The 65,000-nt window shown below is 43.6% G+C and overlaps 2 protein-coding genes across 2 annotated transcripts; one reads left to right on the top strand and one right to left on the bottom strand.

Moving 5' to 3' along the window:
* Positions 1 to 23,261: 23,261 nt before the first annotated feature.
* Positions 23,262 to 27,437, top strand: LOC120043082 (pEARLI1-like lipid transfer protein 3). The gene is made up of 3 exons (XM_038987807.1): positions 23,262 to 23,369; positions 23,946 to 23,999; positions 27,429 to 27,437. The coding sequence occupies exons 1-3, from the start codon at positions 23,262 to 23,264 to the stop codon at positions 27,435 to 27,437; spliced, it is 171 nt and encodes a 56-aa protein (XP_038843735.1).
* A 161-nt stretch (positions 27,438 to 27,598) lies between these two features.
* Positions 27,599 to 30,766, bottom strand: foxi2 (forkhead box I2). Its single transcript, XM_038987800.1, has 2 exons — positions 30,184 to 30,766; positions 27,599 to 28,230 (listed from the first exon to the last, which is right to left on the bottom strand). Exons 1-2 carry the CDS (start codon positions 30,764 to 30,766, stop codon positions 27,599 to 27,601), a joined length of 1,215 nt encoding a protein of 404 aa, XP_038843728.1.
* Positions 30,767 to 65,000: the final 34,234 nt, after the last annotated feature.

Here is a 65,000-nt window from a genome sequence, read left to right on the forward strand (position 1 = left end):
ATCATGTACAGTAGACTACAGACATATGTTCCCATCATGTACAGTAGACTACAGACAATATGTTCCTCCATATGTACAGTAGGATACAGACAATATGTCTCCATCATGTACAGTAGACTTACTATGTTGGCATGATGTAGCATTCTACAATATGTTGGCATGATGTAGCATTCAGAACAATATGTTGGCATGATGTAGCATTCTACAATATGTTGGCATGATGTAGCATTCTACAATATGTTGGCATGATGTAGCATTCTACAATATGTTGGCATGATGTAGCATTCTACAATATGTTGGCATGATGTAGCATTCTACAATATGTTGGCATGATGTAGCATTCAGAACAATATGTTGGCATGATGTAGCATTCAGAACAATATGTTGGCATGATGTAGCATTCTACAATATGTTGGCATGATGTAGCATTCTACAATATGTTGGCATGATGTAGCATTCTACAATATGTTGGCATGATGTAGCATTCTACAATATGTTGGCATGATGTAGCATTCTACAATATGTTGGCATGATGTAGCATTCTACAATATGTTGGCATGATGTAGCATTCTACAATATGTTGGCATGATGTAGCATTCTACAATATGTTGGCATGATGTAGCATTCTACAATATGTTGGCATGATGTAGCATTCAGAACAATATGTTGGCATGATGTAGCATTCTACAATATGTTGGCATGATGTAGCATTCTACAATATGTTGGCATGATGTAGCATTCTACAATATGTTGGCATGATGTAGCATTCTACAATATGTTGGCATGATGTATCATTCAGAACAATATGTTGGCATGATGTAGCATTCTACAATATGTTGGCATGATGTAGCATTCTACAATATGTTGGCATGATGTAGCATTCTACAATATGTTGGCATGATGTAGCATTCTACAATATGTTGGCATGATGTAGCATTCTACAATATGTTGGCATGATGTATCATTCAGAACAATATGTTGGCATGATGTATCATTCAGAACAATATGTTGGCATGATGTAGCATTCTACAATATGTTGGCATGATGTATCATTCTACAATATGTTGGCATGATGTAGCATTCTACAATATGTTGGCATGATGTAGCATTCTACAATATGTTGGCATGATGTATCATTCAGAACAATATGTTGGCATGATGTAGCATTCAGAACAATATGTTGGCATGATGTAGCATTCTACAATATGTTGGCATGATGTAGCATTCTACAATATGTTGGCATGATGTAGCATTCAGAACAATATGTTGGCATGATGTAGCATTCTACAATATGTTGGCATGATGTAGCATTCTACAATATGTTGGCATGATGTAGCATTCAGAACAGAACAGTTTGTTTCAATGCTCTCAATTTATCAGTTTCTTATTGTGGATATTTGCATTGTGCTTTTTAGTTCACCTTCCATAATGTTCACAACAACCTTCCGTTTTGATAGTGATTTGCAGTGGTAGGTCATACAGATGAGCTGTATGGATGCAGTCATGTTTTGATAGTGATTTGCAGTGGTAGGTCATACAGATGAGCTGTATGGATGCAGTCATGTTTTGATAGAGATTTGCAGTGGTAGGTCATACAGATGAGCTGTATGGATGCAGTCATGTTTTGATAGTGATTTGCAGTGGTAGGTCATACAGATGAGCGGTATGGATGCAGTCATGTTTTGATAGAGATTTGCAGTGGTAGGTCATACAGATGAGCGGTATGGATGCAGTCATGTTTTGATAGAGATTTGCAGTGGTAGGTCATACAGATGAGCGGTATGGATGCAGTCATGTTTTGATAGTGATTTGCAGTGGTAGGTCATACAGATGAGCGGTATGGATGCAGTCATGTTTTGATAGAGATTTGCAGTGGTAGGTCATACAGATGAGCTGTATGGATGCAGTCATGTTTTGATAGTGATTTGCAGTGGTAGGTCATACAGATGAGCGGTATGGATGCAGTCATGTTTTGATAGAGATTTGCAGTGGTAGGTCATACAGATGAGCTGTATGGATGCAGTCATGTTTTGATAGCGATTTGCAGTGGTAGGTCATACAGATGAGCTGTATGGATGCAGTCATGTTTTGATAGAGATTTGCAGTGGTAGGTCATACAGATGAGCTGTATGGATGCAGTCATGTTTTGATAGATATTTGCAGTGGTAGGTCATACAGATGAGCTGTATGGATGCAGTCATGTTTTGATAGCGATTTGCAGTGGTAGGTCATACAGATGAGCTGTATGGATGCAGTCATGTTTTGATAGAGATTTGCAGTGGTAGGTCATACAGATGAGCTGTATGGATGCAGTCATGTTTTGATAGATATTTGCAGTGGTAGGTCATACAGATGAGCTGTATGGATGCAGTCATGTTTTGATAGCGATTTGCAGTGGTAGGTCATACAGATGAGCTGTATGGATGCAGTCATGTTTTGATAGAGATTTGCAGTGGTAGGTCATACAGATGAGCTGTATGGATGCAGTCATGTTTTGATAGTGATTTGCAGTGGTAGGTCATACAGATGAGCGGTATGGATGCAGTCATGTTTTGATAGAGATTTGCAGTGGTAGGTCATACAGATGAGCTGTATGGATGCAGTCATGTTTTGATAGAGATTTGCAGTGGTAGGTCATACAGATGAGCGGTATGGATGCAGTCATGTTTTGATAGTGATTTGCAGTGGTAGGTCATACAGATGAGCGGTATGGATGCAGTCATGTTTTGATAGAGATTTGCAGTGGTAGGTCATACAGATGAGCTGTATGGATGCAGTCATGTTTTGATAGAGATTTGCAGTGGTAGGTCATACAGATGAGCGGTATGGATGCAGTCATGTTTTGATAGAGATTTGCAGTGGTAGGTCAGACAGATGAGCTGTATGGATGCAGTCATGTTTTGATAGTGATTTGCAGTGGTAGGTCATACAGATGAGCTGTATGTATGCAGTCATGTTTTGATAGCGATTTGCAGTGGTAGGTCATACAGATGAGCGGTATGGATGCAGTCATGTTTTGATAGCGATTTGCAGTGGTAGGTCATACAGATGAGCGGTATGGATGCAGTCATGTTTTGATAGCGATTTGCAGTGGTAGGTCATACAGATGAGCGGTATGGATGCAGTCATGTTTTGATAGAGATTTGCAGTGGTAGGTCATACAGATGAGCTGTATGGATGCAGTCATGTTTTGATAGTGATTTGCAGTGGTAGGTCATACAGATGAGCTGTATGGATGCAGTCATGTTTTGATAGCGATTTGCAGTGGTAGGTCATACAGATGAGCTGTATGGATGCAGCCATGTTTTGATAGAGATTTGCAGTGGTAGGTCATACAGATGAGCTGTATGGATGCAGTCATGTTTTGATAGAGATTTGCAGTGGTAGGTCATACAGATGAGCTGTATGGATGCAGTCATGTTTTGATAGAGATTTGCAGTGGTAGGTCATACAGATGAGCGGTATGGATGCAGTCATGTTTTGATAGAGATTTGCAGTGGTAGGTCATACAGATGAGCTGTATGGATGCAGTCATGTTTTGATAGTGATTTGCAGTGGTAGGTCATACAGATGAGCTGTATGGATGCAGTCATGTTTTGATAGAGATTTGCAGTGGTAGGTCATACAGATGAGCGGTATGGATGCAGTCATGTTTTGATAGAGATTTGCAGTGGTAGGTCATACAGATGAGCGGTATGGATGCAGTCATGTTTTGATAGTGATTTGCAGTGGTAGGTCATACAGATGAGCTGTATGGATGCAGTCATGTTTTGATAGAGATTTGCAGTGGTAGGTCATACAGATGAGCTGTATGGATGCAGTCATGTTTTGATAGAGATTTGCAGTGGTAGGTCATACAGATGAGCGGTATGGATGCAGTCATGTTTTGATAGAGATTTGCAGTGTTAGGTCATACAGATGAGCGGTATGGATGCAGTCATGTTTTGATAGCGATTTGCAGTGGTAGGTCATACAGATGAGCTGTATGGATGCAGTCATGTTTTGATAGAGATTTGCAGTGGTAGGTCATACAGATGAGCTGTATGGATGCAGTCATGTTTTGATAGAGATTTGCAGTGGTAGGTCATACAGATGAGCGGTATGGATGCAGTCATGTTTTGATAGAGATTTGCAGTGGTAGGTCATACAGATGAGCTGTATGGATGCAGTCATGTTTTGATAGAGATTTGCAGTGGTAGGTCATACAGATGAGCTGTATGGATGCAGTCATGTTTTGATAGAGATTTGCAGTGGTAGGTCATACAGATGAGCTGTATGGATGCAGTCATGTTTTGATAGTGATTTGCAGTGGTAGGTCATACAGATGAGCTGTATGTATGCAGTCATGTTTTGATAGCGATTTGCAGTGGTAGGTCATACAGATGAGCGGTATGGATGCAGTCATGTTTTGATAGCGATTTGCAGTGGTAGGTCATACAGATGAGCGGTATGGATGCAGTCATGTTTTGATAGCGATTTGCAGTGGTAGGTCATACAGATGAGCGGTATGGATGCAGTCATGTTTTGATAGAGATTTGCAGTGGTAGGTCATACAGATGAGCTGTATGGATGCAGTCATGTTTTGATAGTGATTTGCAGTGGTAGGTCATACAGATGAGCTGTATGGATGCAGTCATGTTTTGATAGCGATTTGCAGTGGTAGGTCATACAGATGAGCTGTATGGATGCAGCCATGTTTTGATAGAGATTTGCAGTGGTAGGTCATACAGATGAGCTGTATGGATGCAGTCATGTTTTGATAGAGATTTGCAGTGGTAGGTCATACAGATGAGCGGTATGGATGCAGTCATGTTTTGATAGAGATTTGCAGTGGTAGGTCATACAGATGAGCGGTATGGATGCAGTCATGTTTTGATAGCGATTTGCAGTGGTAGGTCATACAGATGAGCTGTATGGATGCAGTCATGTTTTGATAGAGATTTGCAGTGGTAGGTCATACAGATGAGCTGTATGGATGCAGTCATGTTTTGATAGTGATTTGCAGTGGTAGGTCATACAGATGAGCTGTATGGATGCAGTCATGTTTTGATAGAGATTTGCAGTGGTAGGTCATACAGATGAGCGGTATGGATGCAGTCATGTTTTGATAGCGATTTGCAGTGGTAGGTCATACAGATGAGCGGTATGGATGCAGTCATGTTTTGATAGTGATTTGCAGTGGTAGGTCATACAGATGAGCGGTATGGATGCAGTCATGTTTTGATAGAGATTTGCAGTGGTAGGTCATACAGATGAGCTGTATGGATGCAGCCATGTTTTGATAGAGATTTGCAGTGGTAGGTCATACAGATGAGCTGTATGGATGCAGTCATGTTTTGATAGTGATTTGCAGTGGTAGGTCATACAGATGAGCTGTATGGATGCAGTCATGTTTTGATAGTGATTTGCAGTGGTAGGTCATACAGATGAGCGGTATGGATGCAGTCATGTTTTGATAGAGATTTGCAGTGGTAGGTCATACAGATGAGCGGTATGGATGCAGTCATGTTTTGATAGAGATTTGCAGTGGTAGGTCATACAGATGAGCTGTATGGATGCAGTCATGTTTTGATAGAGATTTGCAGTGGTAGGTCATACAGATGAGCTGTATGGATGCAGTCATGTTTTGATAGAGATTTGCAGTGGTAGGTCATACAGATGAGCTGTATGGATGCAGTCATGTTTTGATAGCGATTTGCAGTGGTAGGTCATACAGATGAGCTGTATGGATGCAGTCATGTTTTGATAGAGATTTGCAGTGGTAGGTCATACAGATGAGCTGTATGGATGCAGTCATGTTTTGATAGATATTTGCAGTGGTAGGTCATACAGATGAGCTGTATGGATGCAGTCATGTTTTGATAGCGATTTGCAGTGGTAGGTCATACAGATGAGCTGTATGGATGCAGTCATGTTTTGATAGAGATTTGCAGTGGTAGGTCATACAGATGAGCTGTATGGATGCAGTCATGTTTTGATAGTGATTTGCAGTGGTAGGTCATCAGATGAGCGGTATGGATGCAGTCATGTTTTGATAGAGATTTGCAGTGGTAGGTCATACAGATGAGCTGTATGGATGCAGTCATGTTTTGATAGAGATTTGCAGTGGTAGGTCATACAGATGAGCTGTATGGATGCAGTCATGTTTTGATAGATGATTTGCAGTGGTAGGTCATACAGATGAGCGGTATGGATGCAGTCATGTTTTGATAGTGATTTGCAGTGGTAGGTCATACAGATGAGCGGTATGGATGCAGTCATGTTTTGATAGAGATTTGCAGTGGTAGGTCATACAGATGAGCTGTATGGATGCAGTCATGTTTTGATAGAGATTTGCAGTGGTAGGTCATACAGATGAGCGGTATGGATGCAGTCATGTTTTGATAGAGATTTGCAGTGGTAGGTCAGACAGATGAGCTGTATGGATGCAGTCATGTTTTGATAGTGATTTGCAGTGGTAGGTCATACAGATGAGCTGTATGTATGCAGTCATGTTTTGATAGCGATTTGCAGTGGTAGGTCATACAGATGAGCGGTATGGATGCAGTCATGTTTTGATAGCGATTTGCAGTGGTAGGTCATACAGATGAGCGGTATGGATGCAGTCATGTTTTGATAGTGATTTGCAGTGGTAGGTCATACAGATGAGCGGTATGGATGCAGTCATGTTTTGATAGAGATTTGCAGTGGTAGGTCATACAGATGAGCTGTATGGATGCAGTCATGTTTTGATAGTGATTTGCAGTGGTAGGTCATACAGATGAGCTGTATGGATGCAGTCATGTTTTGATAGTGATTTGCAGTGGTAGGTCATACAGATGAGCTGTATGGATGCAGTCATGTTTTGATAGAGATTTGCAGTGGTAGGTCATACAGATGAGCTGTATGGATGCAGTCATGTTTTGATAGAGATTTGCAGTGGTAGGTCATACAGATGAGCGGTATGGATGCAGTCATGTTTTGATAGAGATTTGCAGTGTTAGGTCATACAGATGAGCGGTATGGATGCAGTCATGTTTTGATAGCGATTTGCAGTGGTAGGTCATACAGATGAGCTGTATGGATGCAGTCATGTTTTGATAGAGATTTGCAGTGGTAGGTCATACAGATGAGCTGTATGGATGCAGTCATGTTTTGATAGAGATTTGCAGTGGTAGGTCATACAGATGAGCGGTATGGATGCAGTCATGTTTTGATAGAGATTTGCAGTGGTAGGTCATACAGATGAGCTGTATGGATGCAGTCATGTTTTGATAGAGATTTGCAGTGGTAGGTCATACAGATGAGCGGTATGGATGCAGTCATGTTTTGATAGAGATTTGCAGTGGTAGGTCATACAGATGAGCGGTATGGATGCAGTCATGTTTTGATAGCGATTTGCAGTGGTAGGTCATACAGATGAGCTGTATGGATGCAGTCATGTTTTGATAGAGATTTGCAGTGGTAGGTCATACAGATGAGCTGTATGGATGCAGTCATGTTTTGATAGAGATTTGCAGTGGTAGGTCATACAGATGAGCTGTATGGATGCAGCCATGTTTTGATAGTGATTTGCAGTGGTAGGTCATACAGATGAGCGGTATGGATGCAGTCATGTTTTGATAGTGATTTGCAGTGGTAGGTCATACAGATGAGCTGTATGGATGCAGTCATGTTTTGATAGAGATTTGCAGTGGTAGGTCATACAGATGAGCTGTATGGATGCAGTCATGTTTTGATAGAGATTTGCAGTGGTAGGTCATACAGATGAGCTGTATGGATGCAGTCATGTTTTGATAGAGATTTGCAGTGGTAGGTCATACAGATGAGCGGTATGGATGCAGTCATGTTTTGATAGAGATTTGCAGTGGTAGGTCATACAGATGAGCGGTATGGATGCAGTCATGTTTTGATAGCGATTTGCAGTGGTAGGTCATACAGATGAGCTGTATGGATGCAGTCATGTTTTGATAGAGATTTGCAGTGGTAGGTCATACAGATGAGCTGTATGGATGCAGTCATGTTTTGATAGAGATTTGCAGTGGTAGGTCATACAGATGAGCGGTATGGATGCAGTCATGTTTTGATAGAGATTTGCAGTGTTAGGTCATACAGATGAGCGGTATGGATGCAGTCATGTTTTGATAGCGATTTGCAGTGGTAGGTCATACAGATGAGCTGTATGGATGCAGTCATGTTTTGATAGAGATTTGCAGTGGTAGGTCATACAGATGAGCTGTATGGATGCAGTCATGTTTTGATAGAGATTTGCAGTGGTAGGTCATACAGATGAGCGGTATGGATGCAGTCATGTTTTGATAGAGATTTGCAGTGGTAGGTCATACAGATGAGCTGTATGGATGCAGTCATGTTTTGATAGAGATTTGCAGTGGTAGGTCATACAGATGAGCGGTATGGATGCAGTCATGTTTTGATAGAGATTTGCAGTGGTAGGTCATACAGATGAGCGGTATGGATGCAGTCATGTTTTGATAGCGATTTGCAGTGGTAGGTCATACAGATGAGCTGTATGGATGCAGTCATGTTTTGATAGAGATTTGCAGTGGTAGGTCATACAGATGAGCTGTATGGATGCAGTCATGTTTTGATAGAGATTTGCAGTGGTAGGTCATACAGATGAGCTGTATGGATGCAGCCATGTTTTGATAGTGATTTGCAGTGGTAGGTCATACAGATGAGCGGTATGGATGCAGTCATGTTTTGATAGTGATTTGCAGTGGTAGGTCATACAGATGAGCTGTATGGATGCAGTCATGTTTTGATAGAGATTTGCAGTGGTAGGTCATACAGATGAGCTGTATGGATGCAGTCATGTTTTGATAGAGATTTGCAGTGGTAGGTCATACAGATGAGCTGTATGGATGCAGTCATGTTTTGATAGAGATTTGCAGTGGTAGGTCATACAGATGAGCGGTATTGATGCAGTCATGTTTTGATAGAGATTTGCAGTGGTAGGTCATACAGATGAGCGGTATGGATGCAGTCATGTTTTGATAGCGATTTGCAGTGGTAGGTCATACAGATGAGCTGTATGGATGCAGTCATGTTTTGATAGAGATTTGCAGTGGTAGGTCATACAGATGAGCGGTATGGATGCAGTCATGTTTTGATAGAGATTTGCAGTGGTAGGTCATACAGATGAGCGGTATGGATGCAGTCATGTTTTGATAGAGATTTGCAGTGGTAGGTCATACAGATGAGCTGTATGGATGCAGTCATGTTTTGATAGAGATTTGCAGTGGTAGGTCATACAGATGAGTTGTATGGATGCAGTCATGTTTTGATAGTGATTTGCAGTGGTAGGTCATACAGATGAGCTGTATGGATGCAGTCATGTTTTGATAGCGATTTGCAGTGGTAGGTCATACAGATGAGCTGTATGGATGCAGTCATGTTTTGATAGAGATTTGCAGTGGTAGGTCATACAGATGAGCTGTATGGATGCAGCCATGTTTTGATAGTGATTTGCAGTGGTAGGTCATACAGATGAGCTGTATGTATGCAGTCATGTTTTGATAGCGATTTGCAGTGGTAGGTCATACAGATGAGCTGTATGGATGCAGTCATGTTTTGATAGAGATTTGCAGTGGTAGGTCATACAGATGAGCTGTATGGATGCAGTCATGTTTTGATAGTGATTTGCAGTGGTAGGTCATACAGATGAGCGGTATGGATGCAGTCATGTTTTGATAGTGATTTGCAGTGGTAGGTCATACAGATGAGCGGTATGGATGCAGTCATGTTTTGATAGTGATTTGCAGTGGTAGGTCATACAGATGAGCGGTATGGATGCAGTCATGTTTTGATAGTGATTTGCAGTGGTAGGTCATACAGATGAGCGGTATGGATGCAGTCATGTTTTGATAGTGATTTGCAGTGGTAGGTCATACAGATGAGCGGTATGGATGCAGTCATGTTTTGATAGTGATTTGCAGTGGTAGGTCATACAGATGAGCGGTATAGAGGTTTGCATATTCCTCCATGCAGTCATGTTTTGATAGTGATTTGCAGTGGTAGGTCATACAGATGAGCGGTATGGATGCAGTCATGTTTTGATAGAGATTTGCAGTGGTAGGTCATACAGATGAGCGGTATGGATGCAGTCATGTTTTGATAGCGATTTGCAGTGGTAGGTCATACAGATGAGCTGTATGGATGCAGTCATGTTTTGATAGAGATTTGCAGTGGTAGGTCATACAGATGAGCGGTATGGATGCAGTCATGTTTTGATAGAGATTTGCAGTGGTAGGTCATACAGATGAGCGGTATGGATGCAGTCATGTTTTGATAGAGATTTGCAGTGGTAGGTCATACAGATGAGCTGTATGGATGCAGTCATGTTTTGATAGTGATTTGCAGTGGTAGGTCATACAGATGAGCTGTATGGATGCAGTCATGTTTTGATAGAGATTTGCAGTGGTAGGTCATACAGATGAGCTGTATGGATGCAGTCATGTTTTGATAGTGATTTGCAGTGGTAGGTCATACAGATGAGCGGTATGGATGCAGTCATGTTTTGATAGAGATTTGCAGTGGTAGGTCATACAGATGAGCGGTATGGATGCAGTCATGTTTTGATAGAGATTTGCAGTGGTAGGTCATACAGATGAGCTGTATGGATGCAGTCATGTTTTGATAGAGATTTGCAGTGGTAGGTCATACAGATGAGCGGTATGGATGCAGTCATGTTTTGATAGTGATTTGCAGTGGTAGGTCATACAGATGAGCGGTATGGATGCAGTCATGTTTTGATAGAGATTTGCAGTGGTAGGTCATACAGATGAGCTGTATGGATGCAGTCATGTTTTGATAGTGATTTGCAGTGGTAGGTCATACAGATGAGCGGTATGGATGCAGTCATGTTTTGATAGAGATTTGCAGTGGTAGGTCATACAGATGAGCTGTATGGATGCAGTCATGTTTTGATAGTGATTTGCAGTGGTAGGTCATACAGATGAGCGGTATGGATGCAGTCATGTTTTGATAGAGATTTGCAGTGGTAGGTCATACAGATGAGCGGTATGGATGCAGTCATGTTTTGATAGAGATTTGCAGTGGTAGGTCATACAGATGAGCTGTATGGATGCAGTCATGTTTTGATAGTGATTTGCAGTGGTAGGTCATACAGATGAGCGGTATGGATGCAGTCATGTTTTGATAGAGATTTGCAGTGGTAGGTCATACAGATGAGCGGTATAGAGGTTTGCATATTCCTCCATGCAGTCATGTTTTGATAGTGATTTGCAGTGGTAGGTCATACAGATGAGCTGTATGGATGCAGTCATGTTTTGATAGAGATTTGCAGTGGTAGGTCATACAGATGAGCTGTATGGATGCAGTCATGTTTTGATAGTGATTTGCAGTGGTAGGTCATACAGATGAGCTGTATGGATGCAGTCATGTTTTGATAGAGATTTGCAGTGGTAGGTCATACAGATGAGCGGTATGGATGCAGTCATGTTTTGATAGTGATTTGCAGTGGTAGGTCATACACATGAGCGGTATGGAGGTTTGCATATTCCTCCATGCAGTCATGTTTTGATAGTGATTTGCAGTGGTAGGTCATACAGATGAGCTGAATGGATGCAGTCATGTTTTGATAGAGATTTGCAGTGGTAGGTCATACAGATGAGCGGTATGGATGCAGTCATGTTTTGATAGAGATTTGCAGTGGTAGGTCATACAGATGAGCTGAATGGATGCAGTCATGTTTTGATAGTGATTTGCAGTGGTAGGTCATACAGATGAGCTGTATGGATGCAGTCATGTTTTGATAGAGATTTGCAGTGGTAGGTCATACAGATGAGCTGAATGGATGCAGTCATGTTTTGATAGAGATTTGCAGTGGTAGGTCATACAGATGAGCTGAATGGATGCAGTCATGTTTTGATAGAGATTTGCAGTGGTAGGTCATACAGATGAGCTGTATGGATGCAGTCATGTTTTGATAGAGATTTGCAGTGGTAGGTCATACAGATGAGCTGAATGGATGCAGTCATGTTTTGATAGAGATTTGCAGTGGTAGGTCATACAGATGAGCTGTATGGATGCAGTCATGTTTTGATAGAGATTTGCAGTGGTAGGTCATACAGATGAGCGGTATGGAGGTTTGCATATTCCTCCATGCAGTCATGTTTTGATAGAGATTTGCAGTGGTAGGTCATACAGATGAGCTGTATGGATGCAGTCATGTTTTTGTGCAAACAACCCAGAGCGATACAACAAAGATGTAGAGAAGGGAAAGTGTCTCTAACTAAATAGTAGGATTTTATTGGCCATGATGATTACATAGGTAAAAAACCCACTCCAGTCTCCTAATCCACTACCTGGGTGGCACAGTGGCTCTCAGATGGAATTTCTAAATGTTTCTCAAACACAGCATTTTGTCTTCCTCTAGGTTCGGGACAGTATTAAAGACAGCGACAAAGAGCAGAGTCATTCTGAGTAGTGTTAGATATTCACAGGGGCTTTGTGCCCCTAGATTTCCCAGATTTACCCATCTCATTCATAGCAGCAAAAAAATGCCCCCAAAATCTTGACTTATTGAAGCCGTTCATTACCCAAAATTGAGGGTAGCTGGACAATAGCTAGCCAACATTTTACTTACTGTGAATAAATAGCTATATAAAAATGTTATTTTTTCCAAACATGCCCCCTAAATGAAACAACGTGGGCCACATATGCCCCCTAAATGAAACAATGTGGGCCAAACATGCCCCCTAAAGTAAACAACATGGGCCAAATATGCCCCCTAAATGTGCATTTTATTTCCTCCAATGATTCTGTGGGATCTCCTACTCCCTCCATCAGACAGACAGAACCTGAGGATCTATGGGGACGGGACTGAACAATGATTCTGCGGGATCTCCTACTCCCCTCCGTCAGACAGACAGAACCTGAGGATCTATGGGGACGGGACTGAACAGTGATTCTGCGGGATCTCCTACTCCCCTCCATCAGACAGACAGAACCTGAGGATCTATGGGGACGGGACTGAACAGTGATTCTGCGGGATCTCCTACTCCCCTCCATCAGACAGACAGAACCTGAGGATCTATGGGGACGGGACTGAAAAGTGATTCTGCGGGATCTCCTACTCCCCTCCATCAGACAGACAGAACCTGAGGATCTATGGGGACGGGACTGAACAGTGATTCTGCGGGATCTCCTACTCCCCTCCATCAGACAGACAGAACCTGAGGATCTATGGGGACGGGCTTGACTGAATGAGAACAATAAATCCATTGTTCCACAGTGTTCTAGAACCAGACAGCAGCTCTACAACATGTAATCAGAACAGATAGAACTTCTTGGCCAGACACCAATAATATATGCCATTTAGCCAAAAATACTGACAGTCGTGTCTGCATACATTTCTTGTATGGGTGGCCCCAGCAGGTATTGTACCCTCAATCTTTGGCATTGAAAGTGCCATGCTCTACCAACTGAACCACGCAAGATCAGGAATGGACTTTAACTTTGGGCTAGGTGGGATGCTAAACCTGGCCAACATCTGGTGAAATTGCAGAGCGCGAAATTCAAAATACAAAATTCGTAATATTAAACATTCATGAAAATACAAGTGTCTTACATCGTTTAAAAGCTTAACTTCTTATTAATCCAGCCACTTTGTCAGATTTCAAAAAGGCTTTACGGCAAAAGCACACCATGCGATTATCTCTCTATAGAGTCTATCTGACATTCTATTGCACATTTGAACAGACTGCTTCTACTCACTAAACAGAGAACTGTCTAAAACATTAATATTATGTAGCAGGGCTGTGAATCACGAGGTGACCATGAGTCCCGCAGTCTCAGAATATCTCCGACTGTCAGGTATATATACGGCCATTAAGGCCCAGATTAACAAACAGGGAATGATATTGATGGGTTTAATCTGATGAACACCGGCAAATTTTTCGAAATAATAACTTAAAACAGAAATTATTTATTATTATTATTACAATTCTAAAATCTGTGAAACAATAGTGACATTTTATTACATTTTATAGCAAAAATACAAAAAATATATATATACATATGTGTATATCTACATATATACAGTGCATTTGGAAGTATTCAGATCCCTTCCCTGTAGCCACATTTGGTTACGTTACAGCCTTATTCTAAAATATATATTTTTTATTTATTCGTCATCCATCTACACACAATACTCCATAATGACAAAGCAAAAACAGGTATTTAGAAATGTTTGAAAATGTATTTGACAAAATCAAAAACGGGAAATATAACATTTACATAAGTATTCAGACCCTTTCCTCAGTACTTTGTTGAAGCACCTTTGGCAGCGATTACAGCCTCGAGTCTTCTTGGGTATGACGCTAAAAACCTGTATTTGGGGAGTTTCTCCCATTCTTCTCTGCAGATCCTCTCAAGCTCTGTCAGGTTGGATGGGGAGCATCACAGCATAGCTATTTTAAGGTCTCTCCAGAGATGTTCGATCGGGTTCAAGTCCAGGCTGTGGCTGGGCCACTCAAGGACATTCAGAGACTTGTCCCGCCTGTTGGAAGGTGAACCTTCGCCCCAGTCTGAGGTCCTGAGCGCTCTGGAGCAGGTTTCCATCAGGGATCTCCCTGTACTTTGCTCCGTTTATTTTTCCCTCGATGTTGACCAGTCTCCAAATCCCTGCCACTGAGCCCCCCCCCCCTCCACAGCATGATGCTGCCACCACCATGCTTCACCGTAGCGATGATGCTGCCACCACCATGCTTCACCGTAGCGATGATGCTGCCACCACCATGCTTCACCGTAGCGATGCTGCCACCACCATGCTTCACCGTAGCGATGATGCTGCCACCACCATGCTTCACCGTAGCGATGGTGCTAGGTTTCCTCCAGACGTGACACAAGGCATTCAGGCCTAAGAGTCCAATCTTGGTTTCATCAGACCAGAGAATCTTGTTTCTCATGGTCTGAGAGTCTTTAGGTGCCTTTTGGCAAACTCCAAGTGAGCTGTCATGTGCCTTTTACTGAGGAGTGGCTTCCATCTGGCCACTCTACCACAAAGGCCTGACTGGTGGAGTACTGCAGAGATGGTTGTCCTTCTGGAAGGTTCTCCCATCTCCACAGAGGAACTCTGGCGCTCTGTCAGATTGACCATCGCGTTCTTGTTCACCTCCCTGACAAACCTCCCCGATTGCTCAGTTTGGCAGGGCGGCCAGCTCTAGGAAGAGTCTTGGTGGTTCCAAACTTCTTTCATTTAAGAATGATGGAGGCCACTGTGTTCTTGGGGACCATCAATGTTTTGGTACCCTTCCACAGATCTGTGCCTAGACACAATCCTGTCTCTGAGCTCTACGGACAATTCCTCCAACCTCATGGCTTGGTTTTTGCTCTGACATGACCTGTCAACATGCACTGTCAAGTTGTATAAACATCTGAAGGATGATCAATGGAAACAAGATGCATCTAAGCTCAATTTCAAGTCTCATAGCAAAGGGTCTGAATACCAATGTTAATAAGGTATTTAATGCATTTATTTTTTGTTAATACCATTTTGTTTTGCCTCCCGAGTGGATCAGCAGTCTGCATCACAGTGCATTGCAGTCATATAGCAGTCATATAGCAGTCATATAGCAGTCATATAGCATTCATACAGCATTCATATAGCATTCATATAGCAGTCATATAGCAGTCATATAGCATTCATATAGCAGTCATACAGCATTCATATAGCATTCATATAGCAGTCATATAGCATTCATATAGCAGTCATATAGCAGTCATATAGCATTCATATAGCATTCATATAGCAGTCATATAGCATTCATATAGCATTCATATAGCATTCATATAGCATTCATATAGCATTCATATAGCAGTCATACTGCAGTCATAATGCAGTCATATAGCAGTCATATAGCATTCATATAGCAGTCATATAGCATTCATATAGCAGTCATATAGCAGTCATATAGCATTCATATAGCAGTCATAGAGCATTCATATAGCAGTAATACTGCAGTCATATAGCATTCATATAGCAGTCATAATGCAGTCATATAGCAGTCATATAGCAGTCATATAGCAGTCATATAGCAGTCATATAGCAGTCATATAGCAGTCATATAGCAGTCATACTGCAGTCATATAGCAGTCATATAGCAGTCATATAGCAGTCATATAGCAGTCATATAGCAGTCATATAGCAGTCATATAGCATTCATATAGCAGTCATATAGCAGTCATATAGCATTCATATAGCAGTCGTATAGCATTCATATAGCAGTCATATAGCATTCATATAGCAGTCATATAGCAGTCATATAGCATTCATATAGCAGTCGTATAGCATTCATATAGCAGTCATATAGCATTCATATAGCAGTCATATAGCAGTCATATAGCAAGGGGCAAACACATAATTAAAGGTACTAAAATCTGCATTTAAAATGACATTCCCATCTTTCTAAAGAAATGTCAACAGTTGTAAAAGCCCATTCAGTGATTTAAACACATATTGTATTTCAACATTTTCAATGAGCAGGGACTCTCCAGATACAATATGATCACAATAAGTTTATTGATGATCACAGAGGAGTTTGATGATGCATGTGAAAAGTGAAGACAAAACTATAAGAGGATATTATATTTGTATCATACTATGCAGCAGTTACACACAGTGAGGATGTCATGTTGAAACCCGAGAGCTGATGATACAATCGGATATATTTACTGTACCCATGATGTTTCCCTCAAGAAAACCCCCCCAAAGGATTTACTGATGCTATTCTTGATATGTTTGATTTGATTCACCATGACATTCCACTGGGCACAGTTATCAGTTCAACATCTAGTTTATATTTACATTTTTGATTGAGTTGTCAACGAACATTAATTCAACGTGATATCAACATAAAATTTAACCATGTCATTGGATTTAGTTGAAAAGGTAGGTGAAAAAAGTATACAATTCCAGGAATTCCTTTACATTGTGGCATGTTTATAAAGAGAACTTCAAGCTGTGCTGGTATATTGATGCCTCCTTCACCATCTGATCTGACTCCATGTCATTTACAGACAGGTAGAGGTAAGAACAACAGAAACATTATTAGATAAAATAATAACCTATATGGGCCTAGAAGAAGAATCTGTACATCATTTAAATAGTTACAATCTAATATGTATCATTTACAAAAATACACACTTATACACATATACACATATATACAGTACCAGTCTAACGTTTGGACACACCTCCTCATTCAAGGGTTTTTCATTATTTTTACTATTTTCTACATTGTAGAATAATAGTGAAGACATCAACACTTTGATTTTTGGTTCCAAACTCTGTGTCTTTGTGAGACGCATAGTAGGTGAACGGATGATCTCCGCATGTGTAGTTCCCACCGTGAAGCATGGAGGAGGAGGTGTGATGCATAGGGGTGCTTTGCTGGTGCCAATGTCAGTGATTTATTTAGAATTCAAGGCACACTTAACTAGCATGGCTACCACAGCATTCTGCAGTGATACGCCATCCCATCTGGTTTGCGCTTAGTGCGACTATCATTTGTTTTTCAACAGGACACAAATACCCAACACACCTCCAGGATGTTTAAGGGCTATTTGACCGAGGATGAGAGTGATGGAGTGCTGCATCAGAGGAAATGGCCTCCACAATCACCCGACCTTAACCCAATTGAGATGGTTTGGGATGTGTTGGACCGCAGAGTGAATGAAAAGCAGCCAACAAGTGCTCAGCATATGTGGGAACTCCTTCAAGACTGTTGTAAAATAATTACACGTGAAGCTGGTTGAGAGAATGCCAAGAGTGTGCAAAGCTGTCATCAAGGCAAAGGGTGGCTACTTTGAAGCTTCTAAAATATAAAATATATTTTGATTTGTTTAACACTTCTTTGGTTAGTACATGATTCCATATGTGTTATTTTATAGTTTTAATGTCTTCACTATTATTCTACAATGTAGAAAAAAATATTAAAAAATAAGAAAAACCCTTGAATGAGTAGGTGTGTCCAAACTTTTGACTGGTACTGTATATTTATACAAAAGTATGTGGACACCCCTTCAAATTAGTGGATTCGGCTATTTCAGCCACACCCTTTGCTGACAGGTGTATAAAATCGAGCACACAGCCATGCAATCTCCATAGACAAACACTGGCAGTAGAATGACCTTACTGAAGAACTCAGTGACTTTCAACATGGCACCGTCATAGGATGCCACCTTTCCAACAAGACAGTTCGTCAAATTTCTGCCCTGCTAGAGCTGCCCAACTGTAAATGCTGTTTTTGTGAAGTGGAAACATCTTGGAGCAACAACGGCTCAGCGGCAAAGTGGTAGGCCACACAAGCTCACAGAACGGGCCCGCCAAATGCTGAAGTAAAAATCACCTGTTCTCGGTTGCAACACTCACTACCGAGTTCCAAACTGCCTCTGGAAGCAACGTCAGCACAACAACTGTTCATCGGGAGCTTCATGAAATGGGTTTCCATGGCCGAGCAGCCTAAGATCACTGCGCGCATTTCCAAGCGTCAGCTGGAATGGTGTAAAGCTCGCCTCCATTGGACTCTGAAGCAGTTGAAACGCATTCTCTGGAGTGAAGAATCACGCTTCACCATCTGGTAGTCCAAAGGACGAATCGGGGTTTGGCGGATGCCAGTAGAACGCTACTTGCCCGAATGCATAGTGCCAACTGTAAAGTTTAGTGGAGGAGGAATTATGGTCTGGTTATTTTTTCCATGGATTAGGGCTAGGCCCCTTAGTTCCATTGAAGGAAAATGTTAACGCTACAGCATACAATGATATTCTAGACTATTCTGTACTTCCAACTTTGTGGCAACAGTTTGGGTAAGGCCCCTTCCTGTTTCAGTATGATAATGTTCCCGTGGACAAAGTGAGGTCCATACAGAAATGGTTTGTCGAGATCGTTGTGGAAGAACTTGACTGGCCTACACAGAGCCCTGACCTCAAACCAATCGTACACGTTTTGGATGAATTGGAATGCAGACTGCGAGCCAGGCCTAATCGCCCAACATCAATGCCCGGACATCAATGCCGACCTCACTAATGCTCTTGTGGCTGAATGGAAGCAAGTCCCCACAGAAACATTGCAACATCTAGTGGAAAGCCTTCCCAGAAGAGTGGAGGCTGTTACAGCAGCAATGTTCCAACATCTAGTGGAAAGCCTTCCCAGAAGAGTGGAGGCTGTTATAGCAGCTATGTTCCAACATCTAGTAGAAAGCCTTCCCAGAAGAGTGGAGGCTGTTATAGCAGCAATGTTCCAACATCTAGTGGAAAGCCTTCCCAGAAGAGTGGAGGCTGTTATAGCAGCAATGTTCCAACATCTAGTGGAAAGCCTTCCCAGAAGAGTGGAGGCTGTTATAGCAGCAATGTTCCAACATCTAGTGGAAAGCCTTCCCAGAAGAGTGGAGACTGTTATAGCAGCTAAGGGGGGAACAACTTCATATTAATGCCCATGATTTTAGAATGAGATGAGACGAGTAGGTGTCCACAAACTTTTAGTCATGTAGTGTGTATATATATATATATATATATATATATATATATATATCCCATGGTAATATTTATATATATAAATAATGGCTGGAATGGGATGAGTGGAATGGTATCAAATACATCAAACACATGTTTGATGCCGTTCCATCTGCTTTGATCCAGCCATTATTATGAGCCGTCCTCCCCTCAGAAGCCTCCACTGATATTTAATATACAAAAATGCATTTACACTCATAAGAGTATATTGTGGTTTCAATCAAAATGTTCCCCAACCAGCAGTAAGTTCCACAGTACCTAGTCCCATAGTACCTAGTCCCACAGTACCTAGTCCCATAGTATCTAGTCCCACAGTACCTAGTCCCACAGTATCTAGTCCCACAGTACCTAGTCCCACAGTATCTAGTCCCACAGTACCTAGTCCCACAGTACCTAGTCCCACAGTACCTAGTCCCACAGTACCTAGTCCCACAGTACCTAGTCCCACAGTATCTAGTCCCACAGTACCTAGTCCCACAGTACCTAGTCCCACAGTATCTAGTCCCACAGTACCTAGTCCCACAGTACCTAGTCCCACAGTACCTAGTCCCACAGTATCTAGTCCCACAGTACCTAGTCCCACAGTACCTAGTCCCACAGTACCTAGTCCCACAGTACCTAGTCCCACAGTATCTAGTCCCACAGTACCTAGTCCCACAGTACCTAGTCCCACAGTACCTAGTCCCACAGTATCTAGTCCCACAGTATCTAGTCCCACAGTACCTAGTCCCACAGTACCTAGTCCCACAGTATCTAGTCCCACAGTATCTAGTCCCACAGTACCTAGTCCAACAGTACCTAGTCCCACAGTACCTAGTCCCACAGTGCCTAGTCCCACAGTACCTAGTCCCATAGTACCTAGTCCCACAGTGCCTAGTCCCACAGTACCTAGTCCCATAGTACCTAGTCCCACAGTACCTAGTCCCACAGTATCTAGTCCCACAGTATCTAGTCCCACAGTATCTAGTCCCACAGTACCTAGTCCCACAGTATCTAGTCCCATAGTACCTAGTCCCATAGTATCTAGTCCCACAGTATCTAGTCCCACAGTACCTAGTCCCACAGTATCTAGTCCCACAGTATCTAGTCCCACAGTACCTAGTCCCACAGTACCTAGTCCCATGGTAATGAGTCCAACAGTATCTAGTCCCATGGTAACGTCCCACAGTACCTAGTCCCATGGTAATGAGTCCAATGGTACCTAGTTCCATGGTAATGAGTCCAACTGTACCTAGTCCCACAGTATCTAGTCCCACAGTACCTAGTCCCACAGTATCTAGTCCCACAGTATCTAGTCCCACAGTACCTAGTCCCACAGTATCTAGTCCTATGGTAATGAGTCCAATGGTACCTAGTTCCATGGTAATGAGTCCAATGGTACCTAGTCCCACAGTATCTAGTCCCACAGTATCTAGTCCCACAGTACCTAGTCCCACAGTATCTAGTCCCACAGTACCTAGTCCCACAGTACCTAGTCCCACAGTACCTAGTCCCACAGTATCTAGTCCCACAGTATCTAGTCCCACAGTACCTAGTCCCACAGTATCTAGTCCCACAGTACCTAGTCCCACAGTATCTAGTCCCACAGTACCTAGTCCCACAGTATCTAGTCCCACAGTATCTAGTCCCACAGTACCTAGTCCCACAGTATCTAGTCCCATGGTAATGAGTCCAATGGTACCTAGTTCCATGGTAATGAGTCCAATGGTACCTAGTCCCACAGTATCTAGTCCCACAGTATCTAGTCCCACAGTACCTAGTCCCATTGTAATGAGTCCCACAGTATCTAGTCCCACAGTATCTAGTCCCACAGTATCTAGTCCCACAGTATCTAGTCCCACAGTACCTAGTCCCACAGTACCTAGTCCCATAGTATCTAGTCCCACAGTATCTAGTCCCATAGTATCTAGTCCCACAGTACCTAGTCCCACAGTACCTAGTCCCATGGTAATGAGTCCCACAGTATCTAGTCCCACAGTACCTAGTCCCACAGTACCTAGTCCCATGGTAACGTCCCACAGTATCTAGTCCCATGGTAACGTCCCACAGTACCTAGTCCCATGGTAATGAGTCCAATGGTACCTAGTCCCATGGTAATGAGTCCAACAGTACCTAGTCCCATGGTAATGAGTCCAACAGTACCTAGTCCCATGGTAATGAGTCCAACAGTACCTAGTCCCATGATAATGAGTCCCACAGTATCTAGTCCCACAGTACCTAGTCCCACAGTACCTAGTCCCATGGTAACGTCCCACAGTACCTAGTCCCATGGTAATGAGTCCCACAGTATCTAGTCCCATGGTAACGTCCCACAGTACCTAGTCCCACAGTACCTAGTCCCACAGTACCTAGTCCCACAGTACTTAGTCCCACAGTGCCTAGTCCCACAGTGTCTACTCCCACAGTATCTAGTCCCACAGTACCTAGTCCCACAGTACCTAGTCCCATGGTAATGAGTCCAATGGTACCTAGTTCCATGGTAATGAGTCCAACTGTACCTAGTCCCACAGTATCTAGTCCCACAGTATCTAGTCCCACAGTATCTAGTCCCACAGTACCTAGTCCCACAGTACCTAGTCCCATGGTAATGAGTCCAACGGTACCTAGTCCCACAGTACCTAGTCCCACAGTACCTAGTCCCACAGTACCTAGTCCCACAGTGCCTAGTCCCACAGTATCTAGTCCCACAGTACCTAGTCCCACAGTACTTAGTCCCACAGTGCCTAGTCCCACAGTGTCTACTCCCACAGTATCTAGTCCCACAGTACCTAGTCCCATAGTATCTAGTCCCACAGTATCTAGTCCCACAGTATCTAGTCCCACAGTACCTAGTCCCATGGTAACGTCCCACAGTACCTAGTCCCATGGTAATGAATCCCACAGTACCTAGTCCAATGGTAACGTCCCACAGTACCTAGTCCCATGGTAATGAATCCCACAGTACCTAGTCCCATGGTAACGTCCCACAGTACCTAGTCCCACAGTACCTAGTCCCATGGTAATGAGCCCCACAGTACCTAGTCAAATGGTATCGAGTCCCACAGTACCTAGTCCCATGGTAACGTCCCACAGTACCTAGTCCAACAGTACCTAGTCCCATGGTAATGAGCCCCACAGTACCTAGTCAAATGGTATCGAGTCCAACAGTACCTAGTCCCATGGTAATGAGTCCAACAGTACCTAGTCCCATGGTAATGAGTCCAACAGTACCTAGTCCTATGGTAATGAGTCCAACAGTACCTAGTCCCACAGTACCTAGTCCCATGGTAATGAGCCCCACAGTACCTAGTCAAATGGTATCGAGTCCAACAGTACCTAGTCCCATGGTAATGAGTCCAACAGTACCTAGTCCCATGGTAATGAGTCCAACAGTACCTAGTCCCATGGTAATGAGTCCAACAGTACCTAGTCCTATGGTAATGAGTCCAACAGTATCTAGTCCCACAGTACCTAGTCCCATGGTAATGAGTCGAGCAGTACCTAGTCCCATGGTAACGAGTCCAACAGTACCTAGTCCCATGGTAACGAGTGCAACAGTACCTAGTCCCATGGTAATGAGTCCAACAGTACCTAGTCCCGTGGTATCTAGTCCCACAGTATCTAGTCCCACAGTACCTAGTCCCATGGTAATGAGTCCAACAGTACCTGGTCCCACAGTATCTAGTCCCACAGTAAATAGTCCCATGGTACCTAGTCCCACAGTACCTGGTCCCACAGCATCTAGTCCCATGGTACCTAGTCCCACAGTACCTAGTCCCATGGTATCTAGTCCCACAGTACCTACTCCCACAGTAAATAGTCCCATGGTATCTAGTCCCACAGTACCTACTCCCACAGTAAATAGTCCCATGGTACCTAGTCCCAGAGTATCTAGTCCCATGGTACCTAGTCCCACAGTATCTAGTCCCATGGTACCTAGTCCCACAGTACCTAGTCCCATGGTATCTAGTCCCACAGTACCTACTCCCACAGTAAATAGTCCCATGGTATCTAGTCCCATGGTACCTAGTCCCATGGTACCTAGTCCCAGAGTATCTAGTCCCATGGTATCTAGTCCCACAGTATCTAGTCCCTCGGTAAATAGTCCCATGGTACCTAGTCCCACAATATCTAGTCCCACAGTATCTAGTCCCACACTATCTAGTCCCACAGTACCTAGTCCCACAGTACCTAGTCCCACAGTATCTAGTCCCACAGTACCTAGTCCCAAAGTATCTAGTCCCACAGTATCTAGTCCCATATTATCTAGTCCCATGGCATCTAGTCCCACAGTACCTAGTCCCACATTATCTAGTCCCACAGCAACTAGTCCAATGGAATTTAGTCCCACAGTACCTAGTCCCACAGTATCTAGTCACACAGTATCTAGTCCCACAGTGCCTAGTCCCACAGTATCTAGTCCTACAGTACCTAGTCCCACAGTATCTAGTCCCATGTTATCTATTCCCACAGTACCTAGTCCCACAGTACCTAGTCCCACAGTACCTAGTCCCACAGTACCTAGTCCCACAGTACCTAGTCCCACAGTATCTAGTCCCACAGTACCTAGTCCCACAGTACCTAGTCCCACAGTATCTAGTCCCACAGTACCTAGTCCCACAGTATCTAGTCCCACAGTACCTAGTCCCACAGTACCTAGTCCCACAGTATCTAGTCCCACAGTACCTAGTCCCACAGTACCTAGTCCCACAGTACCTAGTCCAACAGTACCTAGTCCCACAGTACCTAGTCCCATGGTAATGAGCCCCACAGTACCTAGTCAAATGGTATCGAGTCCAACAGTACCTAGTCCCATGGTAATGAGTCCAACAGTACCTAGTCCCATGGTAATGAGTCCAACAGTACCTAGTCCCATGGTAATGAGTCCAACAGTACCTAGTCCTATGGTAATGAGTCCAACAGTATCTAGTCCCACAGTACCTAGTCCCATGGTAATGAGTCGAACAGTACCTAGTCCCATGGTAACGAGTCCAACAGTACCTAGTCCCATGGTAACGAGTGCAACAGTACCTAGTCCCATGGTAATGAGTCCAACAGTACCTAGTCCCGTGGTATCTAGTCCCACAGTATCTAGTCCCACAGTACCTAGTCCCATGGTAATGAGTCCAACAGTACCTGGTCCCACAGTATCTAGTCCCACAGTAAATAGTCCCATGGTACCTAGTCCCACAGTACCTGGTCCCACAGCATCTAGTCCCATGGTACCTAGTCCCACAGTACCTAGTCCCATGGTATCTAGTCCCACAGTACCTACTCCCACAGTAAATAGTCCCATGGTATCTAGTCCCACAGTACCTACTCCCACAGTAAATAGTCCCATGGTACCTAGTCCCAGAGTATCTAGTCCCATGGTACCTAGTCCCACAGTATCTAGTCCCATGGTACCTAGTCCCACAGTACCTAGTCCCATGGTATCTAGTCCCACAGTACCTACTCCCACAGTAAATAGTCCCATGGTATCTAGTCCCATGGTACCTAGTCCCATGGTACCTAGTCCCAGAGTATCTAGTCCCATGGTATCTAGTCCCACAGTATCTAGTCCCTCGGTAAATAGTCCCATGGTACCTAGTCCCACAATATCTAGTCCCACAGTATCTAGTCCCACACTATCTAGTCCCACAGTACCTAGTCCCACAGTACCTAGTCCCACAGTATCTAGTCCCACAGTACCTAGTCCCAAAGTATCTAGTCCCACAGTATCTAGTCCCATATTATCTAGTCCCATGGCATCTAGTCCCACAGTACCTAGTCCCACATTATCTAGTCCCACAGCAACTAGTCCAATGGAATTTAGTCCCACAGTACCTAGTCCCACAGTATCTAGTCACACAGTATCTAGTCCCACAGTGCCTAGTCCCACAGTATCTAGTCCTACAGTACCTAGTCCCACAGTATCTAGTCCCATGTTATCTATTCCCACAGTACCTAGTCCCACAGTACCTAGTCCCACAGTACCTAGTCCCACAGTACCTAGTCCCACAGTACCTAGTCCCACAGTATCTAGTCCCACAGTACCTAGTCCCACAGTACCTAGTCCCACAGTATCTAGTCCCACAGTACCTAGTCCCACAGTATCTAGTCCCACAGTACCTAGTCCCACAGTACCTAGTCCCACAGTATCTAGTCCCACAGTACCTAGTCCCACAGTACCTAGTCCCACAGTACCTAGTCCCACAGTACCTAGTCCCACAGTATCTAGTCCCACAGTACCTAGTCCCACAGTACCTAGTCCCACAGTACCTAGTCCCACAGTACCTAGTCCCACAGTATCTAGTCCCACAGTATCTAGTCCCACAGTACCTAGTCCCATGGTAATGAGTCCCACAGTATCTAGTCCCACAGTATCTAGTCCCACAGTATCTAGTCCCACAGTATCTAGTCCCACAGTATCTAGTCCCACAGTATCTAGTCCCATAGTATCTAGTCCCACAGTACCTAGTCCCACAGTATCTAGTCCCACAGTATCTAGTCCCACAGTATCTAGTCCCACAGTATCTAGTCCCACAGTATCTAGTCCCACAGTACCTAGTCCCATGGTAATGAGTCCCACAGTATCTAGTCCCACAGTACCTAGTCCCACAGTACCTAGTCCCACAGTATCTAGTCCCACAGTATCTAGTCCCACAGTACCTAGTCCCATGGTAATGAGTCCCACAGTATCTAGTCCCACAGTATCTAGTCCCACAGTACCTAGTCCCACAGTATCTAGTCCCACAGTATCTAGTCCCACAGTACCTAGTCCCATGGTAATGAGTCCCACAGTATCTAGTCCCACAGTATCTAGTCCCACAGTACCTAGTCCCACAGTATCTAGTCCCACAGTACCTAGTCCCACAGTATCTAGTCCCACAGTATCTAGTCCCACAGTATCTAGTCCCACAGTACCTAGTCCCACAGTATCTAGTCCCACAGTATCTAGTCCCACAGTACCTAGTCCCACAGTATCTAGTCCCACAGTATCTAGTCCCACAGTACCTAGTCCCACAGTATCTAGTCCCACAGTACCTAGTCCCACAGTACCTAGTCCCACAGTACCTAGTCCCACAGTACCTAGTCCCACAGTACCTAGTCCCACAGTACCTAGTCCCACAGTATCTAGTCCCACAGTACCTAGTACCACAGTATCTAGTCCCACAGTATCTAGTCCCACAGTATCTAGTCCCACAGTATCTAGTCCCACAGTATCTAGTCCCACAGTACCTAGTCCCACAGTATCTAGTCCCACAGTATCTAGTACCACAGTACCTTTGTCATGTTGGTTTGTGATCCCTATTGGCATTTCTGCAAAGCAATCCAGAGGAGTATTCTGGATATATAGTCACATGTTCATTTCAGTGGTTTATTTTGAGATAAGCAGCTGGATCGTTATAGAGAGGTTGACAAGTTTGGTCAAATATGAACAGCCTAACAATTTGGCTGCAGTACATTCCTCCGTCCTCTCTGTGGTGGCATGGATTGGGAGTTTTTCAGGCACGTGATCTGTATTGGTGAAGTCCACTGACAGATTGGTAATGTGAATAGGCCAATGGAGCTGCCTGCTGACTGTAGCAGTACAGTTTGTGATTCCTAAAGGTGTCGTCAGAGGTCTGTCTCTGTCCTGTGAAGGCCATATGAATGGACTGGTCTGTCTCTGTCCTTTGAAGGCCATATGAATGGACTGGTCTGTCTCTGTCCTTTGAAGGCCATTGGGGCGGCAGGTAGCCTAGTGGTTAGAGTGTTGGACTTGTAACCGAAAGGTTGCAAGATCAAATCCCCGAGCTGACAAGGTACAAATGTGTTGTTCTGCCCCCTGACCACTGTTCCTAGGCCTTTATTGAAAATAAGATTTTGTTCTTAACTGACTTGCCTAGTTAAATAAAGATACAATATGACTGGTCTGTTTCTGTCCTGTGAAGGCCATATGAATGGACTGGTCTGTCTCTGTCCTGTGAAATCCATATGAATGGTCTGTCTCTGTCCTGTCAAGTCCATATGTATGGTCTGGTTAGCCAAGCCCTCTGATTTGGCTGACCTGTCGTAGCCCCTTGCTATAAGTCCGTGACTATACACTATATGCTATATGTGACTATACGTCTGTGCCCTCTCGGGGGTATAAGATATTGTTGACACTAAAGCTGTTGTAGAAGTGGCTGTTGAACTGTCCTGCCTGCCCCCCTCCACTGAAAGTGTTGTAGTACAGTCCTCTGTTGAAGGGAGACAGGCTGTCTGCTGGGTGACCGTGGCCCCCGAGGCCTGCCTCTGAGACCCCCGGGCTGTGACTGTCCTGGCCTGGGCCTGGGCCTGGGGTGTGGGGTGTGTGGTTGTGGTATGGGCTGCTATGGAGGGCTGTAATGTTCCTATTGGTCAGCTCGTTGACCAGCCCCAGAGAGCTAGTCTGTCTGCTGGGGGGACCAGAGGCACCTAGAGGCCCAGAGCCCAGCCCAGCCATACTGCTGAAAAAGTTATTAAAACACGGAGTGCCACCGGACGCAAGGCCCGAGGGGGAGGAGCTCTTGTGACCCTCACTGACCACCTCCATGTCTGGGGAGGCAGGGCCAATGAGCTGGGGGCTGTCCATGGTCTTGGGCGGGGCTGCTCGGCCGTCCTCTGTCTTGGTGCTGTTAGTGGAGTCGGAGCGACGTTTCCTCTTCCTCCTGAAGTTCCCGTTGTCAAACATCTTCTCACAGTTAGGATCCAACGTCCAGTAGTTGCCTTTACCTGGAACATAAATAATAGAAACTTTAGCATTATTATATAGTATTTATATATTAATAAGGCATTATTATATAATATTTATATATTAATAAGACATTCTTATATAGTATTTATATATTAATAAGGCATTGTTATATAGTATTTATATATTAAAAAGGCAATATTATACAGTATTTATATATTAAATAGACATTATTATATAGCAAAAGCATGCTCAAGCGGCAGAGTCGATTTCCGCGCTTATAAACCCAGGGTCGTTACAATAGTATTTATATATTAATAAGACATTGTTATATAGTATTTATATATTAATAAGACATTGTTATATAGTATTTATATATTAATAAGACATTATTATATAGTATTTATATATTAATAAGACATTGTTATATAGTATTTATATATTAATAAGACATTGTTATATAGTATTTATATATTAATAAGACATTGTTATATAGTATTTATATATTAATAAGACATTGTTATATAGTATTTATATATTAATAAGACATTATTATATAGTATTTATATATTAATAAGACATTATTAATATATACACATTAGTATTATGTACATATCAATGAAGAACTGGAGGGAGATGTGTTCATTCTAAACATGAGGAAAACTAATGCTGGGATAAAAAATATTACAGGATAAAATAAATGAGGCCCGCATACAGAATGAAGACTTATGTGAAATAATAAAGGAATAAAGCCCTATGAACAGCAATATTCCATGTGCGGGCCACTCATTCCATGTGCGGGCCACTTATTCCATGTGCGGGTCACTCATTCCATGTGCGGGCCACTTTATAAGTACAAATCCACATACTGTTGTATTAGTTTAGTATGGTGCACATTATCACAAACAGTGATGTCATGCACCTAATACTCTGGCTTTGGATTTGGAATGATGCACTGATAAGGAAGCCAATGTCTAGGTAGCTATTGATTTGAATGAGTTTGGGGTTAAATTGTGTCCTTCCCCAGAATATGGGTGCTCCGCTCTGCCCTTCCAGGATATCAAACCTTTTATCTATAAACTGCCGTGGTAGGAAACTGAAGACTCAGTATGGACATGAAGCCTCTAACAACAAGCTAAGCTGTTATGTTGTAATCCATAAAGTTTCCTACACTAAACTTTATAGTAATGTTAAACACATTTACGGTAACATAATGTACCTTTATTTACAGTCATTTACAGGTAACTGGCTGCCAGTAAATTATCGTAAAAACAATAGGATTTTTTTTACAGTATATTATAACAAACTTTTGGGGCAATCTAATATTGACCACATAGTCCTAATCTAATCTACATAATAATATATATTCTAATCTGTAGAATGACCTCATAGTTCTAATCTAATCTCTAGAATAATATAGATTCTAATCTCTAAAATGACCTCATAGTTCTTCCTATGTCCCATGCTAAAGAAGCAAAAGCCACTCAATATATTAGATATATTATATTTGACTCATCTCAAGTCTCAAGTCACTGCTGATAACAATTCCTAGATTTAATATGCACTACATATGCACTATGATAAGCATTCTAGTCTTCAAAATAAAGGAAACAAATTAAAGAATAAAATTAACAATTATCAGCATATGGTTTGAATAACCCTTTATTTTATCGAACTGATTTTAACTGACATGATAGCCTGCAACCACCCTTAGCTAGGTTGTTTATAAGGGAATTAGCTCATTCAACCTAGCTTCTTTTCCCATTGAAAACCAGATGTGGGAACTCCTGCTCAGGCGTTTTGTTTTACGTTAGTTTAGCCTGCAACAGGCCTACACCAATTTGTTCAATCGGTTTTAGGCCCAAACTTTTACACGTATTTTTATAGGATTTCTAACCGACAGCTGAATCACATAGCCTACCTGAGTAATTAAAATATATCTACAAATGGCCCTAGATGTTACAAAAATAGAATAGAACAGGATAGGATAATACCTGGGTCGTCCTCATCGCGGGGGACCTTTTTAAAGCAGTCGTTGAGTGACAGGTTGTGTCGGATAGAGTTCTGCCAGCCCGCCTTGCTCTTCTTGTAGAACGGGAAGTTATCCGCGACATACTGGTAGATCTGACTCAGGGTCAACTTCTTCTCGTGTGCGTTCTGGATCGCCATGGCGATGAGCGCAGAGTAAGAGTATGGAGGACGGACCAGTTTTAGCAACTCTTCCTGACTGGCGATGGACAGCCAACCCAGGTCCGGACCCCCGAACCCGGGAGAGTTGGTAAGGAACTGCCGCTGGGTACCGTAGGAAGGTGGCATAAAGGATGCTGTGTTGTTTCCGTGCAGGTAGGGGGTGGAGGAGTTCACGGTGGGCCCGTTCAGCCACAGGGATGACGCGTAATCTCCCAGGCCGTATCCAGACGGTCTCTGTGCACTCTGGAGTCCAGGCTGGTGGTACATGCTGAAGTTATCGCAGTAGACAGCCATCTCCGGCGGCTCCTGGGTGCTCTTGGGTTGGGGTTGGAGAGAGCTTGCTGTTGGAGAGGAGGTGTGGTGGACTGAAGGGTCGATGGAGTTCATGCTCCACACGGGAGGACAACCCCAACGGAATTAGAACACAACAGTAACGGTTCAAACGGACGACCTGATTCCAAGCGCGCAACGTCAGCAACAAGTGCCAGAATCCAAAATCTGAGTTTTAATTTTATAACTTCAGAGCGACAGTTTCTCATCCAGACACTAGATCATCTCTAACAGCCAATAGACACTCACTAACTGGTTGGGGGTGTGGCCATTGAGTTTAGACTTGACAGGCAGAGGTGTGAAGGAGAATAACTTCTCTATGTTTCATACAAACGGCAACATAAAACCCGACAGTGAGTGTTTACTTGAAATGTAATATTAATAGAACAAGTGAGATTGTGAATTATTCAAATTTGCGCTAGTAGATAGGTCTAATATAAAAAATACTTCCCACTTCCCCTACTGTTCTTCAAAGGCTTTTAATATATCATATATATATTTTAATTATTGGTGTTATAATTACTACCGTTAAATACTAGTATTATTATAATACACATTTACATATTAATAGTTTCTAATTATATGTATTCAATGCTGGTAAATTAGCGTTTTTAGGGTTGGGGTGGGAGTAAATGGGAGATTAATGGCCCTATCTAATAAATTTAAGGTAACATATCTCTGTCTAAATCATGAGTATATTATAATTTAAGGTAGCATATCTCTGTCTAAATCATGATTATATTATAATTTAAGGTAGCATATCTCTGTCTAAATCATGATTATATTATAATTTAAGGTAGCATATCTCTGTCTAAATCATGATTATATTATAATTTAAGGTAGCATATCTCTGTCTAAATCATGATTATATTATAATTTAAGGTAGCATATCTCTGTCTAAATCATGATTATATTATAATTTAAGGTAGCATATCTCTGTCTAAATCATGATTATATTATAATTTAAGGTAGCATATCTCTGTCTAAATCATGATTATATTATAATTTAAGGTAGCATATCTCTGTCTAAATCATGATTATATTATAATTTAAGGTAACATATCTCTGTCTAAATCATGATTAGACATTATAATTATTATTAATTATAATTATCATCCTTATTAGTAGCAGTAGTAGTATTGGTAACAGCAGAAGCCTAGATTCAAATTAGGCCTATTATAATGAGTAGCCTACTAGTAGTAACCCTATACATTATTATTATATTCCTTTCACTGGGCTTATGACAATAACTTATAATAATATTATTAATAATAATAATATATATATATATATTTATATTTATCCAAATATTTCTTATATCATTATTCAATTAGATTTGATTTGAGTGTTTGTGTGTGTGTGTGTGTGTGTGTGTGTGTGTGTGTGTGTGTGTGTGTGTGTGTGTGTGTGTGTGCGTGTGTGTGTGTGTGTGTGTGTGTGTGTGTGTGTGTGTGTGTGTGTGTGTGTGTGTGTGTGTGTGTGACTATACAAGAGTGTGGCCTAAACTAAGACCTGTGGGTGTATAATGGTATCAGCCTGTTGCCTCAGACTATCTATAAAAATAGAAAATACTTTAATTCTGATTTTATGGAATAAATGTCAAATGTGCCCAACCGTAATAAAGCAGACTTCTAAACCGGATAAGACAGAAGAAACAATGTGGCCACATTCCTGTGTCAATTGAGTAAAAACCCTCATCGATCATAAACTAATAATCCAAACATTGGAAAACAACAAAAACGGTTGATGTAGTGTAGCTCTTGTCCAGTTTCTAAAATAGCTTTTCTTCTTGTATAACAAGATCACATGACCAACTACGTGGTGATCGATCATCATGTTCATATAGATGAGCGAAAAAAAGAAACCACCTGCCTTGCAATCTTAAAAAGGAGCACGTATGCTATTATAACACACCTCCCAGTACAATCTCCTTCAGACACACTGCTTGCTAATGACGCCCGTCCATCACACAAGGTTCAGGTTTGGACTCAACTCACAGCGAATGCAATAAATAAAAGGCAAACATTAAATGTTGGAAAAATTTCATGTAATCCTATCAAATTCATAGACCTGCCCTACAAGCTCAGACTCTTTTTGTATCTGGCAATTTATAATATTGGCAAAGAATATTGGCCATTTATCATTTATTTAATCAATCATTTGTCGTTCACGTTTTAGAACGCTGCAAGTAATACATGTCCCAAACTCTTCTGATTGAGGCCTACACCATCCGTGGGGCTATAGCGCCCTCTACTGTAGATAGACTGATATTGGAGAAAGGCGACAAGTGACACAGTGCACAGATTAACCAGAGCTTTCTCTCTCCTCCCCAACCAACACATCCTGCAGTGTACGTAATAGCCACACGATGGCGACAAACGTCTGTGTTCCACTGGAGGAATACATGAAACATGAAATGAGATGAAAATGTTGCGAGAACATGAAAATGTTTTAAAACTTCTTCGGGATCGGTGTCCCTTCCACCGGAGGGTTGAGCTAACGTAGGCTAATGCGATTAGCATGAGGTTGTAAGTAACAAGAACATTTCCCAGGACATAGACATATCTGATATTGGCAGAAAGCTTAAATTCTTGTTAATCTAACTGCACTGTCCAATTTACAGTAGCTATTACAGTGAACGAATACCATGCTATTGTTTGAGGAGAGTGCACAATTTTGAACATGACAAGTTATTAATAAACAAATTAGGCACATCTGGGCAGTCTTGATACAACATTTTGAACATAAATGCAATGGTTCATTGGATCAGTCTAAAACGTTGCACATACACTGATGACATCTAGTGGCCAAAATCTAAATTGCACCTGGGCTGGAATAATACATAGGGCCTTTATCTTGCATTTCAAATATGATGGTACAAAAAAATTCAAAAGAACGTTTTTTTTTTTTTTCTATTGTATTTGTCAGATCCATTGTGTTATATTATACTACATTCCTTTCACATTGCCATAAACTTCAAAGTGTTTCCTTTCAAATGGTACCAGGAATATGCATATCCCTGCTTCAGGGCCTGAGCTACAGGCAGTTAGATTTGGGTGTGTTATTTTTGGCAAAAATTGAAAAAAAGGGGATAATCCTTAAAAGGAACATGCACCTGTGGAATGGTCGTTTAGACACTAACAGCTTACAGACGGTAGGCAATTAAGGTCACAGTTATGAAAACTTAGGACACTAAAGAGGCATTTCTACTGACTTTGAAAAACACCAAAGAAAGATGCCCAGGGACCCTGCTCATTTGCGTGAACGTGCCTCAGGCATGCTGCAAGGAGGCATGAGGACTGCAGATGTGGCCAGGGCAATAAATTGCAATGTCCGTACTGTGAGACGCCTAAGACAGCGCTACAGGGAGACAGGACGGACAGCTGATCGTCCTCGCAGTGGCAGACCACGTGTAACAACACCTGCACAGGATCGGTACATCCGAACATCACACCTGCGGGACAGGTACAGGATGGCAACAACAACTGCCCGAGTTACACCAGGAATGCACAATCCCTCCATCAGTGCTCAGACTGTCCGCAATATGCTGAGAGAGGCTGGACTGAGGGCTTGTAAGCCTGTTGTAAGGCCTACAATCCCTCAGACATCACCGGCAACAACGTCGCCTATGGGCACAAACCCACCATCGCTGGACCAGACAGGACTGGCAAAAAGTGCTCTTCACTGACAAGTCGCGGTTTTGTCTCACCAGGGGTGATGGTCGGATTCGCGTTTATCGTCAAAGGAATGAGCGTTAGACCGAGGCCTGTACTCTGGATCGGGACCGATTTGGAGGTGGAGGGTCCGTCATGGTCTGGGGCGGTGTGTCACAGCATCATCGGACTGAGCTTGTTGTCATTGCAGGCAATCTCAACGCTGTGCGTTACAGGGAAGACATCCTCCTCCCTCATGTGGTACCCTTCCTGCAGGCTCATCCTGACATGACCCTCCAGCATGACAATGCCACCAGTCATACTGCTCGTTCTGTGCGTGATTTCCTGCAAGACAGGAATGTCAGAGTTCTGCCATGGCCAGCGAAGAGCCCGGATCTCAATCCCATTGAGCACATGCCATGACATGCCAGCAACAAACGATGATACTACACATCCAAGTATATCGGACCAAATTATGAAAGACAAGAATTGTACTTTTTAATTCCGTAAAGTCAGTGTGGAAGAGGTGAAAACATTATTGTTGTCTATTAACAATGACAAACCACCGGGTTTGTCCGGGTTTGACAATCTGGATGGAAAATTACTGAGGATAATAGAGGACGATATTGCCACTCCTATTTGCCACATCTTCAATTTAAGCCTACTAGCAGGTGTGCCCTCAGGCCTGGAGGGAAGCAAAAGTCATTCTTTACTGGCTCAAATAGCCCACCAATCAGCCTGTTACAAAGTAAACTTCTGGGAAAAATTGTGTTTGACCAGATACAATGCTATTTCACAGTAAACAAATTGACAACAGAATGTCAGCTTGTAGGGAAGGACACTAAACAACCACAGCACTTACACAAATGACTGCATTTCCTGAGAGAAATTGATGATACAATGATTGTGGGGGCTGTCTTGTTAGACTTCAGTGCAGCTTTTGACATTATTGATCATAGTCTGCTGCTGGAAAGACATATCTGTTATGGCTTTACACCCCCTGCTATAATCTGGATAAAGAGTTACCTGTCTAACAGAACACATGTTCTTTATGGGGCGGTAGCCTAGTGGTTAGAGCGTTGGGCTAGTAACCGAAAGGTTGCAAGTTCAAATCCCCGAGCTGACAAGGTACAAATCTGTCGTTCTGCCCCTGAACAAGGCAGTTAACCCACTGTTCCTAGGCCGTCATTGAAAAATAAGAGTTTGTTCTTAACTGACTTGCCTAGTTAAATAAAATAAAAAAAGGTTAAATGTAAGTCGCTCTGGATAAGAGTGTCTGCTAAATGACGTAAATGTAAATGTTAATGGAAGCCTCTCCAACATAATCCAGGTAGAATCAGGAATTCTGTTTACTAACGACATTCCACTGACTTCGAGTAAAGCCAGAGTGTCTATGTAAGTGATAATGTGGAAATTGAGCAAGTTGAGATGACTAAACTGCTTGGAGTAACCCTAGATTGCAAACTGTCATGGTCAAAACATATTGATGCAGTAGTAGCTAAAATGGGGAGAAGTCTGTCTATAATAAAGTGATGCTCTGCCTTCTTAACAACACTGTCAACAAGGTAGGTCCAACAGGTCCGAGATTTGTCGCACCTGGACTACTGTTCAGTCATGTGGTCAGGTGCCACAGAAAACGACTTAGAAAAATTGCAATTAGCTCAGAACAGGGCAGCACATCTGGCCCTTGGATGTACACAGAGAGCTAATATTAATAATATGCATGTCAATCTCTCCTGGCTCAAAGTGGAGGAGAGATTGACTTCATCACTACTTTTATTTATGAGAGGTATTGACATGTTGAATGCACCAAGCTGTCTGTTTAAACTACTAGCACACAGCTCAGACACCCATACATACCCCACAAGACATGCCACCAGAGGTCTCTTCACAGTCCCCAAGTCCAGAACAGACTATGGGAGGTGCACAGTACTACATAGAGCCATGACTACATGGAACTCTATTCCACATCAGGTAACTGATTGAAGCAGTAGAATCAGATTTAAAAAACAGATAAAAAAACACTTTATGGAACAGCGGGGACTGTGAAGCAACACACACACACACACACACACACACACACACACACACACACACACACACACACACACACACACACACACACACACACACACACACACACACACACAATAACATACGCACTATACATACACATGGATTTAGTACTGTAGATATGTGGTAGTGGTGGAGTAGGGGCCTGAGGGCACACAGTGTGTTGTGAAATCTGAATGTATTGTAATGTTTTAAAATTGTATAAATGCCTTAATTTTGCTGGACCCCAGGAAGAGTAGCTGCTGCTTTGGCAGGTACTAATGGAGATCCATAATAAACCCCAGGAAGAGTAGCTGCTGCCTTGGCAGGAACTAATGGGGATCCATAATAAACCCCAGGAAGAGTAGCTGTTCCCTTGGCAGGAACTAATGGGGATCCATAATAAACCCCAGGAAGAGTAGCTGCTGCCTTGGCAGGAACTAATGGGGATCCATAATAAACCCCAGGAAGAGTAGCTGCTGCCTTGGCAGGAACTAATGGGGATCCATAATAAACCCCAGGAATAGTAGCTGCTGCCTTGGCAGGAACTAATGAGGATCCATAATAAACCCCAGGAAGAGTAGCTGCTGCCTTGGCAGGAACTAATGGGGATCCATAATAAACCCCAGGAAGAGTAGCTGCTGCCTTGGCAGGAACTAATGGGGATCCATAATAAACCCCAGGAAGAGTAGCTGCTGCCTTGGCAGGAACTAATGGGGATCCATAATAAACCCCAGGAAGAGTAGCTGTTGCCTTGACAGGAACTAATGGGGATCCATAATAAACCCCAGGAAGAGTAGCTGCTGCCTTGACAGGAACTAATGGGGATCCATAATAAACCCCAGGAAGAGTAGCTGCTGCCTTGGCAGGAACTAATGGGGATCCATAATAAACCCCAGGAAGAGTAGCTGCTGCCTTGACAGGAACTAATGGGGATCCATAATAAACCCCAGGAAGAGTAGCTGCTGCCTTGACAGGAACTAATGGGGATCCATAATAAACCCCAGGAAGAGTAGCTGCTGCCTTGGCAGGAACTAATGGGGATCCGTAATAAACCCCAGGAAGAGTAGCTGCTGCCTTGGCAGGAACTAATGGGGATCCGTAATAAACCCCAGGAAGAGTAGCTGCTGCCTTGGCAGGAACTAATGTGGATCCATTATAAACCCCAGGAAGAGTAGCTGCTGCCTTGGCAGGAACTAATGGGGATCCATAATAAACCCCAGGAAGAGTAGCTGCTGCCTTGACAGGAACTAATGGGGATCCATAATAAACCCCAGGAAGAGTAGCTGCTGCCTTGGCAGGAACTAATGGGGATCCATAATAAACCCCAGGAAGAGTAGCTGCTGCCTTAGCAGGAACTAATGGGGATCCATAATAAACCCCAGGAAGAGTAGCTGCTGCCTTGGCAGGAACTAATGGGGATCCATAATAAACCCCAGGAAGAGTAGCTGCTGCCTTGGCAGGAACTAATGGGGATCCATAATAAACCCCAGGAAGAGTAGCTGCTTCCTTGGCAGGAACTAATGGGGATCCATAATAAACCCCAGGAAGAGTAGCTGCTGCCTTGGCAGGAACTAATGGGGATCCATAATAAACCCCAGGAAGAGTAGCTGCTGCCTTGGCAGGAACTAATGGGGATCCATAATAAACCCCAGGAAGAGTAGCTGCTGCCTTGGCAGGAACTAATGGGGATCCATAATAAACCCCAGGAAGAGTAGCTGCTGCCTTGGCAGGAACTAATGGGGATCCATAATAAACCCCAGGAAGAGTAGCTGCTGCCTTGGCAGGAACTAATGGGGATCCATAATAAACCCCAGGAAGAGTAGTTGCTGCCTTGGCAGGAACTAATGGGGATCCATAATAAACCCCAGGAAGAGTAGCTGCTGTCTTGGCAGGAACTAATGGGGATCCATAATAAACCCCAGGAAGAGTAGCTGCTGCCTTGGCAGGAACTAATGGGGATCCATAATAAACCCCAGGAAGAGTAGCTGCTGCCTTGGCAGGAACTAATGGGGATCCATAATAAACCCCAGGAAGAGTAGCTGCTGCCTTGACAGGAACTAATGGGGATCCATAATAAACCCCAGGAAGAGTAGCTGCTGCCTTGGCAGGAACTAATGGGGATCCATAATAAATACAAAAGACAAATACAATAAAGATACTCATCAGAGACCCCGCGCAGCTCCTTAGTTGTACGTATTTCCAGAAATCTCCCTTATCTGGCAAATTATATTTTCCATTCAGGTCCTGATAGGGCATAAGCACTCCTTTCTCATATAGATCCCCCACTGCATGCAGGCCTTGTCTAAGCCATACCTCCCAGATAAATGAATGTTTTCCTATGTAAACCGATGGGTTGTGCCATATGGAAGATAAGTTCCAAACATCTAATGCATCTTGACTCATAACTCTTGGGAATGTTGTAGGATTGGGTTAGCCTCTTCAGTTGGCTCTCTCTGAATACTTTTTTGTGATAAGGCCTCAATAGGCTTAAACAGGGCTGTGACAGACCTCTCAATCTGAGTCCATCCCAAATGGGAATCATAATTGTCTCAGTGTCTGGCCAATTTGGCTACTTCAAATGATATGTTGTATAGTTCTACTTTGGGTAATGCTAGTCCTCCTTTATCCGTTGGATCATATAACAGGTTCACATTTATTCTGGGTGTTATCCCATTTTAAATAGTAAGGGAGAAATGGCCACAGGGAGCATAATGGACACATAATTAAACTGTGGGGCCACAACCATTTTAACAGTATTTATTTTACCCCGTAAAGTAAGATTAAGCAACCTCCATTTATCAGGAGTATTCTTTATTTTTTGTAGTAGTGGCATCATATAAATTTGCACGATATTCTGTAGTTCGTTGCTCAATTTTATACCCAGTTATTTCATCCCTGATGGTACCCATTTGATCTGTAATGAAGTAATTGCAACAGGAGGACAGAATTTGGATACAGGCATAGCCTCTGCCAATTAATCTTATAACCAGATATCTGTGAGAAAATGCCAATTGTGTTCAAAACCAAAGAGATTGATGTGGTCAGTTCCCTAATAAGTAACAATATATCGTCAGCATATAAAAACAGGTTATGCTCTCTGGCACCTCCCATCACTCCTTTGATTCCTGATTCAGCTCTGATTGCTGCTGCAAAGGGCTCAAAAAATACAGTAAAAAGGAGAGGTGAGAGAGGACTACCCTGCTGGGTTCCACTCGACAGATTTTTTTTTAAAGGAAGAGATCATACCATTTGTGAGGACCGCTGCTCTTGGATTGGAGTATCCTCATGCCTCCTTGCAGCATGCCAAAGGCTCTTTCACGCAGATAAGGGTCCCTGGGCATCTTTCTTTGGTGTTTTTCAGAGTCAGTAGAAATGCCTCTTTAGTGTCCTAAGTTTTCATAACTGTGACCTTAACCCACTTGACAAATCCAGGGCCAAACTTCTCAAGGGTATATGTCAAAAAGCCCCACTCCACCCTATCGAATACCTTCTCTGCATCTAGGGAAAGGGCTGCCACCCGAGTATCCTCTTTTTGACAAAAAAAAGCTAATGTCTAAGATTGTATGTGGAGGTTTTACTTTTTAATATGAGGTAAACATCTAGCCTCATGGCTTGTACTTTGGAGAGCACCTTACAATCAACTCCAATTAAACTGAAAGGGCGAAAACTCCCTGGGTCAGTGGGGTCTCTTATCCTTCTTGAGAATTAATGAGATTAGTGCCTTATTAAGTGTCAGGTATGCAGGAGGTATGCAGTATGCAGGAGGTATGCAGTATGCAGGAGGTATGCAGTATGCAGGAGGTATGCAGTATGTATGCAGTATGCAGGAGGTATGCAGTATGCAGGAGGTATGCAGTATGCAGGAGGTATGCAGGAGGTATGCAGTATGCAGGAGGTATGCAGTATGCAGGAGGTATGCAGTATGCAGGAGGTATGCAGTATGCAGGATGTATGCAGGAGCTCCAGTTCAAGAGCTCCTGCATACATAGGTGTTGATATAGGAGTTAATACGTCAAAATTCCTGTTACAGGACTCAACTGGAAACCTTCTAATACTGGTGACTTTCAACCCTTCATTATGATGTGATGGCTGTTCTTATCTCAGATTCTAATATAGGAGCATCCACATCCTGTATTTGGCCCCCGAAGCTCTATCTTATAAAGAATGGCATTACATTTTGTTGGGTCTCAGTAACATTCAGACTTATAAAGAGCTGAATAAAGTCACAAGACACATTGTTAATATCTTTTGTACCAGTCATTACCTCCCACCTCCATTTTTGATAGCAGGTATTACGAAACTGGCATCTTTTTGTTTCAATTGTCTAGCCAATAATTTATTTAATTCACTTTCGTCAGTTAGAAACATTGCATATTCAGCCTTTTTGTTATAGATCTCTTGTAATTGAAACTTCAGATCACAGACTTGTTTCAACAGTGACTCAGTATTTTTCTTGGATAACTGTCACGACTTCCGCCGAAGTCGGTTCCTCTCCTTGTTTGGGCGGTCGACTTCACCGGTCTTCCAGCCATCGCCGATCCACCTTTCATTTTCCATTTGTTTTGTCTTGTTTTCCCACACACCTGGTTTACATTTCCCTCATTACTTGTCGTGTATTTAACACTCTGTTCCCCCCATGTCTGTGTGTGAAATTGTTTATTGTCAGGTTGGCACGCTTCCGGCAGGTTTGCGCCGGGTTTTGTTTTATACCCGTGCTTTGTGGCAGCCGGTACTTTGTACTTTGTTTGTGGTACTTTATGCTGCGTCACTTGTACTTTGGGCATTTGTTTTTGTGACGCGGTTGCGTTCTGTTCAAATTATTGCCTCAGTAAAGTGCTTTGTCCGCTCATCTCTGCTCTCCTGCGCCTGACTTCCACGCACCAGCTACACCTACCCCTTGACAATAACTCTTTTTCCAGCTCTTTAATTTGAGACTCTAGCTTTTCAACTCTCTCTATCTTCCCTTTTCTTTCTACTGGTCTGTGCTATTATTTTGCCCCTAACATAAGCTTTAGTCCTCCCATACTGTAGTCAATTTGTCAGTGGAACCAATGTTTGTTTGAAAAAAAAACTTGAGGTCTTCATTGAGGTGAAAGGTTAAATGTTTTGTCTTGGAATAAGGACGTATTCATCCTCCATCTAATGCTTTCCTTAGCCATATCAACCTAAACATAATTCCACTGTTGCGCGATCAGTAAAAGCAATAACCCCAATTTTACTATCTATCACTTCTTTAGTCATACTCTTGGAAATTAGGAAGTAATCAATCCTGGAATGAGATTCATGGTTATGTGAATAAGACGTATATTCCTTCTCTCTAGGATTGACAAGCCTCCATATATCTGCCAGACCCAGATCCCTCATTAATAGGTCGCTGCTCTGTCCCTTGGTACAGTTTTTGAATGACTAGTTTTATCAAGTAAACCATCTTGAACCTGGTTAACTTAGGGCTAGACGTCCCGTCAGCGGGACACCTGTCGACAACTTCCGGTGAAATTGGAGGGCGTGCAATTCAAATAAATAATCATAAAAATTATGGATATTAAACATTTAGGTACAAGTGTCTTATATCGGTTAAAAGCTTAAATTATTGTTAATCTAACTACATTGTCCAATTTACAATAGGCTTTACAGCAAAAGCATGCCATGAGATTGTTTGAGGACGGCGCCCCACATCAACATATTTTTCCACCGGCACAGGCTTGTCACGTTCCTGACCTTATTTCCTTTGTTTAGTCTTTGTTTAGTTGGTCAGGACGTGAGCTGGGTGGGTGTAGTCTATGTTATGTGTCTCATTGGTCTAGGTGTGTCTGATTTGCCTGATATGGTTCTCAATCAGAGGCAGGTGTTTTACGTTGTCTCTGATTGGGAACCATATTTAGGTAGGCTGTGTTCACTGTTTGTTTGTGGGTGATTGTTCCTGTTCGTTGCGTTCTTTGTTTTATAGGTTCACATGTTCAGGACTGTAGCGTCGTTGGTTTGGTTTTGTTTATTGTTTTTGTTCGTGTCAAAGAAGTATTCAAATAAATATGGATACATACCACAGGATTACGACGAGCGTTACAAGGCTTCATAAAATCACAAATAGCGATGAAATTTCACTTACCTTTTGAAAATCCTCCTCTGATTTGCAATCCAAAGGGTCCCAGCTACAACATGTATGGTCGTTTTGTTAGATAAAATCCTTCTTTATATTCCAAAAAAGTTTGTTTAGTTGGCGCCATCGATTTGAGTTCAACATGCAGAGAAAGGAATCCAAAAATCTACCGCTAAACTTTGTTATAACAAGTCAACCTACGTTTCTATTTAACCCTCAGACACCCTAAAATGTAATTAAACTATAATATTTCATACGGAAAGAAGTATTTTCAATAGAAAAGTAAAATTAGCAAGTGCGCATCCTCTTCGTCGCGCGCCCACAGAATGATTTCCAACTGTGACTCCCTGTACCAAAACTCAAAATTCTTCCTCGTTTTGGAAGAAACAAGCCTGAAACCTTGAACAAAGACTGCTGACATCTAGTGGAATCCATATGAATTGCAATCTCGGAGCTGGAATTGCATAGGACCCATAGCTTTCCATTGAAAGAGAATAGGCTCTCCAAAAAAAAAAATCTGTTCGGTTTTTCTTTGGAGTTTCTCCTACCATATCTATTGTGTTATAGTCTCATACATTATTTTAACATTCCTACAAACTTCAAAGTGTTTTCTATCCAATGGTACCAATTATATGCATATCCTGGCTTCTGGGCCTGAGTAACAGGTAGTTTACTTTGGGCACGTCAGTCAGGAGGAAATTCTGGAGAAAGGACCCTAGCCCTAACAAGTTTTTAAAGCCCTCCCTTACTCGGTCCGCGAGACACTACAAGTGGTCCCCCCCCCCCCCCCCCCCCCCCAATCTCCCTTACTCGGTCCGCGAGACACTACAAGTGGTCACCCCCCCCCCCTCCCCCAATCCCCTCCCCTTCTCAATTTAGCCATCTACTTGAAAATATACAGCACACCTTCGTAAAACAAATATAAAAAGGAAATATGAAAGCGTGCACCCCCTTACACTTATTTAACCAGCATAACAATACTTGTATCCACCCACCAAATGGCAATAAGTAAAAAGAGTAGAGAAGAAAAATAAACTGAAATTAAAGGAAAGGGGAACCATATCTAATCAGATCAATTCAAATAATGTCAATGTTGTTAGTTCCATATATTTACTTTACCGACATATTTGCTTAAGGGTAGTTTTGACCAGGCAACTTGAGTACAGTCACTGAGTAGCCAACTGGCTAAACCTCCAGTTACCAAAATAGCATTGTAGCTATACAGTCTGAAATAGACAAATAGCTAAACACTGTAGCTATTAGTTAGCCTAATTGTCATTTCAGTGTCTTTGTGATAGTATGTCACACAGACACTGTCCCATAAAGAACTCACCGGCCAATATATCTATGCCATCCATGCCCTTATTTCTGGTCCTCTGAGTTTTTCTTGAGGAATTCCATTAGCTGCTTTGCCTCATCTCTGTGATATGACAGATACATCTTCTTTCCATCGTTTGACCTGAGAAACATCCGATTCAAGAGATTCAAGAATGGTGCTGACTCCGCCCATTTCTTCCATGCCCTTCTATAGGGATGATTGCAAGGCCGACCACGAGCCTGGTTCTATGTTCTGCCCTTTCAAAGTCATGCTTGTTGAAGTACTAGCAACAGAGCTAGCCTTGTTAAGCGATTGCGCCAGCGATTGTGCTACGTTGAAGCAAATAAAAGTACATTTCCCCTCAAACAATTATACTAAATGTACTATTCTATTGAGTAAATTGGGAGAGTTTTATCATTGGGGGTGGCAGGTAGCCTAGTGGTTAGAGTGTAGAGGTGGCAGGTAGCCTAGTGGTTAGAGTGTAGAGGTGGCAGGTAGCCTAGTGGTTAGAGTGTAGAGGTGGCAGGTAGCCTAGTGGTTAGAGTGTAGAGGCGGCAGGTAGCCTAGTGATTAGAGTGTAGAGGTGGCAGGTAGCCTAGTGGTTAGAGTGTAGAGGCGGCAGGTAGCCTAGTGGTTAGAGTGTAGAGGTGGCAGGTAGCCTAGTGGTTAGAGTGTAGAGGTGGCAGGTAGCCTAGTGGTTAGAGTGTAGAGGCGGCAGGTAGCCTAGTGGTTAGAGTGTAGAGGTGGCAGGTAGCCTAGTGGTTAGAGTGTAGAGGTGGCAGGTAGCCTAGTGGTTAGAGTGTAGAGGTGGCAGGTAGCCTAGTGGTTAGAGTGTAGAGGTGGCAGATAGCCTAGTGGTTAGAGTGTAGAGGTGGCAGGTAGCCTAGTGGTTAGAGTGTAGAAGTGGCAGGTAGCCTAGTGGTTAGAGTGTAGAGGTGGCAGGTAGCCTAGTGTTTAGAGTGTAGAGGTGGCAGGTAGCCTAGTGGTTAGAGTGTAGAGGCGGCAGGTAGCCTAGTGGTTAGAGTGTAGAGGTGGCAGGTAGCCTAGTGATTAGAGTGTAGAGGTGGCAGGTAGCCTAGTGGTTAGAGTGTAGAGGCGGCAGGTAGCCTAGTGGTTAGAGTGTAGAAGTGGCAGGTAGCCTAGTGGTTAGAGTGTAGAGGTGGCAGGTAGCCTAGTGGTTAGAGTGTAGAGGCGGCAGGTAGCCTAGTGGTTAGAGTGTAGAGGTGGCAGGTAGCCTAGTGGTTAGAGTGTAGAGGTGGCAGGTAGCCTAGTGGTTAGAGTGTAGAGGTGGCAGGTAGCCTAGTGGTTAGAGTGTAGAGGTGGCAGGTAGCCTAGTGGTTAGAGTGTAGAGGTGGCAGATAGCCTAGTGGTTAGAGTGTAGAGGTGGCAGGTAGCCTAGTGGTTAGAGTGTAGAAGTGGCAGGTAGCCTAGTGGTTAGAGTGTAGAGGTGGCAGGTAGCCTAGTGGTTAGAGTGTAGAGGTGGCAGATAGCCTAGTGGTTAGAGTGTAGAGGCGGCAGGTAGCCTAGTGGTTAGAGTGTAGAGGAGGCAGGTAGCCTAGTGGTTAGAGTGTAGAGGTGACAGGTAGCCTAGTGGTTAGAGTGTAGAGGTGGCAGATAGCCTAGTGGTTAGAGTGTAGAGGCGGCAGGTAGCCTAGTGGTTAGAGTGTAGAGGTGGCAGGTAGCCTAGTGGTTAGAGTGTAGAGGCGGCAGGTAGCCTAGTGGTTAGAGTGTAGAGGCGGCAGGTAGCCTAGTGGTTAGAGTGTAGAGGAGGCAGATAGCCTAGTGGTTAGAGTGTAGAGGAGGCAGGTAGCCTAGTGGTTAGAGTGTAGAGGCGGCAGGTAGCCTAGTGGTTAGAGTGTAGAGGTGGCAGGTAGCCTAGTGGTTAGAGTGTAGAGGTGGCAGGTAGCCTAGTGGTTAGAGTGTAGAGGTGGCAGATAGCCTAGTGGTTAGAGTGTAGAGGCGGCAGGTAGCCTAGTGGTTAGAGTGTTGGACTAGTAACCGGAATGTGGCAAGATCGAATCCCTGAGCTGACAAGGTACAAATCTGTTGTTCTGCCCCTGAACAAGGCAGTTAACCCACTGTTCCTAGGCCATCATTTAAAATAAGAATGTGTTCTTAATTGACCTGCCCAGTTAAAAATAAATAAAAATACCTCAAAACATGATAAAAATATGAAATCGTTTTCTGGTTTGGGTGAGAAGTTTACAAATGGGGAAATTAAATGAATCATATTGAGTAACCATGCCTAAAGAAAGCAGTCTGATCTATGCATTTGACTACATGGTATTCATTTCTTTTCTAAGTGCCTTCCACCATTATGTAATCAGATATGGTTGAGAACATCATGTCGCTACTTTCTACAATAATCAAGGCAGACTTTGCCACATTATTAATATTTATACAGCTGTGAGAAGGCTCACTCAAAGTCAATGATTCCAGATAACAGCTCATTTAAAACACTGTCCAGGGAGGGAACAGATCATGATTGCTACAGCCCTGTTTTCAGCCTGTATACTAGCCTGCTTTTGTGTTCATGGTAAGTACAGGTTGTTTTCCAGAGAGACAGTTATATTTATTAACACTTTAAGTTCCTGAAATGACAGAGCATCACATTATTCAAAGCCTCCATATAATGTTACATGCACTCCATACATACATACTGGTGTGCAATTTTGTATGTTTACTTTGTAATAATTTCTCTCCAAGGCAACGAAAGGTGGCAGGAGTCCAACCAGCCTCAGTATGAAGTGAAGGAGAATCTGAAGGTACTGTAGATTTACACATCCTCCACAAACATCACCGTAGCAACATCCGCTAGTTCATCAGACATGTTTATTATTGTCTTGGTGTCCAGGTGTTCCCTGCGACCACAATACACCCTGTCTTTCACTGCCCAGACATGAGCCCCTCTCCCACGGTTCCCACCTCAGGTGAGTCTCTCCTCCTGTCCTTTCCTCTCCTTCTCAACCTCAGGTGAGTCTCTCCTCCTGTCCTTTCCTCTCCTTCTCAACCTCAGGTGAGTCTCTCCTCTCCTCCTGTCCTTTCCTCTCCTTCTCAAACTCAGGTGAGTCTCTCCTCTCCTCCTGTCCTTTCCTCTCCTTCTCAACCTCAGGTGAGTCTCTCCTCTCCTCCTGTCCTTTCCTCTCCTTCTCAACCTCAGGTGAGTCTCTCCTCCTGTCCTTTCCTCTCCTTCTCAACCTCAGGTGAGTCTCTCCTCTCCTCTCCTCCTGTCCTTTCCTCTCCTTCTCAACCTCAGGTGAGTCTCTCCTCCTGTCCTTTCCTCTCCTTCTCAACCTCAGGTGAGTCTCTCCTCTCCTCCTGTCCTTTCCTCTCCTTCTCAACCTCAGGTGAGTCTCTCCTCTCCTCTCCTCCTGTCCTTTCCTCTCCTTCTTAACCTCAGGTGAGTCTCTCCTCTCCTCCTGTCCTTTCCTCTCCTTCTCAACCTCAGGTGAGTCTCTCCTCTCCTCCTGTCCTTTCCTCTCCTTCTCAACCTCAGGTGAGTCTCTCCTCCTGTCCTTTCCTCTCCTTCTCAACCTCAGGTGAGTCTCTCCTCTCCTCCTGTCCTTTCCTCTCCTTCTCAACCTCAGGTGAGTCTCTCCTCCTGTCCTTTCCTCTCCTTCTCAACCTCAGGTGAGTCTCTCCTCTCCTCCTGTCCTTTCCTCTCCTTCTCAACCTCAGGTGAGTCTCTCCTCTCCTCCTGTCCTTTCCTCTCCTTCTCAACCTCAGGTGAGTCTCTCCTCCTGTCCTTTCCTCTCCTTCTCAACCTCAGGTGAGTCTAATTACAAAACGCTGTCCTTAATTCAACTGAGAGAAAAACACACCGGACAAAGTTGTTTCAGAACACTGCAGCCAAACAGCCGTTGTGTTTGTTGTTAATTCTGATGTCCTTTGATTCCAGTGGAGTTGGTGAAAGCTGCAGATATCAAAGTCATAGCAGCTCTGGGGGACTCTCTGACGGTGGGTGGAATTAACTGTCCACCATCACTAGCTATTCAGCTCAGTAAATATGTCACTTTCCTCCTTAACAAATGTGGTGAATATTGTCTCTGGCCAATGTAGTGAATGAATTGTGTGTCTCTGTTGCAGACAGCTATTGCTGCCAATGGCTCCACCATTCTGTCAGTCCCTGTTGAATATCGGCATGTTTCATGGAGGTGATTTTTACTTCAACAATTAAAGTTGAACTCAAATCAAATGTTTATTTGTCACATGCGCTGAATACAACAGGTGTAGAAGACCTTACAGTTAAATGCTTACTTACAAGCCCTTAACCAACAATGCTTTAAGAAGTTAAGATGTAAAAAAAAAGTGTTAAGTAAAAAATTGAAAATAAAAGTAACATAGTGAAACAGCAGCAGTAAAATAACAAGCGAAGCTATATACAGGGTATTACGGTACAATGTGGAGGCTATATACAGGGTATTACGGCACAGAGTCAATGTGGAGGCTATATACAGGGTATTACGGCACAGAGTCAATGTGGAGGCTATATACAGGGTATTGTGGTACAATGTGGAGGCTATATACAGGGTATTATGGTACAATGTGGAGGCTATATAAAGGGTATTATGGTACAATGTGGAGGCTATATACAGGGTATTATGGTACAATGTGGAGGCTATATACAGGGTATTATGGTACAATGTGGAGGCTATATACAGGGTATTATGGTACAATGTGGAGGCTATATACAGGGTATTATGGTACAATGTGGAGGCTATATACAGGGTATTATGGTACAATGTGGAGGCTATATACAGGGTGTTATGGTACAATGTGGAGGCTATATACAGGGTATTATGGTACAATGTGGAGGCTATATACAGGGTATTATGGTACAATGTGGAGGCTATATACAGGGTATTATGGTACAATGTGGAGGCTATATACAGGGTATTATGGTACAATGTGGAGGCTATATACAGGGTGTTATGGTACAATGTGGAGGCTATATACAGGGTATTATGGTACAATGTGGAGGCTATATACAGGGTATTATGGTACAATGTGGAGGCTATATACAGGGTATTATGGTACAATGTGGAGGCTATATACAGGGTATTATGGTACAATGTGGAGGCTATATACAGGGTATTATGGTACAATGTGGAGGCTATATAAAGGGTATTATGGTACAATGTGGAGGCTATATACAGGGTATTATGGTACAATGTGGAGGCTATATACAGGGTATTATGGTACAATGTGGAGGCTATATAAAGGGTATTATGGTACAATGTGGAGGCTATATACAGGGTATTATGGTACAATGTGGAGGCTATATACAGGGTATTATGGTACAATGTGGAGGCTATATACAGGATATTATGGTACAATGTGGAGGCTATATAAAGGGTATTATGGTACAATGTAGAGGCTATATACAGGGTATTATGGTACAATGTGGAGGCTATATACAGGGTATTATGGTACAATGTGGAGGCTATATACAGGGTATTATGGTACAATGTGGAGGCTATATAAAGGGTATTATGGTACAATGTGGAGGCTATATACAGGGTATTATGGTACAATGTGGAGGCTATATACAGGGTATTATGGTACAATGTGGAGGCTATATAAAGGGTATTATGGTACAATGTGGAGGCTATATACAGGGTATTATGGTACAATGTGGAGGCTATATACAGGGTATTATGGTACAATGTGGAGGCTATATACAGGATATTATGGTACAATGTGGAGGCTATATAAAGGGTATTATGGTACAATGTAGAGGCTATATACAGGGTATTATGGTACAATGTAGAGGCTATATACAGAGTATTATGGTACAATGTGGAGGCTATATACAGGGTATTATGGTACAATGTAGAGGCTATATAAAGGGTATTATGGTACAATGTAGAGGCTATATACAGGGTATTATGGTACAATGTGGAGGCTATATACAGGGTATTATGGTACAATGTGGTGGCTATATACAGGGTATTATGGTACAATGTGGAGGCTATATACAGGGTATTATGGTACAATGTAGAGGCTATATAAAGGGTATTATGGTACAATGTAGAGGCTATATACAGGGTATTATGGTACAATGTGGAGGCTATATACAGGGTATTATGGTACAATGTGGAGGCTATATACAGGGTATTATGGTACAATGTGGAGGCTATATACAGGGTATTATGGTACAATGTGGAGGCTATATAAAGGGTATTATGGTACAATGTAGAGGCTATATACAGGGTATTATGGTACAATGTGGAGGCTATATACAGGGTATTATGGTACAATGTGGAGGCTATATACAGGGTATTATGGTACAATGTGGAGGCTATATAAAGGGTATTATGGTACAATGTAGAGGCTATATACAGGGTATTATGGTACAATGTGGAGGCTATATAAAGGGTATTATGGTACAATGTGGAGGCTATATAAAGGGTATTATGGTACAATGTGGAGGCTATATACAGGGTATTATGGTACAATGTGGAGGCTATATAAAGGGTATTATGGTACAATGTGGAGGCTATATAAAGGGTATTACGGTACAATGTGGAGGCTATATAAAGGGTATTACGGCACAGAGTCAATGTGGAGGCTATATACAGGGTATTATGGTACAATGTGGAGGCTATATACAGGGTATTATGGTACAATGTGGAGGCTATATACAGGGTATTATGGTACAATGTGGAGGCTATATACAGGGTATTACGGTACAATGTGGAGGCTATATACAGGGTATTATGGTACAATGTGGAGGCTATATACAGGGTATTATGGTACAATGTGGAGGCTATATACAGGGTATTATGGTACAATGTGGAGGCTATATAAAGGGTATTATGGTACAATGTGGAGGCTATATAAAGGGTATTATGGTACAATGTGGAGGCTATATAAAGGGTATTATGGTACAATGTGGAGGCTATATAAAGGGTATTACGGTACAATGTGGAGGCTATATAAAGGGTATTACGGTACAATGTGGAGGCTATATACAGGGTATTACGGTACAATGTGGAGGCTATATAAAGGGTATTATGGTACAATGTGGAGGCTATATAAAGGGTATTACGGTACAATGTGGAGGCTATATAAAGGGTATTACGGTACAATGTGGAGGCTATATAAAGGGTATTACGGTACAATGTGGAGGCTATATAAAGGGTATTACGGTACAATGTGGAGGCTATATACAGGGTATTACGGCACAGAGTCAATGTGGAGGCTATATAAAGGGTATTACGGTACAATGTGGAGGCTATATACAGGGTGTTACGGTACAGAGTCAATGTGGAGGCTATATACAGGGTATTACGGTACCGAGTCAATGTGGAGGCTATATAAAGGGTATTACGGTACAATGTGGATGCTATATACAGGGGGTACCGGTACAGAGTCAATGTGGAGGCTATATACAGGGGGTACCGGTACAGAGTCAATGTGGAGGCTATATACAGGGGGTACCGGTACAGAGTCAATGTGGAGGCTATATACAGGGTATTACGGCACAGAGTCAATGTGGAGGCTATATACAGGGTGTTACGGTACAGAGTCAATGTGGAGGCTATATACAGGGGGTACCGGTACAGAGTTAATGTGCGGGAGGGGCGGTTAGTTGAGGCAATTGCGGTAATATGTACATGTAGGTAGAGTTAAAGTGACTATGCATAGATAATAAACAGAGAGTAGCAGCAGTGTAAAAGAGGGGTCTGGGTAGCCCTTTGATTAGCTGTTCAGCAGTCTTATGGCTTGGGGGTAGAAGCTGTTAAGAAGCCTTTTGGACCTCGACTTGGCACTCCGGTTCCACTTGCCGTGCGGTAGCAGAGAAAACCCACTGACTAGGGCGGCTGGAGTCTTTGACAGTTTTTATGGACTTCCTCTGACACTGCCTGATAGAGGTCCTGGGTGGCAGGAAGCTTGTCCCCAGTGATGTACTGGGCCGTACGCACTACCCTCTGTAGTGCATTTTTAAAACTTTTTATTTCACCTTTATTTAACCTGGTAGGCCAGTTGCGAGCAAGTTCTCATTTACAACTGTGACCTGGTCAAAATAAAGCAAAGCAGTGCGACACAAACAACAACACAGAGTTACCCATGGAATAAACAAACGTACAGTCAATAACACAATAGAAAAGTCTCAATACAGTGTGTGCAAATAAGGTAAGTTAAGGGAGGTAAGGCAATAAATCGGCCATAGTGGCAAAACAATTACAATTTAGCAATATAAACACACGAGTCATAGATGTGCAGAAGATGAATGTGCAAGTAGAGATACTGGGGTGCAAAGGAGCAAAAAAAATAACAGTATGAGGATGAGGTAGTTGGATGGGCTATTTACAGATGGGCTATGTACAGGTGCAGTTTTCTGTGAGCTGCTCTAACAGCTGGTGCTTAAAGCTAGTGAGGGAGATATGAGTCTCCAGCTTCAGTGATTCTTTTTCAATTCGTTCCAGTCATTGGCAGCAGAGAACTGTAAGGAAAGGCAGCCAAGGGAGGTGTTGGCTTTGGGGGTGACCAGTGAGATATACCTGCTGGAGCACGTGCTACGGGTGGGTGCTGCTATGGTGACCAGTGAGCTGAGATAAGGCGGGGCTTTACCTTGCAAAGACTTATAGATGACCTGGAGCCAGTGGGTTTGGCGACGAATATGTAGCGAAGGCCAGCCAACGAGAGCATACAGGTTGCAGTGGTGGGTAGTATATGGGGCTTTGGTGACAAAACGGATGGCACTGTGATAGACTGCATCCAATTTGCTGAGTAGAGTGTTGGAGGCTATTTTGTAAATGACATCGCCGAAGTCAAGGATCGGTAGGATGGTCAGTTTTACGAGGGTATGTTTGGCAGCATGAGTGAAGGAGGCTTTGTTGCAGAATAGGAAGCCAATTCAAGATTTAATTTTGGATTGGAGATGCTTAATGTGAGTCTGGAAGGAGAGTTTACAGTCTAGCCAGACACCTAGGTATTTGTAGTTGTCCACATATTCTAAGTCAGAACCGTCCAGAGTAGTGATGCTAGGCGGGCGCAGGCAGAAATCGGTTGAAGAGCATGCATTTAGTTTTACTAGCATTTAAGAGCAGTTGGAGGCCACGGAAGAAGTGTTGTATGGAAGCTCAGAAAGTTGAATGAATGGTGTTGTCTGCGTAGAGGTGGATCAGAGAATCACCAGCAGCAAGAGCGACATCATTGATAAATACAGAGAAAGAGTCAGCCCGAGATTTGAACCATGTGGCACACCCATAGAGACTGCCAGAGGTCCAGAAAACAGGCCCACCAATTTGACACACTGAACTCAATCTGAGAAGTAGTTGGTGAACCAGGCGAGGCAGTCATTTGAGAAACCAAGGCTATTGAGTCTGCCGATAAGAATGCGGTGATTGACAGAGTTGAAAGCCTTGGCCAGGTCAATGAAAACGGCTGAAAGACACAGTATTGTCTTCATCAGGTTATGATATCGTTTAGGACCTTGAGCGTGGCTGAGGTGCACCCATGACCAGCTCGGAAACCAGATTGCATAGTGGAGAAGGTACGGTGGGATTCGAAATGTTCGGTGATCTGTTTGTTAACTTGGCTTTCGAAAACTTTAGAAAGCCAGGATAGGATATATATAGTTCTGTAACAGTTTGGGTGTAGAGTGTGTCCCCCTTTGAAGAGGGGGATGACTGTGGCAGCTTTCCAATCTTAATGGATCCCAGATGATACGAAAGAGAGGTTGGAGAGGCTAGTAATAGCCTGTCCAACCATTTTGGCAGATAATTTTAGAAAGAGAGGGTCTAGGCCAGCTGATTTGTTGAGATCCAGATTTTGCAGCTTCTTCAGAACATCATCAGTCTGGATTTGGGTGAAGGAGAAGCGGGGGGTTGGGGGGGGAGGGGGGGTTGGGCAAGTTTCTGCTGGGGGTGCAGAGCTGTTGGACGGGGCAGGGGTAGCCAGGTGGAAAGCATGGCCAGCCGTAGAAAAAATGCTTATTGAAATTATCGATTATTGTAGATTTATCAGTGGTGACAGTGTTTCCTAGCCTCAGTGCAGTGGGCAGCTGGGAGGAGGTGCTCTTATTCTCCATGGACTTTACAGTGTCCCAAAACTTTTTGGAATTAGTGCTACAGGATGCAAATTTCTGTTTGAAAAAGCTAGCCTTAGCTTTCCTAACTGACTGTGTATATTGGTTCCTGACTTCCCTGAAAAGTTGCATATCACGGGGGCTATTCGATGCTAATGCAGTACGCCACAGGATGTTTTTGTGCTGGTCAAGGGCAGTCAAGTCTGGGGTGAACCAAAGGCTTTATCTGTTCTTAGTTCTACATTTTTTGAACGTGGCATGCTTATTTAAGATGGTGAGAAAAGCACTTTTAAAGAACAACCAGGCATCCTCTACTGATGGGATGAGGTCAGTATCCTTCCAGGATACCCGGGCCAGGTCGATTAGAAAGGCCTGCTCACAGTGGTGCGGGGTGGCCGTTTGACCGCAGGCCCATTACGGACGCCGGCAATGAGGCAGTGATTGCTGAGATCCTGGTTGAAGACAGCAGAGGTGTATTTAGAGGGCAAGTTGGTCAGGATGATATCTATGAGGGTGCCCATGTTTACGGATTTAGGGTTGTACCTGGTAGGTTCCTTGATAATTTGTGTGAGATTGAGGGCATCTGGCTTAGATTGTAGGACGGCCGGGGTGTTAAGCATATCCCAGTTTAGGTCACCTAACAGAACGAACTCTGAAGATAGATGGGGGGCAGTCAATTCACATATGGTGCCCAGGACACAGCTGGGGGCATTGGGAGGTCTATAGCAAGCGGCAATGGTGAGAGACTAATTTCTGGAAAGGTGGATTTCTTTTTTGTTTAGGCATAGACCTGGATAGTATGACAGAACTCTGCAGGCAATCTCTGCAGTAGATTGCAACTCCTCCCCCTTTGGCAGTTCTATCTTGATGCAAAATGTTGTAGTTGGTGATGGAAATTTCTGAATTTTTGGTGGTCTTCCTAAGCTAGGATTCAGACACGGCTAGGACATCAGGGTTGGCAGAGTGTGCTAAAGCAGTGAATAAAACAAATTTAGGGGGAGGCTTCTGATAACATGTATGAAACCAAGGCTTTTACGTTTGCAGAAGTCAACAAATGAGAGCGCCTGGGAAATAGGTGTGGTGCTGGGGGCTACAGGGTCTGGGTTAACCTCTACATCACCAGAGGAACAGAGGAGGAGTAGGATGAGGGTACGACTAAAGGCTATAAGAACTGGTCTTCTAGTGCATTGGGATCAGAGAATGAAAGGGGTAGATTTCTTGCCGTGGTAGAATAGATTCAGGGCATAATATACAAACAAGGGTATGGTAGGATGTGAGTACAGTGGGGGTACACCTAGGCATTGAGTGACGATGAGAGCGGTTGCATCTCTGGAGACACACGCTAAGCCAGGTGAGCTCTCGTGTGGGGTGTGTGACAAAATAACTATCTAAGGCATGTTGAGCTGGACAAGGGGCTCTACAGTGAAATAAAACAACTACCCGAAACAGCAGAAGACAAGGCATACTGACATTAGAGAGAGCCATGTGTAGCCGAGTGATCATAGGGTCCAATGAGCAGCAATAGGTGAGTCCAGTAGTCACTACTACGCTAGGCGAGCGGAAGTCACGCCATTCGGAAATCTAGCGGGCCGGGGCTAGCAGATTGGTCTTCGGTGACATCGCAACGGAAAAGCCTGTTGAAACCACATCGGAAGATTATGTCGGCAGACCAGTCATGATGGATCGGCGGGGCTCCGTGTCGGTAATAAAGGGGCCAATTGGCAAAAGAGGTATTGTAGCCCATGAATTAGCGGGTATACCTCTTCGGCTAGCCGGGAGATGGGCATAGCTCGAGGCTAGCTCAAGACTAACTGGTGCTTGCTTCAGGACAGGGGCGTTAGCCAGCGGTAGCCACGGTTGCAGCTAGCTAGCTGCGATGATCCGTTGTAATGGTCCAGAGGTTGCGGCAGGAATCCGGTGATGTGGTGGAGAAAAGCTGTCCGATATGCCCTGGGTTCCGCTGTGCAAACTGGCAGGTATTGACCGAGCTAAAGCTGGCTGGTCTCCAAGGTGAAGACCTCTAGCCGTGGCTAACATTGACAACTAGCTAGTAGCTAGTTAGCTGGCTAGCTGCTGATGGAGGTTCCAGCTATAACGTATAAAAATAGCAGATCTGTACCACATTGGGTGAGGCAGGTTGCAGGAAAGTATATTTAGATCATAGGTGGAAAGTGAGATTAAAATATATACGAAAAAAACGATGAAACCGACTATTTACATGGGACAAGACGGGACAAGAAAAAACACACGTCCGACTGCTACGCCATCTTGGATCTTGACCCTTGACCCTCTTTGTGTTAGGATTAGGGGTTCTGGTGAAGGGTAGGTATCGGTGTCAGTTCATTGTCCCTTTTCTTTGTGTTATACAGTATTGGAGGTTATGGGACTTATCAAGATGTCATCACACTTGCAAGTAAGTTGCAATATAAGTGTTACTGTTTTCATAACCAGAGATGAAATCAAATTAAATTAACACAACATATACATTTAGAATTGCTTATTTCTTGTTTTCAGTTTTAATTACCTAACAAGAGTTCAGTGTCAAGAGCCATGAGTTCTGTTTCTCTGTGGTTCCAGACATCTTCAAGCTGTTTAACCCCGAGCTGCTGGGTCCGGCTCCACTGTGGACGCTCCATGGCTACCCTACTAGCATCAATGAGACAGGATTCAACTTTGCTGTGACAGGACACAACTCTCTGTGAGGGACTGACTAGAACGCAACTCTCTGTGGGACTGACTAGAACGCAACTCTCTGAGGGACTGACTAGAACGCAACTCTCTGTGGGACTGACTAGAACGCAACTCTCTGAGGGACTGACTAGAACGCAACTCTCTGAGGGACTGACTAGAACGCAACTCTCTGTGAGGGACTGACTAGAACGCAACTCTCTGAGGGACTGACTAGAACGCAACTCTCTGAGGGACTGACTAGAACGCAACTCTCTGTGAGGGACTGACTAGAACGCAACTCTCTGTGAGGGACTGACTAGAACGCAACTCTCTGAGGGACTGACTAGAACGCAACTCTCTGAGGGACTGACTAGAACGCAACTCTCTGTGAGGGACTGACTAGAACGCAACTCTCTGAGGGACTGACTAGAACGCAACTCTCTGTGAGGGACTGACTAGAACGCAACTCTCTGTGAGGGACTGACTAGAACGCAACTCTCTGTGAGGGACTGACTAGAACGCAACTCTCTGAGGGACTGACTAGAACGCAACTCTCTGAGGGACTGACTAGAATGCAACTCTCTGTGAGGGACTGACTAGAACGCAACTCTCTGAGGGACTGACTAGAACGCAACTCTCTGAGGGACTGACTAGAACGCAACTCTCTGAGGGACTGACTAGAACGCAACTCTCTGAGGGACTGACTAGAATGCAACTCTCTGAGGGACTGACTAGAACGCAACTCTCTGAGGGACTGACTAGAACGCAACTCTCTGAGGGACTGACTAGAACGCAACTCTCTGAGGGACTGACTAGAACGCAACTCTCTGAGGGACTGACTAGAACGCAACTCTCTGAGGGACTGACTAGAACGCAACTCTCTGTGAGGGACTGACTAGAACGCAACTCTCTGTGAGGGACTGACTAGAACGCAACTCTCTGAGGGACTGACTAGAACGCAACTCTCTGTGAGGGACTGACTAGAACGCAACTCTCTGAGGGACTGACTAGAACGCAACTCTCTGTGAGGGACTGACTAGAACGCAACTCTCTGAGGGACTGACTAGAACGCAACTCTCTGAGGGACTGACTAGAACGCAACTCTCTCTGAGGGACTGACTAGAACGCAACTCTCTGAGGGACTGACTAGAACGCAACTCTCTGAGGGACTGACTAGAACGCAACTCTCTGTGAGGGACTGACTAGAACGCAACTCTCTGAGGGACTGACTAGAACGCAACTCTCTGAGGGACTGACTAGAACGCAACTCTCTGAGGGACTGACTAGAACGCAACTCTCTGAGGGACTGACTAGAACGCAACTCTCTCTGAGGGACTGACTAGAACGCAACTCTCTGAGGGACTGACTAGAACGCAACTCTCTGAGGGACTGACTAGAACGCAACTCTCTGAGGGACTGACTAGAACGCAACTCTCTGAGGGACTGACTAGAACGCAACTCTCTGAGGGACTGACTAGAACGCAACTCTCTCTGAGGGACTGACTAGAACGCAACTCTCTCTGAGGGACTGACTAGAACGCAACTCTCTGAGGGACTGACTAGAACGCAACTCTCTGAGGGACTGACTAGAACGCAACTCTCTGAGGGACTGACTAGAACGCAACTCTCTGAGGGACTGACTAGAATGCAACTCTCTGTGAGGGACTGACTAGAATGCAACTCTCTGAGGACTGACTAGAACGCAACTCTCTGAGGGACTGACTAGAACGCAACTCTCTGAGGGACTGACTAGAACGCAACTCTCTGAGGGACTGACTAGAATGCAACTCTCTGTGAGGGACTGACTAGAATGCAACTCTCTGTGAGGGACTGACTAGAACGCAACTCTCTGAGGGACTGACTAGAACGCAACTCTCTGAGGGACTGACTAGAACGCAACTCTCTGAGGGACTGACTAGAACGCAACTCTCTGAGGGACTGACTAGAACGCAACTCTCTGAGGGACTGACTAGAACGCAACTCTCTGAGGGACTGACTAGAACGCAACTCTCTGAGGGACTGACTAGAACGCAACTCTCTGAGGGACTGACTAGAACGCAACTCTCTGTGAGGGACTGACTAGAACGCAACTCTCTGAGGGACTGACTAGAACATTCTATGTATTTACTGATGACAAAAAGGTCAACTGAGGCTGCGCTTAGAATATGGAATGGCTTGTGAAATTACAAGCAGTGTGTACTTTGGGTTCAAATGTTTGTTCATTAACTTTAATAACTATGATAACACTTTATTGCTGCCATTTATTACTGACGCAAAACCAATTAACCTCAAACCTTTTTCAAGATAACGGTGTGTGTGTGTGTGTGTGTGTGTGTGTGTGTGTGTGTGTGTGTGTGTGTGTGTGTGTGTGTGTGTGTGTGTGTGTAACGAGAGAGAGCTAGATGGTTTGGTCTGAATATATCTTAAATCATTAATATTTTATTTTTGTTTTTTCCTCTCAGGAATGTCTCTGACCAGACCAGACATATGATCGACACGTTTAGGTCCTACCCGGTAAGCCTCATCACTATTCAGACACCTTCCTATTGGTTACTGTATTTATTATGGCTCTTCCTGGGGTCCAGCAAAATTAAGGCAGTTTATAGCATTTTAAAAACATTACAATACATTCACAGATTTCACAACACACTGTGTGCCCTCAGGCCCCTACTCCACCACTACACCACATGTACAGTTGTGTGTGTGTGTGTGTGTGCCAATGTTTGTGTTGCTTCACTGTTCTATAAGGTGTTGTTTTATCTGTTTTTTAAATCTCATTTTACTGCTTGCATCAGTTACTTGATGTGGAATATAGTTCCATGTAGTCATGGCTCTATGTAGTACTGTGCACCTCCCATAGTCTGTTCTGGACTTGGGGACTGTGAAGAGACCTCTGGTGGCATGTCTTGTGGGATATGCATGGGTATCTGAGCTGTGTGCCAGTAGTTTAGACAGACAGCTCGGTGCATTCAACATGTCAATACATCTCATAAATACGAGCAGTGATGAAGTCAATATCTCCTCCACTTTCAGCCAGGAGAGATTGACATGCATATTATTAATATTAGCTCTCTGTGTACATCCAAGGGCCAGCCGTGTTGCCCTGTTCTGAGCCAATTGTAATTTTCCTAAGTCCTTTTTTGTGGCACCTGACCACATGACTGAACAGTAGTCCAGGTGCGACAAAACTAGGGCCTGTAGGACCTGCCTTGTTGACAGTGTTGTTAAGAAGGCAGAGCATCACTTTATTATAGACATACTTCTCCCCATTTTAGCTACTACTGCATCAATATGTTTTGACCATGACAATTTACAATCTAGGGTTACTCCAAGCAGTTTAGTCATCTCAACTTGCTCAATTTCCACAAAATGTATTTCAAGATTTAGTTGAGGTTGAGGGTTTAGTGAGTGGTTTGTTCCAAATACAATGCTTTTAGTTTTTGAAAAATGTAGGACTAACTTATTCCTTGCAACCCACTCTGAAACTAACTGCAGCTCTTTGTTGAGTGTTGCAGTCATTTCAGTCGCTGTAGTAGCTGACGTGTATAGTGTTGAGTCATCCGCAGACACTGGCTTTACTCAAAGTCAGTGGCATGTCGTTCGTAAAACTTTTAAAAAGCAAGGGGCCTAAACAGCTACCCTGGGAAATTCCTGAATCTACCTGGATTATGTTGGAGAGGCTTCCATTAAAGGACACCCTCTGTGTTCTGTTAGACAGGTAACTCTTTATCCACATTATAGCAGGGGGTGTAAAGCCATAACACATTATAGCAGGGGGTGTAAAGCCATAACACAATATAGCAGGGGGTGTAAAGCCACAACACATTATAGCAGGGGGTGTAAAGCCATAACACATTATAGCAGGGGGTGTAAAGCCATAACACATTATAGCAGGGGGTGTAAAGCCATAACACATTATAGCAGGGGGTGTAAAGCCATAACACAAGTTTTTCTAGCAGCAGACTATGATCTATAATGTCAAAAGCTGCACTGAAGTCTAACAAGACAGCACCACAATCATTTTACCATCAATTTCTCTCAGCCAATCATCAGTTATTTGTGTAAGTGCTGTGCTTGTTGAATGTCCTTCCCTATAAGCTGAAAGTCTTGTCAATTTGTTTACTGTGAAATAGCATTGTATCTGGTCAAAGACAAAGTTTACTAAGGGTTGGTAACAGGATGATTGGTCAGCTATTTGAGCCAGTAAAGAGGGCTTTACTATTCTTAGGTAGAGGAATGACTTTAGCTTCCCTCCAGGCAGATGCTTCCCTGAGGGCAGATGCTCTCTAGTAGGCTTACATTGAAGATGTGGCAAACAGGAGTGGCAATATCGTCTGCTATTATCCTCAGTAATTTTCCATATAGCCAACACACACAAGAAAAATAGTAAATAAATCAATGCCATACAACATAATACATTTACATTACAATTCACAGAATGTTTTGGCTCTTAAATTTTTGCATTTTTACAGGATGTCTCAAATTAAGTGTATTTACATGTGTACACTGGGAAAGTATTGAACCACATTGATGTTTTCCACATTTTGTTACAGCCTTATTCTAAAATGGATTACATTGAATGTAAACACAACACCCCATAATGACAAAGCGAAAACCGGTTATTAGAGATTTTTGTAATTTATTACAGATTTTTTTTTTTTATACCTTATTTACATAAGTATTCAGACCCTTTGCTATGAGACTCAAAATTGAGCAGAGGTACATCCTGTTTTCATTGATGGGAAGAAGGTTCACCTTCCAGCAGGAAGTTGCAATGACCCTAAGCATACTGCTAAAGCAAAACTTAAGTGGTTTAAGGGGAAACTTTTAAATGTCTTGGAATGGCCTAGTCAATGCCCAGACCTCAATCCAATTGAAAATCTGTGGAATGACTTAAAGATTGCTGTACACCAGCAGAACCCATCCAACTTGAAGGAGCTGGAGCAGTTTTGCCTTGAAGAATGGGCAAAGATCACAGTGGCTAGATGTGCCAAGCTTATAGAGACATTTATTCACCTTTATTTAACCAGGTAGGCCAGTTGAGAACAAGTTCTCATTTACACCTGCGACCTGGCCAAGATAAAGCAAAGCAGTGCGACAAAAACAACAACACAGAGTTACACATAAACAAACGCAGTCAATAACAAAATAGAAAAATCTATGTACAGTGTGTGCAAATGTATTAAAGTTATGGAGGTAAGGCAATAAATAGGCCATAGAGGCGAAATAATTCATTTAGCATTAACACTGGAGTGATAGATGTGCAGATGATGATGTGCAAGTAGAGATACTGGGGTGCAAAAGAGCAACAAAAAACAATACGGGGATGAGGTAAGTTGGGTGGGCTATTTACAGATGGGCTATTTACAGATGGGCTGTGTACAGGTACAGTGATGGGTAAGCTGCTCTGACAGCGGATGCTTTAAAGTTAGAGAGGGAGATATGAGTCTCCAGCTTCAGTGATTTTTTTATTTTTTTTGCAATTCGTTCCAGTCATTGGCAGTAGAGAACTGGAAAGAAAGGCGGCCAAGTGAGGAATTGGCTTTGGGACCCCCATAGAGACTGCCAGAGGTCCAGACAACAGGCCCTCCGATTTGACACACTGAACTCTGTCTGAGAAGTAGTTGGTGAACCAGGCGTAGGAATAATTTGAGAAACCAAGGCTGTTGAGTCTGCCGATAAGAATGCGGTGATTGACAGAGTTGAAAGCCTTGGCCAGGTCGATGAAGACGGCTGCACAGTACTGTCTTTTATTGATGGCGGTTATGATATCGTTTAGGACCTTGAGCATGGCTGAGGTGCACCCGTGACCAGCTCGGAAACCAGATTGCATAGCGGAGAAAGTACGGTGGGATTCGAAATGGTCAGTGATCTGTTTAACTTGGCTTTCGAAGATTTCAGAAAGGCAGGGCAGGATGGATATAGGTCTCTAGCAGTTTGGGTCTAGAGTGTCTCCTCCCTTTGAAGAGGGGGATGACCGCGGCAGCTTTCCCATCTTTAGGGATCTCAGATGATACGAAAGAGGTTGAACAGGCTAGATATAGGGATTACAACAATTTTGGCGGATCATTTTAGAAAGAGAGGGTCCAGATTGTCTAGCCCAGCTGATTTGTAGGGATTCAGATTTTGCAGCTCTTTCAGAATATCAGCAGTCTGGATTTGGGTGAAGGAGAAGTGTGTGGGGGGGTGCTTGGGCAAGTTTCTGCTGGGGGTGCAGAGCTATTGGTCGGGGTAGGGGTCGCCAGGTGGAAAGCATGGCCAGCCGTAGAAAAAAATGCTTATTGAAATTATCAATTATCGTAGATTTATCGGTGGTGACAGTGTTTCCTAACCTCAGTGCAGTGGGCAGCTGGGAGGAGGTGCTCTTATTCTCCATGGACTTTATAGTGTCCCAGAACTTTTTGGAATTAGTGCTACTGGATGCAAATTTCTGTTTGAAAGAGCTAGCCTTAGCTTTCCTAACTGATAGACTGTGTATATTGGTTCCTGACTTCCCTGAAAAGTTGAATATCGCGGGGGCTATTTGATGCTAATGCAGTACGCCACAGGATGTTTTTGTGCTGGTCAAGGGCAGTCAGGTCTGGAGTGAACCAGGGGCTATATCTGTTCTTAGTTCTACATTTTTTGAACGTGGCATGCTTATTTAAGATGGTGAGGAAAGCACTTTTAAAGAACAACCAGGCATCCTCTACTGACGGGATGAGGTCAATATCCTTCCAGGATACCCGGGAAAAGTCGATTAGAAAGGCCTGCTCACTGAATTGTTTTAGGGAGCGTTTGACAGTGATGAGGGGTGGTCGTTTGACCGCAGACCCATAACAGACGCAGGCAATGAGGCAGTGATCGCTGAGATCCTGGTTGAAAACAGCAGAGGTGTATTTAGAGGGCAAGTTGGTCAGGATGATATCTATGAGGGTGCCCATGGTTACGGATTTGGGGTTGTACCTGGTGGGTTCCTTGATCATTTGTGAGATTGAGGGCATCTAGCTTAGATTGTAGGACGGCCGGGGTGTTAAGCTTATCCCAGTTTAGGTCACCTAACAGTACGAACTCTGAAGATAGATAGGGGGCAATCAATTCACATATGGTGTCCAGGGCACAGCTGGGGGCATTGGGAGGTCTATAGCAAGCGGCAATGGTGAGAGACTAATTTCTGGAAAGGTGATTTTCTTTTTTGTTTAGGCACAGACCTGGATAGTATGACAGAACTCTGCAGGCAATCTCTGCAGTAGATTGCAACTCCTCCCCCTTTGGCAGTTCTATCTTGATGGAAAATGTTGTAGTTGGTGATGGAAATTTCAGAATTTTTGGTGGCCTGCCTAAATCAGGATTCAGACACGGTTAGGACATCAGGGTTGGCGGAGTGTGCTAAAGCAGTGAATAAAAAAAACTTAAGGAAGAGGCTTCTGATGTTAACATGCATGAAACCAAGGCTTTTACAGTTACAAAAGTCAACAAATGAGAGCACCTTGGGAATAGGTGTGGTGCTGGGTTCTACAGGGTCTGGGTTAACCTCTACATCACCAGAGGAACAGAGAAGGAGTAGGATAAGGGTACGGCTAAAGGCTATAAGAACTGGTCTTCTAGTGCATTGGGAACAGAGAATAAAAGGAGCAGATTTCTTGGCAGAATAGATTCAGGGCATAATGTGCAGACAAGGGTATGGTAGGATGTGAGTACAGTGGGGGTACACCTAGGCATTGAGTGACGATGAGAGCGGTTGTGTCACTGGAGGCACAAGTTAAGCCAGGTGAGGTCTACGCATGTGTGGAGGGAGGTTGTGACAAAAGAGCTATCTAAGTCATTTAGGGTGGGGCTGGGGGCTCTGTAGTGATAAAAAAAATAACTAACCTAAACAGCAGAAGACAAGGCATATTGACATTAGGGAGAGGCATGTGTAGCCGAGTGATCATAGGGTCCAATGAGCAGTAATAGGTGAGTAAGGGGGATGTTCGTTAGTCGCTTCTACGCTAGGCGAGCTGGAGACACGGCGGTTCAGAAAGCTAGTGGGCCGTGGCCAGCAGATGGATCTTTGGCACGTCACAACGGAAAAGCCTGTTGAAACCCCCTCGGAAGATTACCTCGGCAGACCAGTTGTGATGGACTGGCGGGGCATCGTGTCGGCAATAAAGCGTCCAGGCCAATTGGCAAAAGCGGTATTGGTTCCCAAAAATACTGGTGTACTTCTTCGGCTAGCCGGGAGATGGGCCTAGCTCGAGGCTAGCTCAAGGCTAACTGGTGCTTGCTTCGGGACGGAGACGTTAGCCAGGAGTAGCCAATCGGATTGCAGCTAGCTAGCTGCGATGATCCGGTGTAAAGGTCCAGAGATTGTGGTACGAATCTGGAGATGTGGTAGAGAAAAAGCAGTCCAATATGTCTGGGTTGATATCGCGCTGTGCAGACTGGCAGGTATTGGCCGAGCTGATGCTGGCTGGTGTCCGAATTAACGGTGAAGACTGCTA

This window comes from Salvelinus namaycush, unplaced genomic scaffold (genome assembly GCF_016432855.1).
Source record: "Salvelinus namaycush isolate Seneca unplaced genomic scaffold, SaNama_1.0 Scaffold86, whole genome shotgun sequence".
NCBI lineage: Eukaryota > Metazoa > Chordata > Actinopteri > Salmoniformes > Salmonidae > Salvelinus > Salvelinus namaycush.

What these genes read in the sequence shown, in the direction of transcription:
- foxi2 (XM_038987800.1), bottom strand. Translation starts at nt 30,766, where the DNA reads ATGAACTCCATCGACCCTTCAGTCCACCACACCTCCTCTCCAACAGCA. An exon ending in CCGCGATGAGGACGACCCAG is followed by an intron (nt 28,231 to 30,183) that starts GTATTATCCTAT and finishes TTTATGTTCCAG; the next exon opens with GTAAAGGCAACTACTGGACG.
- LOC120043082 (XM_038987807.1), top strand. Translation starts at nt 23,262, where the DNA reads ATGGTACCTAGTCCCACAGTACCTAGTCCCATGGTATCTAGTCCCACA. An exon ending in CCACAGTACCTACTCCCACA is followed by an intron (nt 23,370 to 23,945) that starts GTAAATAGTCCC and finishes CCTACAGTACCT; the next exon opens with AGTCCCACAGTATCTAGTCC.